The 72089-nt window shown below is 34.5% G+C and overlaps 3 protein-coding genes and 1 non-coding gene across 4 annotated transcripts; 1 reads left to right on the top strand and 3 right to left on the bottom strand.

The window, feature by feature from the left end:
* Positions 1-26845: 26845 nt before the first annotated feature.
* On the top strand, positions 26846-27544 carry LOC139841082 (uncharacterized). Its single transcript, XM_071831315.1, has 2 exons — positions 26846-27017; positions 27219-27544. Exons 1-2 carry the CDS (start codon positions 26846-26848, stop codon positions 27542-27544), a joined length of 498 nt encoding a protein of 165 aa, XP_071687416.1.
* Positions 27545-31101: 3557 nt separating this feature from the next.
* LOC139841081 (cytosolic sulfotransferase 13-like) lies at positions 31102-32193 on the bottom strand. Its single transcript, XM_071831314.1, has 2 exons — positions 31855-32193; positions 31102-31797 (listed from the first exon to the last, which is right to left on the bottom strand). Exons 1-2 carry the CDS (start codon positions 32191-32193, stop codon positions 31102-31104), a joined length of 1035 nt encoding a protein of 344 aa, XP_071687415.1.
* An 8358-nt stretch (positions 32194-40551) lies between these two features.
* LOC139845734 (small nucleolar RNA R71) lies at positions 40552-40658 on the bottom strand. Its single transcript, XR_011758495.1, has one exon. It is a non-coding gene; the product is annotated as a small nucleolar RNA R71 (small nucleolar RNA).
* A 24679-nt stretch (positions 40659-65337) lies between these two features.
* On the bottom strand, positions 65338-67220 carry LOC139841080 (uncharacterized). Its single transcript, XM_071831313.1, has 2 exons — positions 66365-67220; positions 65338-66083 (listed from the first exon to the last, which is right to left on the bottom strand). The coding sequence occupies exons 1-2, from the start codon at positions 67218-67220 to the stop codon at positions 65338-65340; spliced, it is 1602 nt and encodes a 533-aa protein (XP_071687414.1).
* Between the last annotated feature and the right edge of the window lie 4869 nt (positions 67221-72089).

Below are 72089 nucleotides of genomic sequence, written 5' to 3'. Positions count from 1 at the left end.
CTATTCAATCCATCCTTCATCGACATCCCCACATTTGGATTCCTGAATTGCCACAATTTTCGAATTCTCTTCTAACCTCATTTGCCTAAACCAACTAATCTTACCATCTTTTTTAAAGCCTCGAACATTTACAAACATAATCTTCATTAAAAAACATAATAGTGAACGACAAAACACGAAACCTGAGAATTAATGGGAAGCAGGAGGAGCTTCATCAATTTGAATACCGATCCTTTTCCTGAAATCCGAAATGTTCACACTTTCATCACTTGAGGTTTTTGAAGCAACATCAGATTGTACTTTCTTCGCTCTCTTGCTCCTTCTTCAGATTTGTACTTGGTGTTTTCTTCTTTTTGATGACTTTAGAGGCGTGGATCTTTCTTGCACAGGACTTGGCAAATAAGAGTTTTAAAGAGCCTTTCCAAATTGAAATACGCTTCCAGATCGAAGTGCAAGAAGAGCTCGATTGTGAAGAGATTGAAGTCGATTTTGCTTTTGATTTTTGATCTGGGAAATCTTTGTTCAACGAAGGGTTATCTGAATTAGGTAAATCTCGATTAATTTCAGAAGAGGGACCAGGCTCAGGCTGTGGAGAATGATTTGATACATTAAATCGATTTGGATCTGCAAGTCCATGAAGGTCGTTGGGCCTTATGAATCCATCATCGAATAGATTATCTCTGTATTCCTCTAGGGAAAGCCCATTGTAAATGAATCCATATCGAAGCATGGCCCTTTACAATTGGGCTTTGTAACCTCAACGGTGGGCCGAATATAATACTCATTACTGGATTCCTGAGTATCACGTTGGGCCTTATTGGGTTCAACATTATATGTGTCGATTGGATTTAAGTTATTGGCGTAGCAATTATCTGCAGCCTTTTTGTCTTCTTTTCCCATGTTATTTCCAATGCTGCCATTATTGCTATTTATTGGAATCTGAAGAGCTTCCTCTATTTTCGAGAAGGATTTGACTGTATCCACGCGCCTCGAGCCTTGTTCCATCAACGGTTCCACGCCACCCATTGCCGAAAAATTGTCACTCGCCTCCTCATTAAATTCCGGTCTGTTTTTCGATTTATGATTTGGTGAGTTTTCATGAGGATCATCTGGAATAATTTCTATCACCTCGTCTAAATCATCGTTAACAGAATTATCATAATCATAATCTGAAGAGTAGTTTTTCGAGACCCATGTGCTTGAATCTTCATTCTCGTCTTCAAGCTTTACTTTAAACATATCGTTTGGATCTTCGATTACCCTCACCCTGAAAATTATTCCTCTATGCTTGATCTTGACAGTATTATTAATTATCACCGAGCATCTTATCTTGATAAGGACCTTCCCATATAGAAGATTTTGGTTACCCTCTAGATTGCAGTTCCTGGTATCTAGAATCGGCCCCCACCATTCGACAATCTTTTTGAATGCATTTTCATACCAACATGTTACAGGAACACCAATTACCTTTACCCAAATAAGTCTACCTGGATTCAGCTCTGAATACTCCCACCTTTTTAGGGAAGAAAACCATCTTTTAATTCCATGATTTTCGTCTTCGAGAATGCCATACGCTGCCTCAAAGGTATTGCAAACCAACATCATCTCTAATCCGCCCAAATATTTGACCGAAAGATCATTAAGTCCTTCTGCTTCACATAAGAGTTTAATTTGATCTAACAGTTCAAATTTCTTAACCTCACCCACTAGAGTCCTATTAAGCAGTTCTGTGTTATCATTGGTATCCTCAATATGTACCGTTCTTTCTAACCCCATGTCCTCACCTTGGTTATTAACTCTGACTGCTTGTCACATGTCAGTCTGATTTACTCCTCTAACAACTTCCTCAAAATTTCTGCCATCCCTTGCATTCGAGAAAAAACCTTTTCTCTCATTAGGATTTGGATTGTGTTGTAGTTATTTCTGGAGGTTTTGGTTCCGGTTTTGGTTATTTGTGTTATGGTTATTTATGTTGTAATTATGGTTTTGGTTATCTTGGATATTTCTTGGTTTCCTTTCTAGTGCTTTGAATGCTCTTAGAAATCTCCCATCTTCAAAAGCAATCTTGTTTAGTTTCAACAGGAAGATTTCAGCGTCAAGAATACGCTCAAATCTAGCGAATCCGGACCGTTGTCCACTTGCTAATTTCTTCTTAGGAATGAAGACGTCACTGATGATACCATGTGTTTTGAACATCCACCATAGATTTGTCACCGTCCATGAATCGGGAAAGTTGAATATCATGAATGAAGTCACCTTTGGTTTGGTTGTCCCTCTCAAACGAATCTCATTATTTTCCATGTACCCAAATCGATCTCTCGTTGAATCCATGCGTGCACCCTTCTTCCTTTCAATTCGAATCCACTCACCCTCACTCTCTCTCACACACATTCTCTCTCTATTTATCATTTATATTTTTGACCTAATAGCATATAGTTTTTACTTTTTTCTGCTGTGTTAGTTCTTTGATAAGTTAAATTGTATAGTTTTATAATTCGCTGGTTGTTTTCAGTGGGGTACGGGCACATGGGGAAAAATTAGTCGTTAACAGGTATTCAGGCTTCGACGGCTAAAGAAATAATTATTGTTGGCGGGTTGTTAATATAAGGAATCAGTTAGATATCAAATGAAATGTTAATGTAACGACGATTGTGAAATGTCCCGTTCATATTGATTATAAACGTTCCATATTAATTGATTTCGTCGCGAGGTTTTGACCTCTATATGAGACGTTTTTCAAAGACTGCATTCATTTTTAAAATAACCATAACCTTTATTTTATCGATAAAGGTTTAAAAAGCATTACGTAGATTATCAAATAATGATAATCTAAAATATACCGTTTACACACGACCATTACATAATGGTTTACAATAAGAATATATTACATCAAAAATAAGTTTCTTGAATGCAATTTTTACACAATATCATACAAGCATGGACTCCAAATCTTGTCCTTATTTTAGTATGCAACAGCGGAAGCTCTTAATAATCACATGAGAATAAACATGCTTAAAAAGTTAACAAAAATGTTGGTGAGTTATAGGTTTAACCTATATATTATTAAATCATAATAATAGACCACAAGATTTCATATTTCAATATACATCCCATACATAGAGATAAAATTCATTCATATGGTGAACACCTGGCAACCGACATTAACAAGATGCATATAAGAATATCCCCTATCATTTCGGGACATCCATCGGACATGATAAAATAACATCAAAGTACTAAAGCATCCGCTACAACGGATGGGGTTTGTTGGGCAAAATAGATCTATCTTTAGGATTCGCGTCAATTAGTAGACTGGTTTACTAATTCTTAGGTTACCAAGTAAAAGGGGCATATTCGGCTTCAATCGTTCAACCATAGAAAGTAGTTTCATGTACTTGTGTCTATTTTGTAAAACATTTATAAAGCTGCATGTATTCTCATCCCAAAAATATTAGATTTTAAAAGTGGGACTATAACTCACTTTCACAGATTTTTACTTCGTCGGGAAGTAAGACTTGGCCACTGGTCGATTCACGAACCTATAATAAATATGTACATATATATCAAAGTATGTTCAAAATATATTTACAACATATTTTTATTACGTTATAATGATTTTAAGTTTATTAAGTCAGCTGTCCTCGTTAGTAACCTACAACTAGTTGTCCACAGTTAGATGTACAGAAATAAATCGATATATTATCTTGAATCAATCCACGACCCTGTGCATACACGTCTGAGGCTAGATCACAACTCAAAGCATATATATTTTTGGAATCAAACTCAACCCTATATAGCTAACTAAAACATTACTGCATATAGAGTGTCTATGGTTGTTCCAAATAATATATATACATGGGTCGATATGATATGTCAAAACATTTGCATACGTGTCTATGGTATCCCAAGATTACATAACATATTAGAATACATTTATAATACAATATAAGTTACCTAGGATATGATTTGTATAGAATTGTTACAATATTTCCCGTAGCTACAACAATCAAAAAATATCCAATCTTGTTTTACCCATAACTTCTTCGTTTTAAATCCGTTTTGAGTGAATCAAATTGCTATGGTTTCATATTGAACTATATTTTATGAATCTAAGCATAAAAAGTATAGGTTTATAGTCAAAAATATAAGTTACAAGTCATTTTTGTAAGAGGTAGTCATTTCAGTCGAAAGAACGAGGTCTTGATGACCATTTTGGAAAACATACTTCCACTTTGAGTTTAACCATGATTTTTGGATATAGTTTCATGTTCATAAGAAATATCAATTTTCCTAGAAGAACAACTTTTAAATCAAAGTTTATCATAGTTTTTAATTATCAAACCCAAAACAGCCCGCGGTGTTACTACGACGGCGTATGTCCAGTTTTACGGTGTTTTTCGTGTTTCCAGGTTTTAAATCATTAAGTTAGCATATCATATAGATATAGAACATGTGTTTAGTTGATTTTAAAAGTCATGTTAGAAGGATTAACTTTATTTGTGAACAAGTTTAGAATTAACTAAACTATGTTCTAGTGATTACAAGTTTAAATCTTCGAATAAGATAGTTTTATATGTATGAATCGAATGATGTTATGAACATCATTACCTTAATTTTAGTAGTTAAACCTACTGGAAATGATAAAAATAGATCTAGCTTCAAAGAATCCTTGGATGGCTTGAAAGTTCTTGAAGCAGAATCATGACACGAAAACAAGTTCAAGTAAGATTTCCACTCGAAATAAGATTGTTATAGTTATAGAAATTGAATCAAAGTTTGAATATGAGTATTACCTTGTATTAGAAAGATATCTTACTGTTAATAAGAAAGATTTCTTGAGGATGGATGATCACTTTACAAGATTGGAAGTAAGCTAGCAAACTTGGAAGTATTCTTGATTTTATGAAACTAGAACTTATAGAATTTATGAAGAACACTTAGAACTTGAAGATAGAACTTGAGAGAGATCAATTAGATGAAGAAAATTGAAGAATGAAAGTGTTTGTAGGTGTTTTTAGTCGTTGGCATATACATTAGATATAAAGTATGTGTAATTTTGTTTACATGTAAATAAGTCATGAATGATTACTCATTTTTTTGTAATTTTATGAGATATTTCATGCTAGTTGCCAAATGATGGTTCCCACATGTGTTAGGTGACCCATATGGGCTGCTAAGAGCTGATCATTGGAGTGTATATACCAATAATACATACATCTAAAAGCTGTGTATTGTACGAGTACGAATACGGGTGCATACGAGTAGAATTGTTGATGAAACTGAACGAGGATGTAATTGTAAGCATTTTTGTTAAGTAGAAGTATTTTGATAAGTGTCTTGAAGTCTTTAAAAAGTGTATGAATACATATTAAAACACTACATGTAAATACATTTTAACTGAGTCGTTAAGTCATCGTTAGTCGTTACATGTAAGTGTTGTTTTGAAACCTTTAGGTTAACGATCTTGTTAATTGTTGTTAACCCATTGTTTATTATATCTAAAGAGATGTTAAATTATTATATTATCATGATATTATGATATATAATATATCTTAGTATGATATATATACAGTTAAATGTCGTTACAACGATAATCGTTACATATATGTCTCGTTTCGAAATCATTAAGTTAGTAGTCTTGTTTTTACATATGAAGTTCATTGTTAATACACTTAATGACATGTTTACTTATCATTTATCATGATTAAACATAGTGTATAAATATCTTAATATGATTCATTTGTATTTAGTAAGACGTTGTTATAACGATAATCGTTATATATATCGTTTCGAGTTTCTTAATTCGATAAACTCAATTTTATGTGTATAACTCATTGTTAAAATACCTAATGAGATACTTGCTTATCATAATATCATGTTAACTATATATATAATCATATATATGTCATCATATAGTTTTTACAAGTTTTAACGTTCGTGAATCACCGGTCAACTTGGGTGGTCAATTGTCTATATGAAACCTATTTCAATTAATCAAGTCTTAACAAGTTTGATTGCTTAACATGTTGGAAACACTTAATCATGTAAATAACAATTTCATTTAATATATATAAACATGGAAAAGTTCGGGTCACTACAGATTTGACAATTTAATATAGATTATCACAAATGCAAATATCTAATGTTTATATTTTTGATTTGTTACGAATGTTTTGATTCTAATTTGTCGCCAATTATGAATTTAGTTGAGAGAAAAATTTTATAATATAAGTAAATATACTTTTTTACTAATCCAAATATGTAGCCTCGAATATTGTGAGTAACAATTTAATAATCGTGACTATCATAACCCTTATTTCCGTTGATAATTTAAGAATTTGTAGGTTATATCTATATGTATATCGATATGTAGATGTATGTGTATATATATTAGTACATATATTTGTCTATATAGATGTATTTCGGGTGGTAGTAGATACTTCCATGGATGATAAATTGTCATCCATATCCAATCCATGAAATATTTAGATCATCCATATCCATATCCATTATTCGTCCATTTATATCACCCATATCCACGATAAATGGATTCATTCAGGTGAATATTCATGAATGGAACATTCATTGCCATCCCTACGTGCAATATGTGCAAACCATATAGAATATCCACATAAAAAAATTCATTTTTGACTATGCTAGCAATTTAGTATAAATCACATGGACTATCCGTATAATTTTGTCATAATATTATTTGGAAACTTGAAACTAGACTTCGTGGTTAAGTCAATAGATTTTATGAAACAACCTAATTGTAACATCGATTGAGTCAGGCATTGATACATTGATAAAAATCTAATACCATTGGCACATATCTAATCGAACAATACAAAAACTAACTGAGATAATTGTCTACTCGTAACTTCTTGCAATAATGCGCTAGAGAAACATAAGAAATAGTCATCGCAGAGCAATTAAAGGCTATACTTGTGATATTCCAGTGTGATACCAGAGTCTGACCCTACGACTTAACACAGTGATGGGAGAACAAGAAAACATAATCCCACCAAGAACCACGACGAATAAGCAATGCAAACACATATCGATCATAGTAACCAATCAAGTGAGATCCCGAACCACCCATATCTCAAGCAACGTAGGCAACCAAACACCAACAAAACCCTAAGAATAGTAACAAACTAAGGCTACGAATAAAAATAGTAGAACTCGCTAACAATAATTGACTAAAAAACCCTTCAAATCAACTATCCTAAACCACAATATAAACTAAAATAAAACATTGCCGGTTAGTGGCAAGTTTAGCTTAAAGCTTGTGGAGTCACTGGACACCACTAATTAAAATTTTTATGAAAAAAATACACGTTAAATTGTATAAGACGTCACTAAATTTTACTACAAGACCCCATATTTTTTTAATTTATAGTTTTTCTTTTAAATTGTATATAGCACCATTAAATTTAACAACTCGGACAACATATATTTTTTTGAATTTGTAAGTTTCTGAAAAGTAAACAACTACTAAAATACATTTTCAAATATAATTAGCACATAAAAAAAGTTAGAACCCCATTAAATTATGATCTTAATCGATCACTACTTTCGTTTAATTAAAAAGTTAAATAAAGTGGATGGTGGACGTCATATGATCAAACCAAAATCTTAATTGTTAATCAGATTTCGGATTTGAGAGCTTAGTTGGTGTATAAGAATAGATCGAATGTTTTAACTACAATAATTGTGCGAACCCTGATTTGAAATTTGGATTTCAAGGGCGTAAAACAATTGACAGGATTAACCTTATTCGATCGGAATCGAATAAGTTAATATCTTAGAGTCAGGATTAACTCCGATAATGACTGGAATCTTTATCGGAATTGTATTATCAGCTGGAGAGATGTTACCGTAATTAATTTGGGCAGAGTAACATTAATGCATCCAGTGTTGTTGAATAAATGATCTTGTTCGTGTATTTATAGGTGTTGTGAGGGAATGGTGACGTGGCACATGTCCCTTTCATGGTTGTAACAAACTTTGCTGATCCCAAGGATTGACGTGGCACCTGTCCCTTTCATGGGAATAACGAGCAGATCCAAACAAACTTCCTAGATTCGTGGGCTGACGTGGCGTGCAGCTTATTTGTATATTTATTCCGGGATCAAGTACTCGTTCTGGGACAGTGAACTTATTTCGGGATGAAGTGCCTATTCCAGGACAATGTGCTTGTTCTAGAATGGTGTACTTATGCCGGGCCAGGGTATCTAAACCTGGAAGACGTGGTAGTTCCGAGAGTGTGGTAGATCCGTCCAGGTCGTGATGGATGAATGCCTTATCTAGTCAAGAAGGTTTTGTCTGATGTTTATTGCAAGTGTTTCTTCACGGTAGTGTTATGACCGGGCAAGATTGTAGCCGGTTTATGAATATTCTTATGGTTGTCGGGTGCCCGACGTCTATGGTTTAGCAGGCCTTTTAATGCGATGACATGGTTCCCGGCTTCTTAATACTTTTGTACCCGGCTAAATGGTGCAAGTGGCCTGCGCATTTATCCAGGTAGGATGAGCTATATGTAGCGTTCCGGCTAGCCTTTGCTCGGTATGCTTCTTTCGAGACACATACGCAAGCAATCTTCTGATCGGGCTACTAAAGTAGAGCCGTGAATATGTTACTTACCCGTGATGATTCATGCCGAGAACATTCTAGCCTGCGTGCTTGTTAATAGTGTGCCTTTCTAAGACGGATCACTATGTGTATCATCAAGTCCCCCCAGTTTGATGATGGTAGCCGGAACGGTTACCTTTATCAAACTTGAAAACGAGCACACCTTCCTGATTGGATGTGCATTAAATGCCTGACAGTTTTGAAAAGGCAGTTTCTGCAGACACGCCCCCTTTTTGGGTTTTTTTTCCATTTTTCAACTTTTTGGAACGGCGTTCGAGGGACATCTCTTTGCAATTTTAATCATTACCTTTTTGTTTCCATCTTTTGATCTGAACTGTTGGATCAACTTCTTTGAAACCTATAAATAGCCACCTTTTTCCAATCCTCTCACTTTTTACAACCTTCTTTCTTCCATCGTTTCTTCCTCAAAAAACCAACAATTTTTTCACGAAAAAAGGTACCCTTTCTTTTTCTTTCATCTCCTAACTTTCTCCTATCAGTTTTTAGTTTTTACCTTTTCTTATATATATATATGGTGGATCAGTCTTCCACGTCAAGTAGTGTAGACGTTGCTGAATCTTCTGCTAGGGCTGTTGTTAATATTGATAGGATAATGAGTCGAGTGTGTGATGCGTACCTCAATGAATTAGTAGATAAGTATCCATTTTTTGACCAATTACATCTTGAGAGTTCCTAATGTCACCCATCGAGCACATAAACCTCCACCCTACATGGTGACCATATATGGTGCAGCCATTACTGTGGGCAACTTCCGGTTTCCCTACTCCGGATTTATGTATCAATTTTTTACGCACTATGGGGTAGCTCCTACCCAAATACACCCTCATGCTTACCAGAAGTTGGTGATGTGGGAGATGTATGTGAACTACTACCACATTCTTCAGACTCTTCGCATGTTCTAATATTTTTTTACCGTTTTGAGATCCGAGGTTGGTTGCTTTTCCATTAAGCGGAGAGGATTCTTCAATTTTACCGATGATATGGATTCCTTTTTAAAGGAATGGTGGGAGTCATTCTTTTTTGTCAGTACTTAAGGATTACCGGATTAGTTCGTTCGCCTTTGTGAGTGGGTGGACCATGTGAAGAAGGGAGCCAACAGGGTTCCAAGATTTAATGCTGCCGAGAAGGCATGTATATTAGCCATTCAGGAGTTTAGGCTTCCCCAACGGCCATACCCGGAGGCCATGCTTGTGTTGGGAGGGGTTAGCCACCAATGGCCGAATCCAAACACTAAACCCTTCATTCGTTACAATGGAGCAGGTAGAGACTGATCCTAGCCAATTGTTATGTCATTTTAGTTAGGTTTCTTGCATGCTAACCTTGTTATAGTTTTATACAATAGCGATGGAGTTTGCTACTGCAATGGCGTTTGGTGATCTCGAGGAGATCAAATTTGAGAATGTGCCGGTGGATCCGGCTGGTGAGGCAGATATTGCTCCACAAGACTTGGAGCAAAATACTAGCGATGAGGCTGATTTGGTCCTCCCTGCTCCGACTGTGACGGAGGAGCAGGCAGTTGTTAAGAGGAGGATCCATACGCTTCTCAGCTACGGTCGAAGAAGGCCAAAGATAATCTTCTTGCTCCGATAAGCTAGTCTTATATTTATCCTGACTTTCTTGATTCTTGCAGTTACTGTCGAGTCTTCTGCTGGAGGTGGGGAAAGCGTTACAGAGCCCCTAGAGATGGGTGGTGGCGAGGGTGATCATTTTACCCTGGAAAGTTTTGATACATTCACTTCAATGTCCCTGCGAGTGATGAACTCATCCGTGCTTTCTCTCAGCTGGATATTGATTATCCTGGCTATATGAGTGCCAGAGAGAAGGGATCATCCTCAACTCTTCACCAGACGATTTCCGCCCTCCCTGTAGATGATGCCAAGGTTGTCCGTTCCCGAGCAATCGTGGCACTAAATACTTTTCTGCCGGATGGTTTTGACAGTGATGAGCAGGCGGCGTCGGCCCGGCAGATAATGACTGACTTGGAGAGTCAGCTAAAGGCTGCCAACAATGAGTTGGCTTGGGTGGCAAAGGCCCGGGAAGCTATGAGCGACGTGGAGAGCCAGCTGAAGGCTGCCAAGGACGAGCTTGCCCGGGTGGTGGCGGATAATGATAAAGAGATATCCTCTACCGTCCTTGTGAAGAAGGCAGCCATGGCTGAGTGTAAGCGGTTGCAGGGTGCCCTACCTTCTGTGTTGAAGAAGGCCATCAACTCCAGTACTGTGAAGGCACCTTTTGAGGCTTATTTGCAGAGTTTTAGGACGGCCAACTTTACTCACGCTGTTCGGTTGATGCAAAAGCATCATGCCTGAGGGGTTGGCCCTTTGCATCCGAAAATTGCTGGTAAGGTGAACCTGGGTGCCGTGCAGGAGCTCCAGGCTGCCCAGCAGGCGTTGGTGGAGATCCGGTTTGGCAGTTTTGAGGATCTTTGTGCTGATGAAGCTACAACCGTGCAGTAGTTGTTAGATTTTAAATTTTAGTATGTTGTACTGCACGTTGTTGCATATTTTTGATATATCTTGTAATGAAACTTTTGTGTCATTAATGAAATTTTAGTTTCATGTATTATGTGATGAATTTTCTTCAGTCGAACTAGTTCGTGTCTTCATATGTAGGTCTAGACTACATTTGTATTAGTTTTGACGTGTACACCGTGCAGTCACGTGTGTTTATTCCATCTACTCATTGGCCGTTTATCAGTATAAACTTGTACCGACGAGGGCTAGACAATCACCTCTTAAGGGGGTATAAAATAACTTGCATGGGACTTATGTAGATGCTGGAATCTGTCTGCCGCTAGCCGGTTTTTATTATGTGAACAACGTTGTAAATAACATAATGACTAAGTTATTGTAAATGGTAAAATTCTTTTATTCATTCCTAAAAAGGAAAGGCATACATAGATTCTTTATTGGAAAAAAAAAGACATAAATATCAAGATAACCATGATTTGAAGTGATCAGTTTCAACCATGATATCCATCGAAATTTCAGTGTGACATCTAGCCACTTTTGTTTTCCTTAGCCGGTGTTGCATCTCGGTTGGAGCTCACGCAACTTTCTGGCCTGGAACATTTTAGTTCTGGATTACGGTGTTCAGTTGTTTCATAGGTATTGATAAATTGTTCCCTCCGTTCTGGCTCATGGTGCCATCCGGAGATCCTCTACCCAATCTTGTAAGTATTGATCGGGCTCTTTCTAGTGGAGTGTGTCGGTGGAGAGAAGTAAGTTAGCCTTTTAAGGACTGACACACGTTTTTCTTCCAGAATGTGTGGTGCCTTCCTTATTCCAGTGTTTCGCATAACTTGAGTGTTCACTTCTCCCGGGAAGGGGTGTCGGATGGATTCGACTGTTGCTACGCCTTGCCGGGTTGGAAACATAAGCAAACATTGAGTGGTGGAGGCTATTGCACCAAACTTCCTGAAGAACTTTCCTCCCAATATCACATTCGTGGCGGTCACGGATTTGACGACATAGAAATCAATGATCTCATACGGAGGTAGGGCTGGGTGCCTACCGTTACCGTTGCCTTGAGCCTTCCTATGGGTTCTTCAGTAGTGTGACACCGCTAATTTTTTTTTTTTATATACGTAGTGGAAGCCTTTATTTATTAATTACAAAATAAACATTAACTAATGTTAATACAACCAGTGTCACGTGTCATTACAAAATACATGTTTATATGGAGAATACGTATTTACAATATGTTTACAAAAGATTATTGTTTAAACAAAGCAAGACAACATCAGAGTTGACTCCTGTCAAACATAACATCACCATGCCCGTCTTCTCCCCAAAAGCATCACTTACAAAAGCTATCAACCTGTAGGGAGAGGATAGAGGGGAATTTGCACGAAGCTAAGTGAGTACGACTAACTACATGCAATAGTATACAGAACTGTTATACTAATTATGTCACATAGGCTAACATACAAACATCACCCAAGTGCCGTCTACAGAGACTCTGGCAGATCGGCCAAACCATTAACCACCAGCTGATCGGACTGGGCTTACCGGAAGTTCCTCCACCACCGTGCATATATATATATATATATATATATATATATATATATATATATATATATATATATATATATATATATATATATATATATATATATATATATATATATATATATATATATATATATAACATGCGACAGACGCGTCATTCACATATATATACACCACGATTGTCTAGGCTACCACATGAGGAACCCAAACCACAGGTTGATCTCTCCTACCGAGGCTACTACACAATAGGGATGCACTGGGCTCCAGCAGACAAGCATCAACTAACATGCAGTCATCACAACGTACTAACTAACCATAACAGTAAGTATATCTAACAAGCATGACAATCATAATATAACATGCTACTCTATACTATGTTCTCCAGTTAGTCCCACTCACCAATTACCAGCAACCAGCTCAGATAATCTACTACTGAGCGGCTTCTTTATCCTTATCACCTGAACATAAGGCAAATCAAGTTAGTTACTGTCCATTAACATCAAATAACACAGTACAAAAATTTTTGTATCAAAAAGCATCCGCTAAAATTTTTTGTCAAATTTACATCATGATCATCAAAATACAAACGGGCAGTATAACGGCTAAAAATCAACACTTAGTAAAATATTTCACTGCCAAAGACACTCGATCGACTGTCATAGACAGTCGGTCGACTGTCTACACTCACTCGGCCGAGGGTCTAGTCACTCGGTCGATGGTCTTTCACAGACACACTCGGTCGTGGGTCATACACACTCGGTCGATGGTCGAGTCGGTCGGTCGAGTGTCTCGAGACACTAGGCCGACTATGTTTATCTGCAGAAGCTTAAGACAAAGTGACGGGTTTCACCCAATTTCATCCAATTCTTGCTCTAGAGCTCGATTACAACCTCAAAACTGATCAAATCGAAGACACCAAACACGTAGAAACATAAACCCACTAAATTTAGACTCAAACAACATCAAATCTAACCATTTTGACCCAAATTACACACTTTGTAAAACTTTACACAAAAACTCAAATTTCGCAAAGATTAAAGCATGAAATGCTACAAATCTTACCTTAAAAGAATCAGTAAATCGTAGAGAACACAAAGATATGAACGATTTGAGCTCTAGAACAAGGATTGAAGATCTAGGGTTTGGTTAGATGAAGAGATGAAGAACGGTGTGTGTGAGATGGTTTTGGAAAAATGCAAGAGAGAGACAGCACTAGTCATCTAAATGGGTTTAATTTACCACACTGTGCAACACACGGGTATTTATCTGTTATCTGTTATCTTTCGTTCATTATTTGGCAACCCATAAAGGTCCAAATTAAATAAACAAACCTGTTCTGTGACCATTGTCACAAACTGGTCCTAACCACATCATTAAATAGTAATAAAAACTTAATAAAAATAAAAGCATATAATAACACAATACAAACTTAAGGGTAATATAGTAATCTTACAGCTAGGCCCGGTTGAGGATGTTACAAATCTACCCCCTTATGAAGATTCCGTCCTCGGAATCTGGTCAAGGTCAAACAAATGGGGATAGCGCACCCTCATTAACTCCTCAGTTTCACACGTCAAGTTAGAACCTAAACTGTGTCGCCATTCCACTAACACCATAGGAATCTGTTTCTTTCTTAGCTTTGTGACTTTCTTGTCCACTATACGAATTGACTCTTCTACTAATTTCTTAGTTAAATCCACTTTCAAATCCTTCAGCGGAAGAATCAAACTTTCGTCGTCTACTTTACACTTCCTTAAATAACATACATTGAACGTGTTGTAAATTCCTGTTAACTCTGAAGGAAGATCTAAAACTACAGTTTGATCATTGAAGATTTCTTTAATCGAAAATGGTCCAATAAATCTCGGTGCTAACTTACCGCGTTTACCAAATCTGATCACCCCTTTCCACGGCAAAACTTTCAAATATACACGATCACCTACATTAAATATCACCGGACATCTGCGCGGATCAGCATACATCGTTTGTCGGTCTCTGGCTGCTTTTAACTTCTCACGTGCAATTTTAACCTTTTCTGCGGTTATCTGAACAATTTCGGGACCTGCAAATTGTTTCTCACCCGCCTCTAACCAACATGTCAGAGTTCTACACTTACGACCACACAACATTTCATATGGCGGCATTCTGATACTCGAATGATATGAATTTTTGTAAGCAAACTCTATCAGTGGAAGATGTGAATCCCAAGAACCACCGTATTCTAAGACACACACTCTCAACATATCTTCAAGTGTCTGAATTGTACGTTCACTTTGACCGTCCTGTGGATGATATGCTGTACTCAGATTCACACGTGTACCCAAATTCTATTGTAAACTGTTCCAGAAGTTCGATACAAACCTAGTATCTCTGTCGGAAACTATGGACAACAGTACACCATGTCGACTAACGATCTCATTCAAGTTTAAATCTGCCAAATCACTCAATGAAGCGGTTTCACGTGTAGCTAAAAATTGAATACTTTTTGTTAAACGATCCACTATCACCCAGATCATGCCATGTCCTTTCTGGGTTCGGGGTAACTTGGTTACAAAATCCATCGTTATATGATCCCATTTCCATTGAGGAAATTCTAACTGTCGTAGAGATCCATACGGTTTCTGATATTCTGTTTAACTTGCGCACATATATGACATTTTTTGACGAAATTTGCAACATCTGTCTTCATTGTCGGCCACCAATACAATGTTTTCAAATCTCCGTACATCTTAGTACTACCCGGATGTACTGTCAATCTTGATTTATGCGCTTCTGTAAGGATTAAATCCCTCAATTCTCCAAGCATAGGCACCCAAATTCGGTCTTTATAGGTCTTTAATTCTCTAGAATCATTACATAGGTCAAATTTTCTTTTAGTCATTTGCTCAGTCTTTAAGTTTTCATCATTCAATGTTGTTAACTGAACTATTTTCGACCGATCGATCAAGTCTGAAACTATCTCAATTCTCATAAATCTAACATTTTCGACAGTTTTCTTTCGACTCAGAGCATCTGCGACCACATTTTCTTTTCCAGGGTGGTATTTAATCTCACAGTCATAGTCTTTAATCAATTCTTGACATTGACGTTGACGCATATTTAATTCTTTTTGCGAAAAGATGTACTGAAGACACTTATGATCTGTATAGATTTCACAATGTGTACCATACAAATAGTGTCTCCAAAGCTTCAAAGAAAACACAACTGCAGTTAACTCTAAATCATGAGTAGGGTAGTTTCGTTGATGATTTTTCAACCGTCGTGAAGCATACGCTATAACTTTATTTCTCTGCATCAAAACACAACCAAGACCTGCGCGTGACGCATCGCAGTAAACCACAAAATCTTCTGTCCCCTCTGGTAATGCTAAAACCGGCACTTGACATAACAACTGTTTGAGAGTCTGAAAAGCCTTTTCTTGTTCATCAGTCTATCGAAAGACTACATCTTTTCTGGTTAACTTATTCAACGGACCTGCTATTTTAGAAAAATCTTTAATAAATCTGCTGTAATAACCTGCTAAACCCAGAAAACTCTTAATTTCTATCGGCATTTTTGGTGAGTTCTAATTCATTACGGCCTGTATCTTAGACTGATCTACTTTGATACCCTGTTCACAAATCACATGACCCAGAAACTGTACTTCCCGCAGTCAAAATTCACACTTGGAAAACTTAGCGTACAATTGTTCCTGTTTCAGAAGTTCTAACACCAACCTCAGATGCGTAGCATGATCTTTCTCAGTTTTCGAATATATCAACATATTATCTATGAAGACAATCACAAATTTGTCAAGATACTGACGACATACCCTGTTCATTAAATCCATAAACACTGCTAGCGCGTTTGTTAACCCGAATGGCATAACTAAAAATTCATAATGACCATATCTAGTTCTGAATGCGGTTTTCGGTATATCGTTCTCTGCAACACGTACCTGATGATATCCTGAACGTAAATCAATCTTTGAAAAGTAGGAAGCACCCTGTAACTGATCGAATAAATCATCTATTCTCGGTATCGGATATTTATTCTTTATTGTTCTTTTGTTTAAATCACGATAATCTATACACATAAGAAGCGACCCATCTTTCTTTTTCACAAACAACACAGGAGCACCCCACGGTGAAGAACTTGGTCGAATAAACCCCTTATATAACAATTCCTGTATCTGAGACATCGTTTCTCAGATTTCTGACGGAGCTAAACTGTAAGGAGCTTTTGCAACTGGCGTAGCACCCGGAACCAAATCGATTTTATACTCTACTTCACGTACTGAAGGTAACCCTGGTAAATCATCTGGAAACACTTCTGGAAATTCTGACACAACGGGAATATCAGTCAACTGCTTCTTTTCTTTCTTAACATCGATCACATAAGCTAAGAACGAATCACACCCTTTCGATATCGCCTTCTGAGCTTTCATTAGGGAAACCATAGGAAAGTTAAATTCGCTGCGCTCTCCCCTAGCTATCACTTGGGATCCATCGGCCAAATGGAAAGAAATCATATTCTTATCACACTTAATTTTAGCCCTATTAGCTCTTAACCAATTCATGCCTATGACTACATCAAAGCTAGGTATAGGCATCAACAAACAGGTTAAAGGGAAGGAATGGCCGTCGATTTCGATGGTAATTCCAGACACATATGATGTGCATGGAACCATCTTACCATCAGCTACTTCTATTCCCAAAGGCGCATCTAACATCCTAACAGGCAACTTCAACTTATCACAGAAGCCTAAGGACATAAAAGAATGATTCGTTCCTGAATCAAACAACACACAAACTGGCAAGGAATTAACCAAGAACATACCGATAATTACGTCATCGGTAGCGGTTGCAGCGTCTACCGTCATCTGAAATGTCCTTGCCTCTGTTGTTGGAGGATTCTTTCTCTTCTGCCCGACAGTAGAAGCAGAAGATCCCCCAAAAGTCACTGACCTCGCCCCTGACCTTGCCCCAGAATAAGCTCTTGACGCAGATGGACAATTTGCAGATCTATGCCCCTCTTGATGGCAACTCCAACAAACATTAGAATTAAAAGAACAAGCTGTTGATTCATGACCTAACACTCCACATTTCAAACACCTTCTAGTCATTGGAGAACACGGACCGACATGGGTCGATTTACAAACATTGCACCAACCGGACTGACTAGAACCCGATCCGCTCATACCAGATTTACTCTTTTGTTTAAACCCACCTGACTTCTTACCACAAAATCCTGATTGCTTACTTGACTGTTGAGTAGACTCACCACCTGTTTGACCTTCTGATTTTCCCCCAAAAGATCCACCTCTTGAACTTTCTATTTTTGCAGCCATTACATCACCTTCAGTAACCTTAGCCATCTCATGAGCCTGTGCCAAGGTTGTTGAAAATCTCACAACGGTTCTGTATTATGGCTTAATCACCCGCATGAAATGCTGGATCTTATCCTTCTAAGTCGGTACCCATTGTTGAACGAACCTCAACTTAGATGTGAAGTCTCTGAAAACCTCATCAATTGTCATACTTTCTGTCATTCTCATATTCAGAAACTCCGTTTTTAATCTTTCCATCTCATACTCAGAGCAATACTGTTCACGCACTTTAGCAGCAAATTGTTCCCATGTTATTTGAATGATCTGTTCTTTGGGTAAATACGCAGTGATAGAGTCCCACCATTTCATTTCTTCACCTTTGAGAAGTCTACTAGCAAACAGTACCATAGATTCAGGCTCACGGAAACATGCTTCCAACGCTCGCTCTATTTCTCCTAACCAATTGAGTGTCATTGTAGGGTTTGTGTGACCACTGTACTCCGGCGGTTTACAATCCAGAAACTGTTTATATGAACACTTCTTTCTCGTTTCGGGAACTTGAAATGGGTATATCATCTGGTTTGGAAATGACTGGTTAAACGGGAATGGCATTTGGATATTTTGATAGGTATTCTGTGGAAATTGTGACTAGGAACTGCCACCGGCTTGAGTATAAAGGTTTGAAGGAAAAGTTGTGTTCAACGCAGTGGTATTAGGGTGCCATTGCGCCCGTTCTTGTTCTAATTCTTTAATTTTCTCTTGGGCTTCTAGTAATCGACTTTGAAGGTTTATAACTTCTTGTGAGGTTTGCTCTTCTGATAACACATGTCCATCTTCCTCGGGAGCTCTAAAAATACCAGTTCCAGGGACAGTGGGGCCAGTAGCGTTTGCTTCATTATCTGCCATTACTGCACTACCACAACACTCACACCAAGGCTTAGTATAAAATCTGTTAGTACTAACAACTAACACATAACCTGTCCTAATACTCACTTAACCCATCCCCAGCATGCTATATTTGACATGACTCTACTAAGTTTGGGAACATGACATTTAGATCACAATGCACATGCTGCCAAACCAAGCTCTGATACCAACTTATGACACCGCTAATTTTTAATTTTTTTTTAATATACGTGGCGGAAGCCTTTATTTATTAATTACAAAAAACGTTAACTAATGTTAATACAACCAGTGTCACGTGTCATTACAAAATACATGTTTATACGGAGAATACGTATTTACAATATGTTTACAAAAGATTATTGTTTAAACAAAGCAAGACAACATCAGAGTTGACTCCTGTCAAACATAATATTGTTATGCCCGTCTTTTCCCCAAAAGCATCACTTACAAAAGCTATCAACCTGCAGGGAGAGGATAGAGGGGAATTAGTACGAAGCTAAGTGAGTACGACTAACTACAGGCAATAGTATACAGAACTGTTATACTAATCATGTCACATAGGCTAACACACAAACATCACCCAAGTGCCATCTACAGAAACTCTGGCGGCTCGGCCAAACCATTAACCACCAGCTGATCGGACTGGGGCTTACCAGAAGTTCCTCCATCACCGTGTGTGTGTATATATATATATATATATATATATATATATATATATATATAACACGTGACAGACGTGTCATTCACATATATATACACCTCAATTTTCTAGCCTACCACACGAGGAACCCAACCCGCAGGTTAATCTCTCCTACCAAGGCTACCACACAATAGGGACGCACTGGGCTCCAGCAAACAAGCATCAACTAACATGCAGTCATCACAACGTACTAACTAACCATAACAGTAAGTATATCTAACAAGCATGGCAATCATAATATAACATGCTACTCTATACTATGTTCTCCAGTTAGTCCCACTCACCAATTACCAGCAACCAGCTCAGATAATCTACTACTGAGTGGCTTCTTTATCCTTATCACATGAACATAAGGCAAATCAAGTTAGTTACTGTCCATTAACATCGAATAACACAGTACAGAAATTTTTGTATCAAAAAGCGTCTGCTAAAATTTTTTGCTCAAATTTACATCCTGATCATCAAAATACAAACGGGCAGCATAACGGCTAAAAATCAACACTTAGTAAATATTTCACTGCCAAAGACACTCGGTCTACTGTCATAGGCTGTCTACCGACTATCTACACTCACTCGGCCAAGTGTCTAGTCACTCGGTCGATGGTCTTTCACAGACACACTCGGCCGTAGGTCATACACACTCGGTCGATGACCGACTGTGTTTATCTGCAGAAGCTGAAGACAAAGTGATGGGTTTCACCCAATTTCATACAATTCTTGCTCTAGAGCTCGATTACGACCTCAAAACTGACCAAATCGAAGACACTAAACATGTAGAAACATAAACCCACTAAATTTAGACTCAAACAACATCAAATCTAACCATTTTGACCCAAATTACACACTTTATAAAACTTTACACAAAAACTCAAATTTCTCAAAGATTAAAGCATGAAATGCTACAAATCTTACCTTAAAAGAATCAGTAAATCGTAGAGAACACAAAGATATGAACGATTTGAGCTCTAGAATAAGGATTGAAAATCTAGGGTTTGGTTAGGTGAAGAGATGAAGAACGGTGTGTGTGAGATGGTTCTGGAAAAATGCAAGAGAGAGACAGCAATAGTCATCTAAATGGGTTTAATTTCCCACACTGTGCAACACACGGGTATTTATCAGTTATCTGATATCTTTCGTTCATTATTTAGCAACCCAAACAAGGTCCAAATTAAATAAAAAAACTTGTTCTGTGACCCTTGTCACAAACTGGTCCTAACCACATCATTAAATAGTAATAAAAATTGAATAAAAATAAAAGCATATAATAACACAATACTAACTTAAGGGCAATATAGTAATCTTACAGCTAGGCCCGGTTGAGGATGTTACAAGTAGAGCCTGTTAACCGGGAGATGACAGCGTTGGACTGTCTCATTTTCCTACCGACACATTTTGGGAGTTGGGAAAGGCAATGAGCATACAGAACGTCAACCTCACTCCCCATGTCAGTGTTCATTTCATTGACCCGGAAACCGTCTATCAAACCGTCAATCACTACAGGCTCCTCCCGAGAGTATCGTGTCGATAGCTTTGGGAATGTGATTGCGGTATCTCTCCAGGAGAATCGTGGAACGAGCTCATCTTGTTCAATGCTGATCATATTGATTACAACCTTGTCTTTTGTTTTCTCACGCTTCTTTCCGTCATCTTTTTGCTAGCTGAATGTTTTGTTTGGATCAGTTTTTTTGAACTTCCGACCTTCTAGCAAGTGATTGAGTTCGCCGGCCTTTATTTTTGCAATGATCTCACGCATTAACGCTTTACATTCATCAGTATTGTGGCTGATATCTTGGTGGAACTCACAGTATTTTTCAGATTTTTGACCTTCCCGTTTTTCCAATGGTGCCGGAGGGGTGAACTTGGCTTTCACCGGCTCTGTTAGCAGTATCTCTCTAGGGGTTTTAGTCAGGCTGTCGAGCAAAGATCCCTTATCGTATGGTCTCCGGTTGCTTTTGTCATGCCTGTGACCGTCATGGCTTTTGTCGTGGCTGTTATGGCTTTTGTGATGACTATCAGTGTGTCGGCTTCCATCATGACGGTGTCTGCTATCGCTTCTCCATTCATCGTCTCGCTTTTTCTCGTTTCGGTGGTACCAGGCTTGCCTTTTCCGCCCGAAATGCTGGTATTGTCTTGCTATTATCACAGCATCCGCGAATGTACTCGGGATATTCCATCGAAGTTCGGAGACAAGCGACGGGTGTGCTTCTTTGTCTAAGAAAGTTATGAACGCGGAAATCTGTTGTGTTTCCGGGAGCCCTGGGAATTTTTGGCACTCCGGCATGTATCTTGTGATGAAGCTTTTGATTTTCTCCCCCCGATACATTGGTATCTCGTGGGCATACTGGTGTGTAAAGGTGTGCCGGTGAAGATTTTGATATTGCATGAGAAATTTCTCCCGTAAGTCTGCGAAGCATGTGATGCCGTTTGATGGCAGTTTAGCGAACCACTCTCTGGCAGCAGACTGCAGGACAATCAGAAAGAGATGGCATGCCACCTAATCACTCCAATGTTGGGTTTTCATGGCGCCCTCAAAGATTTCCAGGAAATCATCCGAGTTGGTAGTGCCATTGTACACCCCCAAAGTGACCGGTATGACGATGTTAGCGGGAAGAATGCAGCCGGAGATTCGCTCGCAAAGCTTTTGGCTGGTAGCCGACATCTCAACCGGCCTCTTTGCTTTATTATCGGTGATCAGAGCGAACAGATTCTAAAGCGCGGTGCCCTGGACGGCAGGTTGTGACAGATAATGCTTGTACGCCTGTGGTCCAGCCTGCAAAAGGAGCTCAGTTAGCCATGCATTCGCGGCACCATTGGTGATGCCTTCACTTCCTGTGCCAATGTTTGGTAAGGGACTGGTCTTCAGGGTGTCGATGTTTTGCAACTGTTGCCTTTCTACTAGATTGGTGCCGTCGCTCAACATGGCTTTTAGTTTTTTGATTACTTGCTTTTAGACGTCAGCTGAGATCATCTTGGTGATCATTTCAATGTCATCACGAGATGATCTGATGCCACTCGAACCCCCAATTTTGAAACCAGAGATGTCGAGATTCAACCTTCTCCCGCCAGGTGGTGAGTCCTCCTGTGTCCTCGTCGCCATCAGAAACATTCATCTCGTCACCTGATGCGTCGCCAGAGTGAATGTGAGCAATTGATTGTTTTTGGGGTTGAGGTGGGTCCACCGTTGGCGAGCTTTCTTTGTTCAAAGGTGATTGAACGTCATCGGACATTCCTTTCTTGCTTGCCGTTTTGCTGCCTGGTTTCACTGTGCTGTTCGTGCCTTTAGGTGGCGCCATTTGGTCAAACCAAAATCGTACTACCTCCGTCCCTAAATTATTGTCCAGTATTCCATTTTGAGATGTCCCAAATTAATTGTCTACTTCCATAAATAGAAAGGAAAGGAGATATTTCATTGGTGGATCTGGAGAGAGAAGATATTTCATTGGTGGAGAAATAAAGTTAGTGGGATTTCCTAAAACTGTGTGTTTTTTGTCTGGGGACAATTAATCTGGGACGGAGGGAGTAATTGTTAATCAGATTTCGGATTTGAGTGCTTAGTTGGTGTAAAAGAATAGCGAATTTTTTAACTCCAATAATTGTGCGAACCCCGATTTGAAATTTGGATTTCAAGGTCGTAAAACAATCGACAGGAATAACCTTATTCGATCGGAATCGAATAATTTAATATCTTAGAGTGGGGATTAACTCCGATAATGACCGAAATCTTTATCGGAATTGTATTATCAGGTGGAGAGATGTCACCGTAATTAATTTGGGCAGAGTAACATTAATGCATCCAGTGTTGTTGAATAAATGATCTTGTTCGTGTATTTATAGATGTTGTGAGGGAATGGTGACGTGGTACATGTCCCTTTCATGGTTGTGACAAACTTTGTTGATCCCAAGGATTGACGTGGCACCTGTCCCTTTCATGGGAATAACCAGCAGATCCTAACAAACTTTTCTAGATTCGTGGGCTGACGTGGCATGCAGCTTATTTGTATATTTGTTTCGGGATTAAGTACTCGTTTTGGGACAGTGCACTTATTTCGGGATGAAGTGCCTGTTCCGGGACAACGTGCTTGTTCCGGGACGGTGTCCTTGTGCCGGGCCAGGGTATCTAAACCTGAAAGACGTGGTAGTTCCGAGAGTGTGGTAGATCCGTCCAGGTCGTGACGGATGAATGCCTTGTCTAGTCAAGAAGGTTTTGTCTGATGTGTATTCCAAGTGTTTCTTCACGGTAGTGTTATGACCGGGCAAGATTGTAGCCGGTTTATGAATATTCTTATAAAGGTTGTTGGGTGCCCGACGTCTATGGTTCAGCAGGCCTTTTTATGCGATGACATGGTTTCGGCTTCTTAATGCTTTTGTATCCGGCTAAATGGTGCCGGTAGCCTGCGCATTTGTCCAGGTAGGATGAGCTATATGTAGCGTTCCGGCTAGCCTTTGCCCGGTACGCTTCTTCCCGGACACATACGCAAGCAACCTTCGATCGGGCTACTAAAGTAGAGCCGTGAAGATGTTACTTGCCCGTGATGATTCATGTCGAGAATATTCTAGCCGGCGTGCTTGTTAATAGTGTGCCTTTCTGAGACAGATCACTATGCGTATGATCATCATACAATTAGGATGTTGTAATTTACTCGTATCTTTAAGCTACAAATTATTATATTACGAAACAAGTTACAAACGTGCAAAACTAACTCACAAATTTAATTGAAGACGCCTTTATATATTTTAAATAAATTGCAACACTATGTAGACCCATATATGGATTTTAGACCAAACTACAAGAAAGCGTGAGTATATCAAATTTAACATAAAATATCCAAAACAATGAGTTTTTGGAACGAAATGTGTCTTGGTAACATCAAACTTAAAGATAAATTCAATCGACTCTTTAGACTTGACCTCAACCAAAACGCAACCATACATGACCGTGTACGGTGGGATCATAACATTGTCAATACTTTTTGGTGTTGGTCTCAAGAAATCTCAGTAAACTTCAAGGGGACCTCACCAAGCTCACTATTGATCTATCTAGTTTTGTGCCTTGTAGCAAGATGGATGACGAGTGGTGCTGGGATCTAACCAATGGCGACTTTAAGTGATGAGGTAAGGGGTCATGTGAAACCAGTAGTTTTTTGAAATTTATCACAAAATTTTTATATATTTTTTTTTTGTATAGGACACCATTAAATATAATAATAAGACCCCATAAATTTTTTAGAGATTATAGTTTAATAGTTTGGACTACTAAAGTGTTTGAAATTAGCCCACTTATAATTTTATAGTATGGGACATTGAATATATTATATATTAAAATAAACAAACTCTTGTCAAATTCCTATTCTAATTCTTTTTGACTTTCTTCTACATCACAATTTCTAACGGTTCTATCTCCAATCCTTCATCCTAAGGATGACAATGGATCGGGTGAGGACGTAAGGTCATATCCATATCCATTTAATTTTTTTTATCCATATTCATATCCATTTAAATTTAATTCATCTATCATCCATATCTAGTGGATTAAGCTGATTAATGAATATCCATTAGATATTTAAGAAATCTTAAAATATTTTCAAATATATAACGAAAACATAAACGTAATATAATATCGCGCAATTTAAAATTCTTGCACCAGAATGTGCAATGTACTAATATATTTATAATAGTTGGTGTATATGAATCCCTAATCTCATCACTCATAACTACCAAACTATTGGACATGAGTTAAAATACTATTGTAAAATTACAACTGTATAGACAATACTCGACACATTCAATATTTTATGCAAGAAAGTTATCGAATAAATTTTGGGGACTCCATTGGGTTTTGATTCTAGAATCGTCACTGGATCTAACATCGCATGGTGGCTTCTTGGTAAAGGATTTGACATGTATAATTGATCAATGAGTATTACTTCCAGATAATGTGACAATTAGTACTCTTGACTAACTACTAGTGCCAATAAAAATAATAATCTTCATTTGGAGAGCTAGGCGTAAGAGACTCTCGGTCCCCGTTGAATTAAATAAAAGGGATATTGATCTAGACTCCATCCGTTGTCCAGTTTGTGATGACGATCTTGAAGATGTTGAACATGCTCTTTTCTCGTGCTCGTTTGCCAAAGATATATGGTCTCGAATCTTCAATTGGTGGAATCAAGTTACACCTCCAAATCTATCCCTGGAAACCTTACTTTCGGGGGTGGGATGGTCGTTATTTCCCTCATCGTTAATAAGCACATGGCAAACGGTTATTTGGATTGCTTGCTATCACATTTGGCAAAACAGAAACAATGTCGTATTCTCCAAAAACAAAAAAAGGTGTTGCTCTCTTGTCAAACGAAATTCAAATAAAAAGTTATGATTGGATTTCAAATCGATTGAAGAACTCATGTTTGGACTGGAACCGCTGGCTAAATGATTCGTTCTCGTCTGATGGTTCCTATGCGTACCGAAGTGGAATAGGCTAAATAAACTCATTCCTCGGTCTGTACTCGTGTTTAATATATAGCATAGGGCAGCCCCTACGTGGTATTATGTATCTCTCGAGTATTGTATATTTGCAGGTTGAAGTTCTTGTAATTGCGGATCTAAATGGGTGGGTCATATGACACTTTGTTGCTGAGTTTTGATCAGCACTGTATCTTTGGCCCTCCCAGCTTGGTTTTCAAGTGAGATCTTGCGCTGGGTAGCTACACAGGACTTCGATTGCAGGCTTTTAGAATTGTAAACTCGTGTACTGTAAATAATAATATATCAATAAAACATTTTCTGCTTTTATAAGAAAATGAAACGTTTCTTTAGTGATTTGATACAAAATCATGCACATTTCATTAGTTAGATGATTTGACACAATATTGGTTGACGATCTTACTTACATCACGAAAAACTAATTAACATTTAGATAGATTTTAGATATTGTTGACGATATATTAGAGCACCAGGAGTCGATGCTTTTTTTTCGGCGTTACGACCTTTCAACGGTGGGGACGGTGGGATCCCCGACACCACGCCGACGTTAAATCGCCGTTAAAGCCGGCGTTGGGGCTCAGCGTTAGGCTGGTAATGGTGTGATTTGGGTTGGTGTTTGATAATATATCCGTTATTCAACGGATATATTCATTAAATATTATTTAATTATTTATCAATTTTTTAATATTTTCTTCTTCTATATATATACAAATACATTTTATACATAAACACAACACAATATTTCTTCAAACAAATACTTCTCTAAATTAACTCCTCTCCTTCATAATGTCTTCAACATCATCGTCTAACGAAGAGTATTTAATGGAAGTGCTCGATATAATAGACAACGAGGCGTTAGAAAGTGAAAATGAGACGGAAAGTTCAAACAAACGTCGTTACATAGACCGTGAACATGAAGCCGCACATTTACGTCTTATTACCTACTATTTTGTTGCAGGTTCCAAATACTCCAACGATAATATTAAAAGGAGGTTTCGGATGCGGCGACGCGTTTTTCTCCGAATTATGGAAGATATTCTCAACTACTGTAAAGATCCGCTACCTGAATATTTTAGGTAATTTCATTTACGGGTTGATGCGCGCGGCATGTTGAGTATTAGTACATACTTAAAAATGACTGCCGCTCTGTGGCAATTAGCTTATGGTGATACACCCGATCTTTTTGACGAGTACTTGCAAATGTCGGAACGAACATGTCGTGAATCGCTAATGAACTTCTGTAAGTGTATTATTGATTTATATAAAGATGAATATATGCGAGAGCCTACCACTAATGATATCAAACGATTGTATGGGGCTCACGAAGATATTCACGGTTTACCTGGAATGATGGAAAGCATAGATTGTATGCATTGGGAGTGGGAAAAATGTCTCGTTGCATGGAAATGTCAATTTACTCGAGGCGATCACAAAGTTCCAACTATTATGCTAGAAGTCGTAGCCTCATATGATAACTGGATTTGACATGCTTTCTTTGGGGTTGCGGGTTCAAACAACGACTTAAACGTCTTGAACGATGATAATCTCTTCAACTCAATGCTTAATGAAGAAATACAAGACATTCCTTTTACTGTAAATGGGGTTGAGTACAAAATAGGATATTACCTAGCCGATGGTATATATCCCAGGTGGGCATCATTTGTTAAGGCGTTTTCAAGTGCAAATGATGAAAAACGTAAGTACTTTTCGAAGAAACGAGCAGCGGCACACAAGGATGTTGAGAGGACTTTTGGTATTTTACAAGGGAGTTGGCATATACTACAACAACCAGCAAGGGCATATAGCATCAATGTTATGAAACAAATGATGTATACTCGCATCATCTTACACAATATAATTGTTGAGGATAATGATTTTGCTCTAACCGAAAATGATTGAGTTTACGAACCCGTTCGTAATATGCAAACAACTTGGATCAAGAGGTGTGAAATTCACAGGAGGAGGACGAAAGATTTACGAGATAGGGAAGTGCATGAGGGCCTAGGATCGGATTTGGTTGAACATGTTTGGGCTAATCGTGAGATGTCGGGGACGAATTAAGTATTGTGTTTTTATTAAGTAATGCATTTTTTTAAGTATTTTTTAAGTATTTTTTTATTTAATTAATGTATTTTTTTTATTAATGAAATTTAATTTGGTATATGTTTTTATATTTTTAATATATAATTAAACTAAATAATTAATAAAAAAAAATAAGATTTAACACTAAAATTGAACATTGAACGGTTTCTCTTGTTTTGGCCTCATTGTTAAATCTCAGTGTTAAGTTTATAACACTGAGATTTAACACTGAGCTCGGTATCACGACTCCTAGTGCTCTTAAACTTAAATCTCAATATATATATTAACATATCTTAAAGGGATAGTGAACCATCGGTTAAACCCATAAAATAAACGAGCTGATTAGTCTTTTCCATAGTGTGTGAGTACATATACGAACGATTATTATATTATTTTTGCAAACTCCGTGCATATTTCATGTGACTTACACGGATATATAAAAGCTGTCTATCAACTGGCTCAGTCTACTAAGTAGACTTCTATTTTTTACCACTGAAGCTTGACTTGAGTTATATGGGGTGTGATTCAACTTGGGGTATTGTCAATCCAGGTTCAATTCCCACTCCAAACAGGGTGCCAATCCAGGGGTACCCAAATTTTATTATTACGTTTATTTAAAACATAAGGAAATGAAGATGTTAGAAATATTTTGGTCATTTCAAGTGAATAAGAGATTTATGATGAGAAAAATTTTAAACTTTTTGAACTCATAATCAAGAAATGTTAATTGATAATTTCGTAAATCCACATAAATTTGGTAGGCATAATTATGCAGACAGCCCTTTGATTTGTATAAATTACGCATTCTCTCTCTAAACTTTTTTTTCTTGCGTGAACAATTCTCGTGGTGTGTTTGTATATAGAGTCCCTAAGAATGACGAAGGTTAAAAAATTTCGTTAAGTCACATCACATGTACAATGCGTGTAAGGTGACTTAATTTTTTTAGCGTCCGTTAATCTTAGGGACTTTACGTGCAAGATTGTCAAACTACGATGACTCTTTGCGCAAGAAAAATTGTTTAGCGTGTGAGATTGTAGTATGAGCAAATAATAGTGATTGTCGCATAATTATGTCTCGATCATCTTGTAAAATGGTTGAAGAAAATTTATAATCTTCATTTTATCAATCAAGCTTCTTAAGCTATTGAATTGGAATCACAATTACCCGACGACTCGTGCTATCAAAAAATTGATATATATATTATATTATTAAATTATTAATTATTAAATATTGTGCAAAAAATAACATAGACATTGCACATATCATTACAAACTATAGCAAACACTTCCTATTGAAGACGGTACTTTTTAAAAAGAAACACAATATTTTAAAGGGAAAAGTATATGAAAATGCATTGAACTTTTAATAAATTCCTATTTTATGCATTCAACTTTCAGATCTTCTATTGTATGCATTTAACTTTCTAAATTGTCCTATTGTATGCATTTAACCTGCTATAATAGGTAACCTTTCAGGTTACCTCAATTTCACTTCTAGATATTTACATTATTAGTCCCTCACTTTTATAAATCCTAATTTTATTAGTCCCTCATGTAACTTATTATCCTAATTTTTTTAACATAATTCTTTACCTTCTTGGTCCATCTTCATCTTCATACATTCATTATCAAATTTTTTTAGAACTGCAACTTATTAGGGTAATTCCTAAATGAGTTCATCCTTAATCATCCCTATTTGAGAGTTCATCCTTACTTTTAAACCACAATCAAATTGTATGGCACCAGCAACAGATCCACTTAAACCATCAAATATAAAAAACTTCAAAATCTATCAAAAATTATATAAACCCACACCAAAAACCCACACCAAAAATTTATAGCAGCAACAAGTGATACGTTATGCACCAGCGCCGCCGCCGGAATGCGTTATTCCGGCACCAAATCGATTACGAATTCCGACACTAAATCAATTACAAATGCGTGCTTCGTTTACGAATTCAGATCTGGAAATAAGATATTAAATAATCTATAAATAACAGGTCATCGGAAAAGATATTAGCACCGGAGTGAGGGTTAATGTTACTGTTGATGGTGGTTCCGCCGGTGATTGTGGTTCCTGTTGATGGAACTATGGTTCAGACGACGTCATCAATAATCGGATCAAAGGTTTCAGATCGATTGTGGTATTGAATCGATGTGTACCTGAATTCACCTAATTAATCAAATACATAAATGATAAATTAGGGGATTTGTTGGAGTCTGCTACTTATAACAAAGATACATTTTGAATTCTATAGATTAAATTTTTAAATAGCAGTAAATTATAACAAAGATACATTTGTTGGTTATTTTTTTAGAAGGTAAAATTGAGGATGTACATAAAATTTGAGATTTTGAATTTTTTTGGGGGTTTCATTTTTAGTTACGTTTTTGATTTTGATTGTGTAAAATAAATATAGGAATATTAATTTGGTGAAGAAATATTAGGATTCATGATTTTGGATGATTGAAAATGAATGTGGATGATGAAGATGATTAAAACACTTTTTGTTTATGTTTATAATCACAATTTTGGTTTTGATTATGTTTAAAAGATGGGGATGAAGATGAATGGAAGATGATGAAGATAAATGGAAGATGATGAGGAACCAATGAAATTAGGATTTACAAACATGAGAGACTAATAATGTAAATATATCTAATAGAAGGTTATCTATTATAGCAGGTTAAATACATACAATAGGACAATTTAGAAAGTTGAATGCATACAATAGGAGATCTGAAAGTTAGATGCATACAATAAAAATTTAGTAAAAGTTCAATGCATTTTCATATACTTTTCCATACTTTAAACGATAGCAGATTAAATTTGGCCAAGTATGGCAACGAACGTATAGCCTCGCTTTATTGAACTGTTGGCATACGCCTCAACAACGTTTACTACTCGAATAATTCATCTGAATAAGAGTGAACTCGGGGGATCGAACATCATAACATCGCTAGAAAGAGATATCCAAACCTAGGAACTTTTCATTTGTAATTTGGTTTAAAATCTGGCTCATTTCATCCTTGAGATGATTACTCCAATCCCCAACTTTCCCTTCTCTAAAAAACGCGTTATTCGGTATGCCTTCATGTAAATTTCCAACCTTATTAACCTCACTTAAGTTGTCAAAACTACATAGATTAACAATTTCTTCCACCGCACCTTTAGCCTCTTCTTCCTCAGTAAAAGGGTATCCCAAGAACATTGCGAGTCGCTTAACATTATTCATGGTGTCCATTTTCATACCTTCATATGTTAAAAACATAACCTTGTGTTTGTGTTCTAAACTAGCCTTATGGTAACCTTTCACATGGTCCCAATATGGCCCTAATGGCATCACCCCTTTACTAAATAACTCGAAGGCCTCTTCAATTGTCATTAGAGTACGCGTTTTGTCTCTCAATATGTTCGCAAAGTGAAACATAGAGACCAAAACGTCTTTAGGGTTCCTACATAAATAAACTACGCGACAACCAGAATCAAGAATTGTTTGAGGTAACGAAGTGTAAGGTATATGTGTTGCAAAGAGACGTGACGAATATTGATCATCATAAGTTGGTGTGTTTCTAAGAATTACGGATTCAACGAAGGGTACACATTTATGAGGATTAGAACTAAGCAGAGGGTGAGTTGAAACACAACTTGTTTTCTTGTTGGCAAGATGCCCCCGCCCATTATCAACTGAGCTGCTCGCCATTAACGCAACACAGTTGGTTTGTAACTCATTTCTACGTACTATAGCAAAAACGAGCGCCTTGAGCCAAGTTGTCCCGGATTTTGGTAATGTGGCTAAGTAGATATCGGTTTGACGAGCTTTAAAACCATCTTGCACAGCCATCACGGTCTCAGCTGAGATTCGACGCTTAGACTGATGCCAAAAGCCTTGGTACAAGTATAGATTTTCGGATATCCAACCTTTCTCTTTTGGCAGCGTTATCAATTTATCTTTGTATTTATCGAAAATGAGAGACAGATTCGCCATTTCTTGATTATCTTCATTGTTAGATTTTCTTGGAGAGGGTTGAGAAGATATAGGAATCGACATTTGAAGGATTCTGACTGCTGAGAAAATAGAGTTGTTTATTTATAGATCCAATTCGTCTTTTTTGGTTTTACGATTTTTAATTTTAAATGTTGTACGAGTACAAAGTACAATTAGGGAATCGAAAAATCTTATGAAACCAAGAGGAAATATTTTATGGGTTCTAAAAATAATCGGTTATAGAGTCACTTGTTGCGTAAAGTAATTGATTATTCCGTATAAGTATGTGTAAAGTGAGAAGATTTTATTGCATGAATCCAATAAACCATATAAACGGAAAAGTAATTAACAAGTGAAAAAATTGAGATTTAAAAAGCCAAATGACAAAGTTAGACGATATAAACACTAAATAAGGGCAATTAGAAAATGATATATCGATCAATTACTATTTACTAAAACATTCTAAATATCGTACTCCATATTTAAGTTATTTTATTGATTGACATGGGCGGTGAATAATAAAAGTAGAAAGTAAAAATATTTAACTCACTAATTGAGATGGACGGTGACTAATCTATCTATCTATACATCTTAATAAATCAAGGGATTAAATCCAATGTGACACCTCCACATTAATCGCTGACGTGGCATCCAACATGTACATTTTTAATTAGTTCATAATAATAAGTGCTAATGACATTAAATTACAGGTGGCCAAAATTTCAAATCCATTAACCCTAAATCGGTTTCAAACGCCATGTCGAACCCGATTTTTAGCATTTTCTTCAGTAATCACGTTTCTTCGGTATTTTCTTCCTCAAACCTAGGGTTTCAAATAAAATCTTCAAATCAACAAAGAAATCCAAAGTATACATCTGTAAACCTGCGTTTCATATAATCATCGTTCCTCCCATACATGGAATCTCTAATTCATCCGCTACAAACCTAAAAACATCGATCGATTCAATGAGATTGATCTGCTACAAAACCTTAAACTCCTAAATCCGTTTTTAAACCGATTCAATCGAAAAAAACCCTAAAGTGAATCGATTCTTAAATCGGTAATTTTTCAGCACATAATCGTTTGATTCTGTAGTTAGGTCATTCTGATCGATTTATTTGTGTGTTTGATTGCCGGTTAGTTTCACCTTTGTAATCATTAAAAGCCTTCGATTATCACGTTTCACATACGACGATTTTGGTTGTAGGTGGAATTAGAGTTTGATTGATTTGTTAATGACCCTAATTTCTTCACTTTTGTTTTCTTCATATCGTTATAATCGATTCGCGTACCGTATTCAAAACGTAAGGTGTATGATTATATTACATGTTTACTTCAATGTTTTTTGTAATATGATACACTGGGTACGTTTTAACGTTTGGGAAGTTTTATTGATTCCGGAAGACAAACACAAACAATGTGGCAACCAAAGTAAGGTGGTTAATGTTTGTGTTTTTATCAGACTTGAGGAAGCTTTTGCCACTTATTGTAAAATAGCAATTTATTTCCATCACATGTTAAATAAATCTTAAAACTCTTTCATGTACATAATGTTTCAGGAAAATGTTGAATTTGAATCGGAACATGAAAATCCAGTGAGGTACGTCCATTGATACAGCGTAAACCCGAATTCATCGTCTGCGAATAGGGAGAAATAATGTCTGAATTCTCATTGCATTATAATTGACCAAAATCATTTGAGGTAACTGTTAATGCTACTTAAACTCTTTAATTGTATGCTTTATTACAGTTATAATTTTGCAACATATGGAATGTGGAAATGTAAATAAGAGTGTACATGCATTGAAATCATTCACAGCTCATTGTCTCTTTTGCTCATGTCACTCACTTTATTGCGTATAGGTAGCCAAATGGGCGGGTCAGGTGGGTGTAAAGATATATCATATATGTATAGTCAACTTTGTCCAGTTTTATTGTATCTTTTATATCAGTGGTAGTAGAGGAACATTGTAATTTGACTTTGTTGGTGACGTTTCATCCTTGAAAGATTCGTATCAAAATTTTTGAATGGCTAAGATAAAGATAGATTTTGCATCTAAGGATTGAGATTTTGACAAGTAAGATTTTTTAAAATTGAAATTGAATGAAGTGTTAAAAGTTTTGTTATAATATGTAATAAAGAATAAAGATAAAGATTAGTTTTAATTCGACTTGACTCGTCCCTTTGATTGAATAGTTTTGTCCATTTTGTCTAGTTGTACGCTTCTAACATCTCGAGTTGAAACTTGGATAAAAAAAATAGTGGGTTAGTCTCTGATTAAAAGGGCTGGATTCAAAACATCAACAGGGCTAACGTAAAACTTCTTGTTGGGCCTATCGAAAACTATGAGCACAATTGTTCTTTTCATGTTCATCATCATCTTCTTGACCAGCTTGCTTCATAAATAAATGAGAAAAAACCAGTTAATGCATTATTCAATAAATTTTTTAGTTATACGCACGTCAAGTAACGAAATTAATTAGGAGATCCCTGAAAGAATGCCTAACAATGTGCATTGATACAATATATTCAAGTAAATGAAAGCAGCTTAATCTGTAAGTATTTCAACATATTTTATTAATTAAATACTCAAGAAATATATTTTATATTTCTATTTAAAACATTACTAAACTAGGCCAATGATAGTTCTAATTACATATTGCATTATATGTGAAGACATAACAAAGATAATTTGATCGAAATATCATTGGTCATAAATAAATGTACTATACCCTTGGTTATAAAGGTCAATTTGAAGCTTTATTTTTCTCAACACTTTAAAAGCCTTTCCTTTTATTTTTCCTCCAAGATATTACACATTCTATTCAAGCATGTTCACTCCATATGTTTTGTAGTCTCAAGCCGATTCCCACGCCTTTGGCACCCGAATCTCACGGATGGTCTGAAGGGAACCCTCAATGGACGACGTTGTATAACACGTCAGTTTCGAGCTCCTTCGATCACTAAATTTTCAAGTTTGGAGTTTCCTCAGTTTACTATACCAAGCATACCTTTCGGTCACTCCTTCAACTTCTCCACCTACAACCGCATCTTTCTTGTTGGATTTACACCATCAAACGATTTCACCTTGTATCATTGCTCTTATGCCTCGACACTACTCCATATTGTTGGAAATTTAGTGTAATTGAGGGATTTAGTCTACACTTGTAAAAGGGTTAGGAGGTACGGAGTGTATATCCATTAAGTGATAGATTACCCGGACCAAAGTGGTTTTCCTTTAGTCACTATAATGACTTAGTCAGCTCAAAATTTGACTAAGTGTTTTCGTGCTTAGTCTTCTTAGTAAGCACGAGATGTCGTGCTTAGTCTTCTTAGTAAGCACGAGTTGTGGTGCTTAGTCTTCTTAGTAAGCACAAAATGTTTTCGTGCTAGGTATTCTTAGTCACCACGAAATTTGACTAAGTGTTTTCGTGCTTGGTGTTCTTAGTGAGCACGAAAATGACTAAGTGTTTTCGTGCTTGGTCTTCTTAGTAAGCACAAAATGTTGACTAAGTGTTTTCATACTAAGTTTTCTTAGTAATCACGAAATCTGACTAAAGGGTTGTGGTTAAAAAGCAATAATGATCTAATCATGAGGTAGTATCATTATGATGAGACTTTTAACCTTCTTGAAGATCAAAGGTCTTTGTGACTCTTGAGATGGATATACTTATGAAGGATGAAGGATTAATTGGCCATTAATTTACATAATGTCTTCCATGTTTTGGGTGCCTATATAAGGATGAGAAATTATTCATGAGAAGATGATGAACAAACAAATCACATAATACTCTCTAGCACACGGGTTCTTACTTTGTGCCAAAAGTTAGAACATTATCGATGTCTTATCCCAAAGCGATATCCGTGTAACCCGGGCAATAAGGGTCGAATAGTTACTTTCGGAAAGTGATACCACGATTCAGTGATTTATCCGGTCATCGATTATTTACCCTACCCGAAGACTCCAAAACCTCCAGCAATCGAAAGTAACTATTTTGATATAATCGTTGGCGACTATAATGAAGAATATGAGTGCTAATTTCTCCAAACTTGATAAGTTTGAAGGAATGGATTTTCAGAGATGGTGGAAGATGAAGATGCACTTCTTTCTTACTAGCATGAGTGTGGTAAGTGTACATAGTACACCAATTCCCGAAGATGGTGGTGCTGATGCCACTATTAAAGAGATGTAGAAAAGGAACAAATGGGGAAACGATGACTAAAGTTCTCGAGGTTTTATCCTCAATGGTATGGTTGATTCCTTTTTGTTTTAATATTTGGCCAAATCATAACCTATTAAATATTAAGACATGTGTGAATTTGTTAAGTGTGTTTTGTCAAAAATTGACATGTTTGTTTAATAACTATGGTAACAAACAAGAGAATTGATAATGCTAAAAACGAACATATATTTCATAGCATTATCCTTCAAGAAAGACAAGCTTTTGGTTGCAATTGTTCTATTTACAAGTGATATTCGTTTAAATAATAAAAGGTGAAGATAAAAGACAGATTCGACGATTTGAAGACGCAAATGACCAAAACGCTAAAAAGTACAAAGTACAATCCAAGTGGTTCAATTTATTGATGAGAAATGTCTAAAAGTTACAAGAGTACGAGCCGCAAAACGCAAAGTACAAGATATTAAATCGTACGAAAGGACGTTCGAAAATCCGGAACCGGGACATGAACCAACTGTCAACGCGCAAGTCAACGGACCTAAAATTATAAGTCAACGATGCACAAGAATATAATATAATATATATATATATATATAATTATATTAAATTATATATATTATATTATATATATTAAAAAATACGAGCATCCCACGTTTTTAATGCATGGTGACCAGTGGAAGGCGGCCATGCGATCGCATGGCCTGGAGGCTTTAAATCCATGCGATCGCATGGATCACTGTACATGGCCAAGTCCTATAAATAGCAGCTAATTCGACGAGTTTATGTACACCTATATCATATATCTTACTCTCTCTCAATATATTTATATTTATAATTTTAATTTTAATTATAAGTTAATAATAATAATATGGTTATAGTAGCGAATGTTTTAAGGTTTGTAAGTCGAAACTCTGTCCGTGTAACACTACGCGATTAATACTCATTGTAAGTTATGTTCAACCTTTTTAAATTAATGTCTCGTAGCTAAGTTATTATTATGCTTATTTAAGCCGAAGTAATTGTAATGTTGGGTTAAATATTAAGACGGGGTTATTGGGCTTTGCACCATAATTGGGGTTTGGACAAAAGACCGACACTTGTGGAAATTGGACTATGGGCTATTAATGGGCTTTATATTCATTAAATGATATCTCGTTGATTTAATATAGAGATTTATAATTTGACGTGTTTATATATAACCACATACGCTTGACTGGGTACGGTGGGCGGGATATCTATAAATACTAATAATTATTCATTTGACCGGACACGGGGATGAATTAATAGTCACTGGACTCATTAAACACAGGGGTGGATTACATTCAAGGGTAATTTGTGTAATTGTTAACAAAGTATTAAAACCTTGGATTACACGCAGTCGATAACCTGGTCTATTCATTAAACAAAGTTTTAAGACCTTGTTACAGTTCGAATCCCCAATTAGTTAAAATATTTGACTTCGGGTATAAGGTTAATTTGGCGATGACTCTCGCACTTTATAATTATGACCGATGGACTATTATGGACAAAACCAGATGGACATATCGAATAATTCAGGACAAAGGACAATTAACTCATGGTAATAAATTAAAATCAACACGTCAAACATCATGATTACGGAAGTTTAAATAAGCATAATTCCTTTATTTTATATCTCATCGCATTTTTATTTACTGTCATTTTATTTATCGTACTTTAAATTATTGCACTTTTAATTATCGTACTTTTATTTTATCACAATTTTATTTATTGTCATTTACTTTACGCTTTAAATTAAGTTAATATTTTGCATTAGAACTTAAAATCGACAAACCGGTCATTAAACGGTAAAAACCCCCTTTTATAATAATAATAATACTGCTTATATATATATATATATATATATATATATATATATATATATATATATATATATATATATATATATATATATATATATATATATATATATATATATATATATACATACATACATATATATATACAAATATAGTTTAAAAGAAATATAGCGTTAAACTTAGTCAGATCCCTGTGGAACGAACCGGACTTACTAAAAACTACACTACTCTACGATTAGGTATACTGCCTATAAGTTGTAGCAAGGTTTAGGTATATCTATTCTATAAATAAATAAATAACTTGTGTAAAATTGTATCGTATTTAATATTATTTCGTAACAAAAATAATAGTATTTCGTACTACACCTCGCACACATAAAGTATTTTTGGCGCCGCTGCCGGGGAACATCAGCCGAAAGCGAAACGCTCTATATATATAAAAAAAATTATTAGTTTTTAATCTATTTTTGTAAATATATATATATATATATATAAGTTTTAAAGAAAAAAAACTAATAAATAATTTTTTTTATATAAGTTGTATTTAAATTAGTTTCTTTCTATAAATATAAATCAGAAAAAATACATATTTTTATTTTTAGTTTTTATATTTTAAGTTTTAATTAATATAAGTTTTGTAATATTAAACCTAGAAAAAAAAATAAAGAAAAGAAGTATTCGGGCCCGAAACTGTAGCAGCCCAACAACAAAGGCCTGGTATTCGAAGCCATGCAACCGCATGGATATTAAGACTTCGGATCATGCGATCGCATGATCTGACTTGACAGGTCTGATCCTTAACTTAATCGAATTAGGGTTAGGTTTAATTTATAATTAATTAGTAATTAGGGTTTAATTTAATAATAATTAGTTTTAGTTTTATTATTTAATTTGTAATATTAAGTTTTAATTAGTTTTATTAAATATAAAATTAATACTTTTATAAAATAATAATATAAAAATAATATTTTTGTAAAATTGTATTTTTATCAAATTAGTTTATTTTTGTATTTTGTATTTTTATTTATAAACGTTTAATTTGTAATTTGTATTTTTATCGTTCGTAATTAGCTCGTAACTTAGTATTTTGCCATAGTTATTTATATTTCTAGATTTTTAGGCTTTGCCGTAAAATCCCTTAAGTGCTTTTTCTTTAGATTAAGATTTAGGTGCTTTAGAATTTTACGACGTCGCTTATCGCTTTAGTTTTAAATAGATTTTAGTGCCTAATTAAGTTATTGCCGTTTTAGATATAGAATTCCTTTTAAGCTTTAATTCCTTTAGACGCAACTTTTAATATTTAGTTTTTAGACTTTTAAGTTTCGACGCTTTACTTTCTTCTTATTATTTTTCGACGGTTTGTTTTTCGACTTTTTGTTCTTCGACCTCTTATTTTTCGACGCGCATTTTCTTTCTCATTTCGACGATCTAGTTTTTAGTACATAGAATTTTCTTTTTATCTTCTTTAAATTTCGATGAAAAAATTATTTTAAGCGGTTAAATTGATAGACATCCAAAATTTTCTGGTTCGTAGTAATAGTTGGATTTGTTAGTGGCGAGTTGTGGGCTTCCGATTTAAAGGGTCATGGCTACCTGCTGCATCTATTGGCTATTCGAAACGTGGGCAAAATCAGAAAAGTCTATTAATTTGATAACTTATATAATTTTTATCTTTATAAATAATAGGATATTCAGTGAATGCACCGAGCAAAACGTTCACCACCTTTCATACGTTCACCTCCTGTAACTCGATCAAGACATTTAGCCAATATCATCGCCGTTGATTTTTCTTTAGAATCATCATCTAGTCGACCAAGTACTCCAATTCAAATTTTCGATAATCCATTTTTTGAACCCGATCTCATAATTGAGAACCCGGAAGATATTCAGGGACAATTCTGAGATCCTGAACCACTAATCATTCCTCCGGAACAACAAATCATTCAACCAGAGATTGTCGAGGAAGAAACCATTAAATTAAAATCCTCTAGTGATTCAGATTCAACAAACTCAATCATGAAAAATCAGGAACCTCTAAGTATGGAAGATCGAATGAGGGCTACACGCACTGGCCAAGGTCATGCCATTACTCAACCATACATTAATGCGCCGGATTATGAAATCAAAGGACAAATCCTACACATGGTAACTAATCAATGCCAATTTAGTGGTATGCCAAAAGAAGATCCAAACGAACATCTTTGAACCTTTAATAGGATCTGTACTTTATTTAAAATCAGGGAAGTTGAGGATGAACAGATATATCTCATGTTATTTCCCTGGACTTTAAAGGGAGAAGCCAAAGATTGGTTAGAATCGTTACCTGAAGGGGCGATTGACACATGGGATGTCTTAGTTGAGAAATTTCTTAAAAGATTCTTTCCGGTATCTAAAGCCGTGAGACTTCAAGGAAAAATTGTTACGTTCACACAAAAGCCTAATGAAAATTTATATGAAGCGTGGACAAGATTTGGAAAGTTGTTGAGAGGATGTCCTCAACATAGTTTAGACACTTATCAAATAGTACAAATATTCTACCAAGGATGCGACATTACTACACGAAAAGACATCGACATAGCAGCTGGTGGTTCCATTATGAAGAAAACCGCAACTGAAGCTTGCAAAATTATTGATAACACAGCCTCCCACTCACATGAGTGGCATCAAGAAAAAGACATCGTTAGATCATCTAAAGCGGCTAGAGCCGATTCTAGCATGACTTTAACTCCATTTCCACAAAGATAGATGCTTTCGAGAGACGAATGGAAAAGATGACTAAAGATATTCACGCAATACGAATTAGTTGTGAGCAGTGTGAAGGACCACATTTGACAAAAGATTGTCTCAGTATTGAACAAACAATGGAACAAAGAGAGAATGTTTCATACATGAACCAAAGGCCTGGAAATAATTATCAAAATAATTATCAACCGCCAAGACCAAACTACAATCAAAATCAAAATTATAACCGAAATATTCCATACAACAATCAACAAGGTCCTAGCAATCAACAAGTATCTAATAATACTTACAACCAGCAAAGACCTATTTTTCCAATTAAACCACCACAACCCGATGATAAATAGCCAAATTTAGAAGATATGATATCGAAGCTAGTTGACTCTCAAACGCAGTTTTTCACATCTCAGAAACAAACTAATGAACAAAATGCTCAAGCATTTAGAAATCAACAAGCTTCTATTCAAAATCTGGAACAAGAAGTGAGCAACCTAGCAAGGTTGATAGGTGAAAGAAAACCGGGGAGTCTACCTAGCAATACAAATGCTAAACCCCGAAATAAAACAGCTAAAGCCATTACCACAAGAAGTGGTATTACACTCAAACCACCTGAAATACCTGTAATTTCTGATGACTCTATTCCTACTACACAGGCACCACAGCCTGAGCAAGAGAAGGAAACAGAACCGGTAGTTGAAAAGGTTAATGAAGATAACACAGTTAAGGCAAAACCTTATGTTAAACCATACCAACCACCACTTCCTTACCCGAGTAAAATGAGAAAAGAAAGACTTGAAGCCGAGCAATCCAAATTCTTGGATATGTTTAAACAGATAAATGTCAATCTTCCTTTCATTGATGTGATTTCAGGAATGCCAAGATGTGCTAAATTCTTGAAAGATCTAATCACAAATAGAAAGAAAATGGAAGAACTCTCGGCTGTTACAATGAATGCTTATTGTTCTGCAGTGCTGTTGAATAAACTACCAGAAAAATTATCAGATCCAGGAAGTTTCACAATTCCATATTTTCTGGGTAGTCTTAATTCAATAGAAGCATTGGCAGACTTAGGTGCTAGTATAAATTTAATGCCGTATTCACTATATGTTAAACTAGACCTTGTAGAATTGAAACCAACACGAATAAGCATACAACTATCCGATCGATCAGTAAAATATCCTAGAGGGATAATGGAGAACATGCTAGTTAAAGTTGGTACTTTAGTATTTCCAGTAGATTTTGTTATTCTGGACATGGAAGAAGATTCTCGAGTTCCTCTTATATTAGGAAGACCATTCTTAAACACGGCTAAAGCAATAATAGACGTGTTTGGTAAGAAACTGACCCTAAGTATAGAGGACGAGAGTGTTACCTTTTCTGTTGATAGAGCCATGCAACAACCACAATCTGCAGATGATAAATGTTATTATATTCAAACTATAGATTCACATGCAGAATTGTTACAAGAATTTCCAGAATTACAAGGAACTGGAGAATGTTCCTTAGGAGAAGGAACTGAACCAATTGATGAAGCTGAAATGTTAGCCGTACTTATGGCTAATGAATACGAACCAACAACAGAAGAGCTTCAAATGCTAAAAGAGGAAGACCGATATCGATACAAATCATTGATAGAAGAACCACCGATATTAGAGTTAAAGCCACTTCTAAACCATTTGGAATACGCTTATTTACATGGTGAATCTGAATTACCTGTAATAATATCGTCTTCTCTTACTGAAAATGAAAAATCTCAACTCATTTATGTGCTAAAGGCTCATAAACCAGCTATTGCATGGAAGATTCATGACATTAAAGGCATAAGTCCTTCGTATTGCACACATAAAATCCTTATGGAAGAAGGTCATAAAACCTATGTGCAACGCCAACGAAGACTAAATCCTAATATGCAAGATGTTGTTAAGAAAGAAATTATTAAACTGCTAGATGCAGATTTAATTTATTCAATCTCTGATAGTCCATGGATAAGTCCAGTTCAATGTGTACCTAAGAAGGGTGGCATGACTGTCATCACAAATGAAAAAGATGAGCTTATTCCTACTAGGACTGTAACAGGATGGTGTGTTTGTATTGATTATAGAAAACTAAATGACGCCACCAGAAAAGATCACTTTCCCTTACCTTTCATTGATCAAATGTTGGAAAGGTTAGCTGGGAATAGTTACTATTGTTTTCTTGACGGTTTCTCTGGATACTTTCAAATTCCAATAGCACCCGAGGACCAAGAGAAAACCACATTCACGTGCCCTTATGGTACTTTTGCTTATAAACGCATGCCATTTGGACTTTGCAACATCCCCTGCAACCTTTCAAAGGTGCATGATGGCAATTTTTCACGACATGATAGAAGAATGCATGGAAGTTTTTATGGATGACTTTTCAGTCTTCGGTGATACTTTTGAAACATGTCTAATTAATCTTGAACGGATGCTTATTAGATGCGAACAATCAAATCTAGTTCTTAATTGGGAGAAATGTCATTTCATGGTTAAAGAAGGCATCGTTCTTGGTCATAAAATTTCAAAGGAAGGAATTGAAGTGGATAGAGCTAAAGTAGATGTAATTGCTAAACTTCCACATCCCACCAATGTTAGAGGAGTTAGGAGTTTTCTAGGGCATGCCGGTTTTTACCGACGTTTCATAAAAGATTTTTCTAAAATAGCCACTTCTATGAATAAACTCCTTGAAAAGGATGCTCCATTCATCTTTTCGGATGAATGCATCAAATCTTTTAATATTCTTAAAGAAAAGCTCACTAATGCGCCGATCATGATAACTCCAAATTGGAATCTACCATTTGAACTCATGTGCGATGCAAGTGATTTTGCAATGGGAGCCGTTTTAGGACAAAGGATTGAAAAATGATTTCAACCTATCTATTACGCTAGTAAGATATTACAAGGAGCACAAACGAATTATACAAATACTGAAAAAGAACTCCTTGCTATTGTCTTTGCTTTTGACAAATTTCGTTCATTTCTCGTTCTAGCAAAAATGGTGGTCTATACCGACCATTCTGCTCTTAGATACCTATTTTCAAAACAAGATGCCAAACCACGATTAATCCGTTGGATCTTACTCTTACAAGAGTTCGATATTGAAATCCGAGACAAAAAGGGAGCAGAAAATCTCGCCGCTGATCATCTTTCTCGCCTTGAAAATCCTGAATTAGAAGTTCTAAACGAATCGGCCATACAAGATAACTTCCCTAATGAATATCTTTTGAAAATCGATTATAATGAAATTCCATGGTTTGCAGACTTTGCAAACTACTTAGTATGTGGATTCCTTGAAAAAGGGTTGTCGTACCAAAAACGAAAGAAATTCGTTAGTGATATAAAACACTATTTTTGGGAAGATCCACATTTATTCAAAAGTTGTCCCGATGGAATAATACGCCGATGCGTATTCGGGGATGAAGCTAGTCAAATCTTAAACCATTGTCACACAGGACCAACAAGAGGGCATTATGGGCCTCAACTCACAGCAAGAAAAGTTTGCGACGCTGGATTCTATTAGCCTACAATTTTCAAAGACGCACACCTTCTTTGTAAATCCTGTGATGCTTGACAAAGGGCCAAAAAAATAAGTCAACGTGATGAAATGCCACAAAATGTCATTCAAGTATGTGAAGTATTTGACATTTGGGGTATTGACTTTATGGGTCCATTTCCAAAATCTCATAATAATCTCCACATTCTCGTTGCCATTGATTATGTATCTAAATGGGCGGAAGCACAAGCTCTCCCAACTAACGATGCACGAGTTGTAGTCAACTTCTTAAAACGTCTTTTTACAAGGTTCGGAACACCGAAAGCTTTAATAAGTGATCGGGGTACTCATTTTTGTAATAATCAACTTGAGAAAGTTCTCAAAAGATATGGAGTAACTCATAAAATCTCAACCGCTTATCATCCACAAACAAGTGGACAAGTTGAAAATACCAACCGAGCATTAAAACATATTCTAGAGAAAACTGTAGGGTCAAATCCGAAGGAATGGTCCATGAAATTGGAGGATGCACTCTGGGCTTTTAGAATAGCCTACAAAACTCCAATTGGAACCACACCTTTTAAACTTGTTTACGAAAAAGCATGTCACCTTCCAGTAGAAATTGAGCACAAATCATTTTGGGCTTTGAAGACATATAATCTTGATTTACATGAAGCCAGATGTCTACGGTTAAGTCAACTAAACGAATTAGAAGAATTAAGACATGATGCATATGAAAATTCGTTAATCTATAAGGAAAGAACGAAGAAATGGCATGATAAAAGAATCAGAAGTTCAAAAGAATTTAAGGAAGGAGACAGAGTCCTTCTTTTCAATTCTCGATTCAAGCTATTTCCTGGAAAGTTGAAATCAAGATGGTCTGGACCATTCATAGTCAAAAGAGTTTTCCCATACGAAACAGTAGAGTTATTAAATTCAAATGGGATTGAATTTAAAGTTAATGGTCACAGAGTTAAACATTACATACATGGTCCGATGGAAGTTGATAATGAAGTTAATCATAATTTCACCACCCAAGAAAACCCTCAGAATGAAAACATAAATATGTTGTCAACAACATATGAAAAACCAAAATTGGAAGATGGAGAAGCTTCAAATTGGAGTGATGAAGAAGAATTTCTATATAAACCTCTCATTCCAAGAAACGAAGAAAAATGTGAACAAGAAGTTCAAGTAGAAGTGAAAGAACCAAGAAAAGATCACCCGGAAAAGGTTAACAAACCAACTCTACTTACTAAAGTAGGAGACCCAGGTGAATTTATCATTTCTTGCTTGCTTAATGATGGTGCTATGTATAATGGGCTCGCAGATTTAGGAGCAAGTGCAAGTGTTATGCCTCTTTCCTTATACAAAAGATTAGGTGTGGGTAAATTAAGACCAGCCAGAATAGGTGTTCAATTATTTGATCAAACCATTAAACACCCGGTTGGAATAGCCAACAATTTACTTGTTAAAGTGGAAAGTTTGATCTTTGCTACAGATTTCATAGTTATTAATATGGAGGAAGACCTTGATATTCCTCTAGTTTTAGGTCGCCCATTTTTAGAAACCTCCGAGGCGTTCTTTCATGTAAGAGAAGGTAGAATGACACTTGGGCATGGTGATAAATCGGTCACCTTTGTGAATCGAAAGTTTCAATCTTCACCAACCAAAACTGTTGAACCAATAAAAAAGCCTAAGTGTGGGGAAGATGAAGCAACACCCAATGATGACCTGATAACAAAGAACCCCATTGTTGATACAAAATTAGATGGACCCATTTTTAACAGTTCAACGAAGAAACTTTATAAACGGATTCAAGATGCTAGGATTAAGGGGAACTTTAAGTTATGTAACCGATTAGTATCCAATTTGTCGCCTAAAGAAAAGACGATGTTAATTGAATTTGTGAATGTTACAGAGGAAATCAACAAATGGCTTGAAGCAAAAGTCAGAGATATGCAAGTTGTTGATGTTCCAATTGAAATTAATAATGAAGTTAGTCACAATTTCGATACCACAGCTAACTAAGTGTGGGGAGATTCAAATATTTTAAAGGATAATATAATGCTGTCTAGAGTTAGATTTTCTGTTTTCATGTAGTTCTCGAAAATGGAATCCGAATGGTCTTTCCCTAGCAGACCCTAAAGAACTAGTCTTCTCCCTCCATTCTGAATTTTTATGTTTTTAGGTTTTACGAGATGAAGAATTCCTTTAATCTGAAGCATGGTCTACTACTACATGCTATGATTACTAAACGTAATAATAACATCTTCCTGAGTGAACTGGTATCATTCATAAAAGGCAAAATGGATGAAGTGAGGAAAGAACTCAGGAAGAACCATAATAAGACACATTTTGGTAAAGGAAAATCTAAATCCGCAACAAAAAGAAGAGCACGACACCTTGAAAGATGTCATAAATGCGGAAAATGGTCACACGAAGGTAAATGTTCGAACAATCAAACACATTCCAATTCTGAATTCGTTACTCTATGCAGAGAAGGACCATTCATATGTTTAGAAGAAAAGTTATTGAAAATTCGAGGTTACGCTTATGTAGCTATGGAAAACCAAATCAAACGACTCTCCTATGAGTCGACTAAAGCAGGTCTCTGAGAATTTTATCTCATAGGTAAGTATGTACAGTTTTTATTTTTATTTTATTTTATTGCTTTTAACCTTTTGATAATAAACGCTGAATCGTTCGCTATAAAGTATTAAATTGATATTCAATAAAATTAGGTATAATAAACCGAAATTATTGATATCATACAAAAATTTAATTCATCACTGCGAAATTTACCGTTTATTCATAAGGTATAAAAATCTTTAATCAATCAATCCAAAATATTTCAGAAATTCGTGAGGAGTAAAATTAGGTAATATAGCTGAAATTACTTTACCCAAAAGAGGGACGTATATTTTTGTTAATATTTGATTGATTAAAGTGGGATAAAAGACCAAAAAGATTTTTATTTTTATTTTTACCTTGTTTTTAAAATTAATATATAACTATATTATTTTTAAATATAAGATTGTAAAATTAATTTATATAAAAAAATAATAATATTTATATGAACTTTTATTAATATGCACATTTTAAATTTAAGTTTGGTGTGAATTTAAAAACAAAAATGTACTTTATTTAATTAAGTTACAAAAAATGATTTCTAAAATTCGTCGTGAGTTGAAGACTAGTCGTTGAACCGAAATTGCTTTACTCGAGGGCGGGACGAGAAATTTTATTATCATTATTTTTAATTTTATTGATCTAAAGTATGCCAAAAATATTAAAAAACCCAAAAAATCTTTGCTTTTAAAAACAACATTGTAAAATGACAAATCTTAAAATTTTGTCGAGGGACGAACTAGGTAAACATACCGAAACGCCCTTAATCTAAAAAGAAACAAAATTTTAAAAATAAATTAATTTATTGTTTTACAAGATAAAAGTTTTTTTTAAAAATAAAAATAAAAAAATACAATATTACACCCCATGCGATCGCATGGGGTTTGCCTTGGAAAACCATGCGATCGCATGGTGGCCCAAAACTGATCAGAAACAAAAGGACACGAGCAGCTGCTCTGTCCACTTTCACACACACAAATACACGAACACACCCACAAAACACTCTTAAATTTCATCATTCTTCAACCAAAATCAACCAAATTTCGTGCTATAATCCGTTCCAATCATGCCTTTCTTCAGATGGGAGAGCAAAAAGGTAGAAATTTCACCCCTAAACTCTTTAATTTCTCAGTTTTAGTGATAATTACAACTATTTTACCTAATTGAATTTTGATGAATTCTAGCTTAATTAGAGTTAAATTGTTAGTATATTATGCTTATATAACCAAGATTGATGCTATTTGTCATGATTTGAAGCCTTAAACTTCAATTTTTTTTAGAAATCTAGGGTTTGTGTTCTTGAGCAATTTGGGGCTTTTTGATATAAACAGGTTATGGCCGATTTTTGTTATGAATTATTGCTAAATTAAGTAGTGTAACATTTTTAGGTTGCTAAATGATCCAAACCTTGATCCTAAACATGATTTTTGAGCATCAAAGTGGACTTTTTAAGTCTAAAATTCATGAACTTGATTATTTTGATATAAATGCCATTTGAAACTTGTTTAATTGCTAGTAATGGTTATTTTAATATGTTATTTGAGTTGAATGCTTATGAACTTTGTATGCATTTTCATATATGCTTATTTGAAAAATTATAGAATTGATAAAAATATGAAAATGAGTATAAGTTTAATAAGGATTAAACATGTTATTGTAATTGTTTTAATTTGTTAGTTTGCTAACACTAATGCATATTTGGATGCACAAATTTTGTGTTTAATGTGTTTTGCAGAGAAATACAGATACGGACGGTGCATCATCGTCTAGACAACCTGAACAAGAACTTGATCAAGAACCACAACCAAAACCACAACCTGAACAACAACAACATTATGATCAACACATGCTATATCATGAGCCAGAACCACTGTTTTACACTCATTATCGTCAATTTCAGCCTCACCCGAGGATTATACACCCACTTATTGATGACCAACAGTTACATCTCAACCTAATATTCGATCGTTGTTGGACAGAATACCCAAAATTTCAAAAGAACATGCACATTCTTTACCACAAAAATATTGAAATGCCTCGGATAATCGATTGGGAGCCTTTGGAAGCGGTTAACCTAGCCGAACCGGTTAGGGATTTACTAGTTCAGAGATATGGTAACTCTACATTTAACGATTGGATCCTCTTATTTACTATCATACCCCGTCCAAAATCTTCTGAACGAATACAATAACATATGGTACCATCGCGATGAACGAACCTCTATATGCCTTGAACGACTCCATGTAATGTCTCTAAAATGAGTAAATGCACAGCGGAAGATTTCTTTCATACCTGAGAATAAACATGCTTTAAAGTGTCAACCAAAAGGTTGGTGAGTTCATTAGTTTATAGTAATCATTTCATTTTCATCGTTCTAATAGACCACAAGATTTTTAAATATTATAAAACGTGCAGAAGTCCCATTCCAACTGCACAAAAAAATATCATTCATATGAAGAACACCTGGTGAGGATTCAAAATATAATAGTAACCATCTGTGCCGGTCTTTCACCCCACGACTGAATACATGTGCCTTCAAAAAATAGAACCTCTGTGCCGGTCTTTACACCCCACGGCTGAACACATGTTTATAAAATATAGGACAACCGGTGCCAAAATGTCATAAATAATAAACCATCCACCCGGCTCGGGAGCTCATACACTCTAACGGAAACCGGGGGCTAATACGTGTCATAATAATCAACCCCAATCCCAGATAATTCTATCATAGAATGCAGTTAAGGTACTTGTGTCTATTTCGTAAAACAGTTATAAAAGTTGCGCATGTATTCTCAGCCCAAAAATGTAAAGGGTAAAAAGGCAAATGAAACTCACCATACTGTATTTCGTAGTAAAAATACATATAACATCATTGAACAAGTGTAAGGTTGGCCTCGGATTCACGAACCTATATCATTTGTTTTTTTATTAATACGCATAATCGTAATCGAGCAAATTTATTTATTATATCTTAATTTATATATTATTATTAATTGTTATTTTAGTAAATTATATGTTTCATTAATAATTTAATTAACTATATTTACCTTATATGTATTAAATAAACTTTTATATAACTCATATTTGTTTGGTAAAATAATAATAGAAAGTTGTATCTTTATATAATAATAGTAATAATAATGATAAATATAATAATGATGATATTAATAATAATAATAATAATAATAATGATAATAATGATATTACTAAAAATAATGATACTTATAATAATAAAAATAATGATATTAATAATAATAATAATAATAATAATAATAATAATAATAATAATTTTAGTCATAATGATACTACTAATAATATTCTTAATGATATTACTAATACTATTATTGATACTATTAATAATAATCTAAAAATCATGTTAATACTAATAATAATAATAACTATAATAATAATAATACTACTTATAATACTTATACCAATGATACCAATGTTAATTTTATTTAGGGATAATACTAAAAATCATGATTATAATAATAATAACAATTATGATCATAATAATTAGTAATAATAATAATAGAAATTTAAAAAGTGAAAACTACCTCAAATAAGCTTTATCTAAAAATAAATGCCCTGGACCGGGATCGAACCCGTAACCTCTCGCTCACCAGCATTAACACCTTTTACCATTGAACCATTTGTTATTTTCTGAAATATTTCATATTCGAATTTTATTTAACCCGTCACAGCTTGTTTCATTTTCTTCTTCTATTACTCATCATCATTATCGCGTTATGATTATTATCTCTATTATTTTCTTCTTATTTCATGTATCATCACATCTTCTATCCTACATCCTTGATCATCGTCCATCAAATTTATCATTTATCGAATTATTGCACAACGTTTTCCTGGCCAATTTCCTCGACCCAGCAAATAATAGAAGCAACGGCCCACATAAAGTTTATTAAGCAGCCCCTCACTTAATTTCTTAAATCCCCTTCTTGATATTTAATAAACCCCATAATAATCTAAGAATCTGTTTGATTGTTTGTGGTTGACAAAAAAAGAGGAAGAAACAAAATGTATCGGTTGAGTGATCCAGCTGGTTCCCACGATTTCCACTCCTTATACACAATTCATCATTTTTAATAACAAGTGGGGATTGTATATGTTTATTCTTGTCATCCACAAAAAAAAATACTGCATGATTTCTTGTTAGTTTATTGACCCACATGCAATATAACTATTAGCCGAAAGTTTGGCTTTTGGGTAGGTTGAGATTGAAACAAACGTATATTAGAGTACGGGCAAAAAGGAAATAAAGAAATATACTACATCAACTTTTAATTGATAAAGTTATTCGGTGTTTGTAGTTTCAAATATAAAATGACATGTTGGGTTTTAGTGATGTAGTGGAAGTGGTGATAGTTTACAAGAGAAAAATATAGAGGTGGTTGTTGATTAGGGTGAAGGTGATCGAGAAAAGAAAAAAAAATATACGGAGCAGTTGCAGGTGTTGTGGGTTGTGGTTTCATTTTGAATGGCAAAATATAAACAGGAATTTGTTAATGGGGTTCATCAAAGAGGGTGTTTAATCATAAAGGTGGTGGCGGTTTGTTCAAACCGCAACGGATGATAGATGGATGGAAGTCGAAAAAAAAGAAAACACAGCAGGTACCAAAATCGTTCTATTATTATTCATCTTCTTCTTTAATCCTTATCATCTATTAAATGGGTTTTATAGTTGATTGGTTGTTTTGAAAAGATTAAAGAAACAGGATAAGAGTGACAGTTTTGTAATAGATTGGTAACAGAAACTAGTGGCAATGTGTTGTAGCAGGAGGGTTTTTGATCACGAATAAGAGAGAGAGGATGAGAGAGAAAGAGGTGGTCAGTAGTATTACTTGCTGTAGTTGTGGCTTGTACCGATTAGAGAAACAAGGTAACTCAATGATGTGCGTGTGATGTTTTGTTTAATCAACAAGAAATAATTAGAAGTGGTTTGTTCAAGTTGGGTTATTTTTGGTGTTTGATAAAAGAAGAATTAAAATTGGGTTCTCGTTGGTGGACAATTGTGTTAGTGGAGTGGTGAAAGAAAGTATTAGACAGGAAACCGATGAGATAGTATTCCCCTCAGTGAAGCTAGCAAAGATGATATGATCGTTTATTATACACAATTGAGGGAATCGACAACAATGTTCTAGCCAAGGAGAAACAAACAAGGAAAATAAAGCATATGATGACGTTCATCAAATTTTGTTATGTGTCAGATAAATTGATCTTAATCTGTACTAATTTTGTTTGTTAATGACTAAATAGAATCGTTTTGTACCAGATGATAGACACCAAAACAAATTATGATACAGTTTGAAAGTTCAGTGTAACTGACTTTGATTCCCATTTTTGGTACGTATGAGTTTTTATAATTATTATTAATAACTTAATAATTATAATTATGTTAATAATAATTTAAACACAAATAATAATAATATTATTATTTATTATTAATATTGAAATACAATAACAAAATAATAACAATACTAATCAAAATAATACTAATGGAAAAAAAATGATATCAATTTTAATAGTATTTAATATTAATAATAATATAAATAACAAGAACAATGATATTTATTAATAATAAAATTAATAAAAATATTAATAATAACATTAGTAGTTATTAATGAGAATAACTACAATAATGATATTAATAATAATAACAATAGTATTATTAATGATAATAATATTATTATAATAATATTAATATTATTAATGATAATAATTATATAATTAATAATACTATAACACTTATATATATATCAAATGTCATATATATATAATATTAATATAACATTTATAATTTAACTTGTGATTACATATAATATTTTAACCTTATATTTTATTAATTATGTAATGCTTATTTTATATAATAACATATGTGAGTATGTAACATTTATATATTTATATATATTACAATATACATATTAATTATGTATAACAGTTACATCTATATATATATATATATATATATATATATATATATATATATATATATATATATATATATATATATATATATATATATATATATATATATATATATATATATATATATATATATATATATATATATATATATATATATATATATATATATATATATATATATATATATATATATATATATATATATATATATATATATATATATATATATAAATAGATCCATTCTAATAACATCTTAATTCTTTTGTATATTACTTTATATCATTAAATCAAATGATTAAATTGTATTATGTTAATTCAAATTAATATATACTGTTATATTTATATTTGTATATACACATTAATTTATTTACATACAATTGTTCGTGAATCGTCAGGAATAGTCAAGGATAATTAAACATATGAACATAGTTCCAAAGTTTTCGAGACTCAATATTACAGATTTTGCTTATCGTGTCAGAAACATATAAAGATTAAAGTTTAAATTTGATCGAAAATTTTCGGATCATCACAGTACCTACCCATTAAAGAAATTTCATCCCGAAATTTAAGTGAGGTGGTCATGGCTAACAATAAAAATGTTTTCATGATGAATATGAGTTGATACATAGGGTTTTATCATCATTGAGTAATATGGATAAAACAATTTGATTACGCGAAGAGTATAAGTGAAGCTATCGCAAAAGAGTGAAATGAGAAAATAGAGATTCGTCAAATCTTTTGACATAGATAGGGTTGATTTCCGGAGTTCAAGGGAATTAGTGAAAATCTTCGTAATAAGATTTGGTTCTTCGGCGATTTAGGAAATTTAGATCCGCTTTAAATGCGATCATCTGTTTTGATTGCTCTGTCGGATATTTTACTATAAATCCACCCCCTTCGTTTCCTTACAACTCACACCTTCTATTCTATTTCCCTTGCCTCATACTTTAAAGTATTTGTCAATATGCTCCATCCCGTCCTGATTCTTGATATACTCTTAATTTTTATATCTGTCATTCTTCTTTTTCATCTACCACCGGAAGAAGTTACTTTCTTCTACCATTACCTTGGGATTATAGTGTTTTTCATTCTCCCGTGCCTTTACGTGGCAATACGTATTGATATACACGGTTTGTAATTTATGTGTTGTTGTTGAGCTTTATATTTTCTTTTATAATTTGAAGCTCTTTGCCTTTTTATTCTCTTCTCGACTCTAAGTACTACAAGTAATGGTCCAGAATTCGTAGGTATGGAGTTTCGAATGAACATGACTAATGTTCTACGAGAGAGATTGTTATAGCACGATCTTGGTTGGTTAAATTACTAGAATTCAAGAGAAAAGATAGAACTATCAGGAAGATATGTTCTTGATATGTTTGGAGATTAGGTAGAATGTAAGAGTCGTGTAACATGGCACATGATGATGGTACTGTGAATCATCACGTTTCATTAGAAACTCAGCATGAATTACTATAATATAATCACGTTGATCAAGTGTCATTATATTATACTAACTCATACTTCAGCTCCCAACACTACTTCAAAAACATTCATATTTTAAATTCGAAGGTTCGCAGAATATAGAAACTAAAACAGTTTCCTTTTATGATATAATACGGATAACGCAGAGAGGTAATTAATATCGGACGATAATATTTATTAAGATATCTTCAGAAATATTGAGGATGTTTACAATGAGTGATACGATAATATCTTGGAATGTTAGAACCAAATTGTGATGAAGAAATTCAGTCACGATGATTTAGAATGGTTAAGGAGTAAGGTATTCGCTAAAGATTTCATCAGAAACAGAATCATCTGGATTCTTTGAGGGCAGGTTTAGTCTTTGTGATTTGTCCACGGCTTCCTTCCTAGTTTCGCATAATCTGCTTTTCGGTACTAAATTTTCTATTGAGTTTTTCCAACCTTCCATTCCTTTTTATCAAACTGAATCGTCGGTTGTCAATTCGAGGTGGTTTCAAATGAATTGTGTTTTTAGATGATTAAACGCTGATGGTAATATTGTGATGACCCGGGAATTTACCAAATTTAAACTTAATCTTTATATGGTTTCGACATGATAAGCAAAGTCTATTAAACAGAGTTCCAAATTGTTTTAACGATAAATTGTTTGAACGATTCTTTATGAATGCATTTGACCTTCGACCATTCCCAATGATTCACGAACAATTGTTTGTAAATAAATATGTATTTATAAATATAAATGTAAGTGTAGATAATAAACATAAAATATAATTTAAACAATTGAATTAGCTATGCAAGATAAGATACAAAATAATTAAGTATAATTTAAAATGAATATATATACATGTATATATGATTGCTATTAAAAATTATTACATTGTAATATATAAATATTAAATATCCAAATATATTATTAAATAGAATAAGTAATGCATAAGTAATAAAACGTAAAGTTAATATATTTTCTGTAAATACAAGTCAAGGTATAAATGTTATATTATGATCATTACTTTCATTATTATTATTAATAGTAACATTAATAATTGTATTATTATTAATAACACTATGTCTAATATATATATATATATATATATATATATATATATATATATATATATATATGAAAATTCGATATGTATAAGTTGTTATATTATTATAATTATTAATATTATTATTAACAATAATATTATTATAAGTAGTATTATTAATAATATTATTATTATCATTTTATTTGGATTATTATTAGTAAACTTATTAAAAATTATCAATTTTATGATTGTTAGGATCACTACTAATTATTATTATTATTAATAATACAATTATTATTTTTATGGATATTATTATCATTATTATTATTTCTATTATTATTATTATTATTATTAATATTGGTATTTTTTTAATGAATCTATTATTATAAATCAGTATTATTAATTAATTAGTATTAATATTATTAATATTAATATATTTATTCATTATTAATATATATTATAAAATATAATAAATGGTACGAAACAAGTTAATCATACAGAATATTAAGAGTAGTCAATAGTATCTCGTAGCATAATATGAACTCATTTATAAAAGCTTTTTCTTCATATTAGCATTTTATAAGTTTAAATTCGGGTAGTACCTACCCGTTAAGTTCATACTTAGTAGCTAATATACAATTCAACTACTACAATTCTATATGAAAAACTGATTATAATAATATTTCGCGTTCAAACTTTTTCACAATATTTTACAAACTTACAATATCGCTTATTTTACATATAACATGAAATATAGCACACAATAATTTTGATACAAGATAGTTGTGAAGATAATTCTAGCTAGTACACAAGTCGTTCAGCAAAGGCAATAAAAACACGTAATTCATACGTCTAGAAACAAGTCATGCATTCTGGTTTTACTAGGACTACTTCCCATCCTTGGTCTTGTGGAACATAACCGTTATGGCCGTTGATAAGATAGCGTGTTGTAACGTCGTCAAAAGGATGAAGGTTACGTAATGACCAAGAGTCTCGTAATAACCTAAAAACCTCATTTCTTACCCCAATTACCGACTCCGTCATTTGTGGGAACGTTTTGTTTAATAGTTGTAGCCCGATGTTATTGTTCTCACTTTGGTGAGAAGCGAACATTACTAACCCGTAAGCATAACATGCTTCTTTATGTTGCATGTTAGCCGCTTTTTCTAAATCACGAAGTCCTATATTCGGATATATTGAGTCAAAATAATTTCTTAACCCGTTGCGTAAAATAGCATTTGGGTTCCCCGCAATATATGCGTCAAAGTAAACACATCGTAACTTATGGATTTCCCAATGTGATATCCCCCATCTTTCGAACAAAAGCCTTTTATAAATCAAGGCATTCTTGGAACGTTCTTCGAATGTCTTACAAACTGATCTCGCCTTAAATAGTTGTGCCGAGGAATTTTGACCGACTCTAGACAAGATTTCATCAATCATGTCTCCGGGTAGGTCTCTTAAAATATTGGGTTGTCTATCCATTTTGTGTTTTATACTGTAAAATAGACAAGAGTTAAATTCATAAAAAAATACTTATTAATACAAGCAATTTTTACATATATCATAAAGCATAAGCACACTATATTACATATATTACACCACACGAATACAACTATCTTATTCCGACTCGCTCATTTCTTCTTCTTCAGTTTTGGTTCATTTTGCCAAGTTTCTAGGGATATATGATGTTCCCCTAATACGAGCCGTCGTTTTCTACATTGGTTTAGAAAAACCTGGTGGTTTAGAGGTTCCCGGGTTATTGTCACAACTTAAGAAATACGGGTGTTGATGATACATATAAAGTTCATCGGGTTTGGAATCAAATTTCTCTATTTTTATGACCTTTCCCTTATTGTTCTCTTTTGCCTTATTAAATTGTGTTGGGGTAATTTCTATAACATCATCGGAATCCTTGTCGGGATCCGATTCATCGGAGAATTGGTAATCCTCCCAATACTTTGCTTCCTTGGCGGAAACACCATTGACCATAATTAACTTTGGTCGGTTGGTTGAGGATTTTCTTCTACTTAACTGTTTTATTATTTTCCCCACTGGTTCTATTTCTTCTTCCGGTTCCGATTCTTCTTCCGGTTCCGATTCTTCTTCCGGTTCCGACTCTTCTTCCGGTTCCTCTTCGGGAACTTGTGAATCAGTCCACGAATCATTCCAATTTACATTTGACTCTTCATTATTATTAGATGAGTCAATGGGACTTGTTATAGAGGTAGACATCTATCACATAATATCAAACACGTTAAGATATTAATATATCACATAATATTCACATGTTAAAAATATATAGTTTCCAACAAAATTTGTTAAGCAATCATTTTTTAAGTAAACACGGTCGAAGTCCAGACTCACTAATGTATCCTAACAAACTCGATAAGACACACTAATGCAAAATTCTGGTTCTCTAAGACCAACGCTCGGATACCAACTGAAATGTCCCGTTCATATTGATTATAAACGTTCCATATAAATTGATTTCGTCGCGAGGTTTTGACCTCTATATGAGACATTTTTCAAAGACTGCATTCATTTTTAAAACAACCATAACCTTTATTTTATCTATAAAGGTTTAAAAAGCATTACGTAGATTATCAAATAATGATAATCTAAAATATACCATTTACACACGACCATTACATAATGGTTTACAATAAGAATATATTACATCAAAAATAAGTTTCTTGAATGCAGTTTTTACATAATATCATACAAGCATGGACTCCAAATCTTGTCCTTATTTTAGTATGCAACAGCGGAAGCTCTTAATAATCACCTGAGAATAAACATGCTTAAAACGTCAACAAAAATGTTGGAGAGTTATAGGTTTAACCTATATATTATCAAATCATAATAATAGACCACAAGATTTCATATTTCAATATACATCCCATACATAGAGATAAAATTTATTCATATGGTGAACACCTGGTAACCGACATTAACAATATGCATATATAAGAATATCCCCATCATTCCAGGACACCCTTCGGATATGATATAAATTTCGAAGTACTAAAGCATCCGATACTTTGGATGGGGTATGTTAGGCCCAATAGATCTATCTTTAGGATTCGCGTCAATTAGGGTGTCTGTTCCCTAATTCTTAGATTACCAGACTTAATAAAAAGGGGCATATTCGATTTCGATAATTCAACCATAGAATGTAGTTTCACGTACTTGTGTATATTTTGTAAATCATTTATAAAACCTGCATGTATTCTCATCCCAAAAATATTAGATTTTAAAAGTGGGACTATAACTCACTTTCACAGATTTTTTTTACTTAGTCGGGAAGTAAGACTTGGCCACTGGTCGATTCACGAACCTATAACAAATATGTACATATATATCAAAGTATGTTCAAAATATATTTACAACACTTTTAATACATTTTGATGTTTTAAGTTTATTAAGTCAGCTGTCCTCGTTAGTAACCTACAACTAGTTGTCCACATTTAGATGTACAGAAATAAATCGATATATATTATCTTGAATCAATCCATGACCCAGTGTATACATATCTCAGTATTGATCACAACTCAAACTATATATATTTTGGAATCAACCTCAACCCTGTATAGCTAACTCCAACATTCACATATAGAGTGTCTATGGCTGTTCCGAAATATATATAGATGTGTCGACATGATAGGTCGAAACATTGTATACGTGTCTATGGTATCTCAAGATTACATAATATACAATACAAGTTGATTAAGTTATGGTTGGAATAGATTTGTTACCAATTTTCACGTAGCTAAAATGAGTAGTTTTTACCAATTTTGTTTTGCTCGCCATTTCTTCGTTTCTAATCCGTTTTGAGTGATTTAAGCTGCCACGATTTCGTATTGAACTGGAATTTATGAAACTAAATAGAAAAGGTATAGGTTTATAGTGGGAAATATAAGTTACAAGTCATTTTTTAAAGAGGTAGTCATTTCCGTCGAAAGAACGACATCTTGATGACTGTTTTGAAAAACATAATTTTACTTTGAGTTTAACCATGATTTTTGGATATGGTTTCATGTTCATAAGAAAAATCATTTTACCAGAAGTATAGCTTTTAAATCAAAGTTTTTTATAGTTTTTAATTATCCAAACCAAAACAGCCCCCGGTTGTAACTACGACGGCGTAAATCCGGTTTTATGGTGTTTATCGTGTTTTCGGGTTTTAAATCATTAAGTTAGCATATCATATAGATATAGATCATGTGTATAGTTGATTTTAAGAGTGTAGTTAGAAGGATTAACTTTATTTGCGAACAAGTTTAGAATTAACTAAATTATGTTCTAGTGATTACTAGTTTACCACTTCGAATATGATAGCTTTTTATGTATGAATCGAATGATGTTATGAACATCATTACTACCTTAAGTTCCTTGGATAAACCTACTGGAAAAGAGAAAAATGGATCTAGCTTCAACGGATCCTTGGATGGCTCGAAGTTCTTGAAGCAGAATCATGACACGAAAACAAGTTCAAGTAAGATCATCACTTGAAATAAGATTGTTATAATTATAGAAATTGAACCAAAGTTTGAATATGATTATTACCTTATATTAGAATGATAACCTACTGTAATAAACAAAGATTTCTTGAGGTTGGATGATCACTTTACAAGATTGGAAGTGAGCTAGCAAACTTGAAAGTATTCTTGATTTTATGAAACTAGAACTTGTAGAATTTATGAAGAACACTTAGAACTTGAAGATAGAACTTGAGAGAGATCAATTAGATGAAGAAAATTGAAGAATGAAAGTGTTTGTAGGTGTTTTTAGTCGTTGGTGTATGGATTAGAAATAAAGGATATGTAATTTTGTTTTCATGTAAATAAGTCATGAATGATTACTCATATTTTTGTAATTTTATGAGATATTTCATGCTAGTTGCCAAATGATGGTTCCCACATGTGTTAGGTGACTCACATAGGCTACTAAGAGATGATCATTGGAGTGTATATACCAATAGTACATACATCTAAAAGCTGTGTATTGTACGAGTACGAATACGGGTGCATATGAGTAGAATTGTTGATGAAACTGAACGAGGATGTAATTGTAAGCATTTTTGTTAAGTAGAAGTATTTTGATAAGTGTCTTGAAGTCTTTAAAAAGTGTATGAATACATATTAAAACACTACATGTATATACATTTTAACTGAGTCGTTAAGTCATCGTTAGTCGTTACATGTAAGTGTTGTTTTGAAACCTTTAGGTTAACGATCTTGTTAAATGTTGTTAACCCAATGTTTATAATATCAAATGAGATTTTAAATTATTATATTATCATGATATTATGATATATTAATATATCTTAATATGATATATACATTTAAATATCGTTACAACGATAATCGTTATATATATGTCTCGTTTCGAAATCCTTAAGTTAGTAGTCTTGTTTTTACTTATGTAGTTCATTATTAATACACTTAATGATATATTTAATTATCATATTATCATGTTATATATAATATAACAATGTATTAATATGCTTCATATATATTTAGTAAGACGTGGTTATAACGATAATCGTTATATGTATCGTTTCGAGTTTCATACGTCAATAGTCTCCTTTTTAAGTATATAACTTATTGTTACTATTTTTAATGAGATACTTGATGATCATTATATCATGTTAAACATATATATTTATTCATTTATGTATCATCATGTCATATACAACTTATAGCGTTCGTGAATCATTGGTCAAACTGGGTAATCACACGTTTACAAAATTTCCGTTTCAATTAACCAAGTCTTAACAAGTTTGATTGCTTAACATGTTGGAAACATTTAATCATGTAAATATAGTTTTCATTAAACATATAATCATAGAAAGGTTCGAAAAAGTTCGGGTCACTACATCATCATAGAAGAACCAGCATGACTGGAAAGCAGCTTACTACACAAGACAGCTATGCTCCATTACAAGCATAGTGGTTTCCTGAGTGGTCTACATCAATTGTACTATTCAACAGAAGTCAAAGACAAAGTTGAACAGAAAAGGACACGCGTCGGCGGCTGACAAGTGACCTTACAAGACCACGTAGGAATGCAGAAGTTTAACGCATGTGCAGACATGTGTTATTCTTTGTCAACGCCTAGGGAACACAACATTCTATTTGTTTAATCAAATAATGGTGCCAAACCGAATTGGGGTGTTCCTGCAAATAGCTACCAAAGAGGAAAGAATAGAGCACTCTCTCTTATGCAGTTGTCCCCACAAGTACAGACATCCTACGTGCCAGTGGACAATAGAATATTTACACGGTTAATAGGACTACTATAAATTGATGAATTCACTATTGTAACAACTAGTGGTGTGTGTTTTATTTATTAAGAGTCCAAACGTGTAATAACTTTAGATAACCTCAATAGCTATAACTTAGGTGAATCTGTATCGACCAACTATCATTCTGCCAAGGATAGTTGTGATTCTTTGTGATTTATATCAATAAAGAATAATCATTGTAAATTACCTTTGACTCTTATTTAATTTACTTGCATGAATACTAATTAGCTTAAACTGTTATGATAAACTAAAGAATTGTATTCACCCCCTCTCTACAATACTCCTGTTGTTAATCAAGGGACCAACAATAATCCACTGATATACCCGTTCTAAATGGATGAAAATCACCACCATGAATAAATGGCCAATATGTAATAATATAATCCGTATAAGTTTCTACATTCCTTATATCATTTTGGTATCGAATTTTTTAGTAACTAGAGCATCCTACACCTACACATTACATGTATTATATAATCAAAACATGCTGTTGTTTGTTTCGTTTATTAGACTCTTATAATAAATCTAATTTTTATCTATCACTTTAGTAATTCGTCAACCTACTGTATGATTAGTTTTAACAACTAAATTTTGATTATTAATTTTAAACATTGTAGCTTCACATATATTAGCAAAAAAAGTATAATAAATATATGTTTTTTAATTTTATTATATCATAAATATGGGTATATGATTGGATGGCGTTTTTAATGTCACTTTGAATTAGGTAATGATATTTATTTTTGATTTTTGAATACTTTAATTTACATATATACTTCATGAATAAGATCTGTGGGTAAACCCGCGACCCACGAATATCCGTGAATACGGGCATGGATCTAAATATAAATCTGTTAACCAAGATCCGCGGGCTAATGAATCATCAAAAAATCTGCGGATGCGGGTGATGGATGAGTGGATCCGCGCCCACGACCCGCGATGACACTTGTAGTGTTGTAGTGGATCAGAGGGAGTATAATATTTGTAGAATATTATATAAACACATGGGCTCATGTTATCAATTGAAGTTGAAATAGTTATTCGATAATCCTCATAGATATTTAGATGTATGCCCGCTATGATTCATTTGAAATTTTGACATAATGGAATTAGTTTGTACTAGAAACATATACAATTAGAGATGTACATATAAATATATAATATTATTCTCAACGATCAATTTTAAAACAACTTTATAGGGGCATATGTTTGATGTTTTATCAATTATTTATTAATTGAAGTTATAATGATTCTAATGCACGGCCTCATAATATATGCATTAATATTCAGTGCAAATGTTTTTGATATAAATTTCATCAGTAATAAATGACTTTTTTATTGTAATTGCATTATACATTTAATAAGTATCAATATTAATGTTATCGATAACTAATTTATATATATGCCGTGCAACGCACAGACTCATAAAACAAGTATAATATATAATATATCTTAATAAAGAATATACAATAAGTTAACTGATTATGTTCGCAACTATTCATTTGTTCATTATTATTATTATTATGATTATTGTTATTATTATTATTATTATTATTATTATTATTATTATTATTGTTATTATTATTATTATTATTATTATTATTATTATTATCATCATCATCATCATCATCATCATCATCATCATTATTACTTATATTAATTATTATTTACTAATTATTAAATATATACTTATTAATAATGTATGGATTTAGAATAATACTTGATTTTTAAGATATGAAAAAAACTTATACATGAGTACGGGTAAAATAAAATTTTTATTCAGTTGATGGGTCAAAGGCGGGTCTTGAAAACCCGTTCGAACATCCGCTGGTATACATGTTAAAGCAATACATATAGTTTATTTTCAAATTATCATTTATTTTTTATTTTTTTTGAAAAGCAAAAATGTGTATTAATCGCACTCGAAAGTACACGTACACATACAAAAATGATATGGCTATATATACATTTGCTTTTGCCATGCACATTTTAAAGTGATCAGAGACACGAAATTAGGCATATTAACAAACAAACGAAGAGAAAAGGTCTAACACTAATCAACCAACACCCGTTCTTCTTATGTTGCAATCACCGTAGGAGCTAGGATTAATAAGCCATTGATGCCATTCTACCGCTAATTTTTTTTGCCCTTCTCGAAATCCACTCGTTGCTTTTTAATTGAATTTCATTGAAGATGTCCGCACTTGTTTTGCATTTGTTGCTGAAACTTTTTGATGACGATTCTTCCAAAGTAGATATCCGCAAACCCACTTAACCGCCTGCCATACTTTATGACCCTCGCTCGATCTATGATTATCATTATCCAAATTCATCAGTGTGCCAACGTTGAGGTCATTTTGACCCGGAGAATTGCCCCACCATTGTCTGACTCGACGCCAAGTGTCACTCGCCAAGCTACATTCAATGATGATGTGATCCACCGATTCCAAAACATTGTCACAAACGGGGCATCGTACCGAGTTAAGATCTATACCTCTTTTGTCTAGTTCTAACCTCACATGAATCCTCCCCCGAGCAGCCCGCCACGCCAAGATACCTAAGGATTTGGGAACGAAGTTGTTTAACAAAGTTGAGTTGTGTGAAGGATTAACCCCGAGGATAGCATTGTCGATTAAGGCCGCAAAGCTTTTGGTTTTAAAAACGCCTGCATTATCAAGTCTCCATTTCCAAGTGTCGTGATTGTTGTTGGTGAACCCTTGAGAAGGTAGCCGGCTAATTAAATTTTTCAGCTCGTCTATACTTCTACCTGCCAGCTCTCGTTTCCATGCCCAATTGAAAACCCAGTCTGATCCGTTCCAAACTATCCTGTCATTAATGAAGCAACCCTGATCCGACTCGAGATTAAAGATTCTCGGATATTTTTCTTTGAAACAAAGGTCTCCGACCCGTAGTATTCCCTGTTCCAATGACTTTCTTACAAGACAACCGCAAATCAATATTAAATTTAACAGCTCATTTCCAGTTTTGACAATTGAACTGCAAAGTGAGCCACTAAAATTGCAATTACAATGAGAAATAATACCCAAACCACCACCCCTCCCGTAGATACTTAGAATTATTTTGACCCAAAGGGAGTCCTTTTCAGTTTGGAATCTCCACCACCATTTACAAATTAACGCTCTATTTTTTACCTTTAAAGACCCGATATCAAGCCCGCCCAATTCATAAGATTTAAGAATATCATCCCACTTTACCCAATGTAATTTTGACTGATCCCCAACCCCACCCCAAAAGAACTTACAGTGGAGTTGTTCAAGCAGATTGATGACACGCGAAGGCGCCCAAAAGATCGAAAAGAAGTACAAAGGTAAACTTGAGAGAATCTGATAATAGTTAACCTCCCCCCAAATGACAATGTTTTAGATTTCCAACTCGAAAGTTCCTTTTCAGTTTTTCCTATAATTGGAGACCAATCTGATTCCTTAGTCATTTTCGAACCAACAGTGAGACCCAAGTATTCGAATGGAAAGCAACCGTCTTTACATCTAATACTACTAGCTACATTTTTCAACTCTAAGGATGAGACGCCCAACCCGAATAGACAGCATTTAGCGGCATTAATTCTAACCCAGACAATTCTTCAAAACTTTTAAGAATAAGCATAACATTATGAATATTTCTCCTTCTCCACTCACCAATAAAAATCGTATCGTCCGCGTATTGAAGATGAGTGAGACGGACTTTGTCTTTGCCGATATCTACTCCTTCGAACAGCCCATCATTGGATGCATTCTTTATAATCATGTTTAACCCCTCACTTGCAAGTATAAAGAGAAAAGGCGAGAGCGGGTCGCCCTGCCTAACTCCCTTTTCCAATTTGAACTCTTTTGTAGGAGATCCATTCACTAGAACGGATATAGAGGCATATCGTAAACAAGAAAAGATCCATTTGATCCACCGGGACCCGAAACCCATAAGACGCATAATATCGAATAGGAACTTCCACTTAAGAGAGTCAAAAGCTTTAGAGAAATCTACTTTGAAAAGAAAAGTCTTCGCCTTGCATCTTTTTGATTCATCAACGGCCTCGTTAAGAATTAAAACTCCATCTAAAATTGATTTACCTCTTAGAAACGCTGTTTGCTCGTCTCCCACCAGATTTGGTACAACCTTTCTTAGGCGATTGGATAGAAGTTTGGCAATAATCTTGTAATATCCGCCTATTAAACTTATCGGGCGATAATCTCCGAGCTCCACCGAATCCTGTTTTTTAGGAATTAACGAAACAAATGAGGTGTTGCATCCATGAGATGTTTCACCTTGATCCCAAAAAAAAATAATCACATTAATCAAATCCCCTTTGATTACATTCCAATATTTCTTGAAGAATTTGAAAGGGAAACCGTCAGGTCCCGGGGCCTTCGAGTTGTCACATCCGTGAATAGCACACCAAATCTATTTATCACTAAACTGGACCTCTAAATTGGACGCCTCCAAGTCTGAGAGTCGATGGTTAAGTGAGTCCATTATGTAGTCAGGATGAGTGTCTCTATCCTCGAAAACAGCTTTATAGTAACGAAAGATCTCGTCTTTGATTGACCAGGATCTTCTTCCCATTTGCCATTGATATTCAAACCATGAATATTATTTTTGCAGGTGCGTCTTCTAATATAAGCATGAAAAAACTTGGAATTTTCTTCCCCGTCGGTTGCCCATTTGACCCGTGCCTTTTGTTTCATCATATTCCGTTTTTCAGCTTCCTTTTTCAACCTTTTTCCCATCACGTCCATCCACTTTGACCGATCAGACTCTTCTAAATCCGAAGATTCAGCTCTCGATTCCCATATAGCTGCTTCTTTTCTGTATTCCTCACTTTCTGAATCAATTTTACCAAAAGTAGATTTACTCGGTAAAGCAAATCTAGTAGCTTTCAATTTCCTGCAGAAAATCAAGTCCGCCCTATTGCCTTCTACAGATTTATCCCAAGTTTTGGATATGATTTTATCAGCCTCTTTATGGTCAAGCCAGACATCGAATACCCTGGTGCGCTTAGGACCAAAATCAATCCATTTATTTCGCAATACAAGTGGGCAGTGATCGGTGTCCTTGCGATTAAGAGCTGAAACGTATAAGTCACCCCACCGAAGCAAAAAATGTTCTGATACTAGAAACCGATCCAATTTGCTGAACCTACGTCCGTTATCCCAAATTCTAGTAAATCTCTTACCCTCTAATGGCACCTCAATGAGTTTCGAATTGTTCATAAATGTATTAAATATTGTAGCTCTTCTAGCATTGAAAATACAATTACACCGTTCATCTTCATTCCTAACCTCGTTGAAATCTCCACACAGTACCCAATTATCGTTGTCAAACTCGAGTAATTTTTCTAACGAATTCCACATCTCTTTCTTCTTTATATAGTTGTGTGGACCATATACGTTAACTATAATCATTTCGCTGACCTCACCTTTCCAACGCCCTTTGATTGCAAGGAAAAACTCCCCTTATACCGCTTGAGTTACCCCAAAATAATTCGGCTCCCAAATTAGTAGCATACCTCCCTACCTACCTCTGGCCTATTATTGGATAAAGTTGAAATTAGACGACCCCCAAATCTATTCAATCCATCCTTCATCGACATCCCCACATTTGGATTCCTGAATTGCCACAATTTTCGGATTCTCTTCTAACCTCATTTGCCTAAACCAACTAATCTTACCATCTTTTTTAAAGCCTCGAACATTGACAAACATAATCTTCATTAAAAAACATAATAGTGAACGACAAAACACGAAACCTGAGAATTAATGGGAAGCAGGAGGAGCTTCATCAATTTGAATACCGATCCTTTTCCTGAAATCCGAAATGTTCACACTTTCATCACTTGAGGTTTTTGAAGCAACATCAGATTGTACTTTCTTCGCTCTCTTGCTCCTTCTTCAGATTTGTACTTGGTGTTTTCTTCTTTTTGATGACTTTAGAGGCGTGGATCTTTCTTGCACAGGACTTGGCAAATAAGAGTTTTAAAGAGCCTTTCCAAATTGAAATACGCTTCCAGATCGAAGTGCAAGAAGAGCTCGATTGTGAAGAGATTGAAGTCGATTTCGCTTTTGATTTTTGATCTGGGAAATCTTTGTTCAACGAAGGGTTATCTGAATTAGGTAAATCTCGATTAATTTCAGAAGAGGGACCAGGCTCAGGCTGTGGAGAATGATTCGATACATTAAATCGATTTGGATCTGCAAGTCCATGAAGGTCGTTGGGCCTTATGAATCCATCATCGAATAGATTATCTCTGTATTCCTCTAGGGAAAGCCCATTATAAATGAATCCATATCGAAGCATGGCCCTTTACAATTGGGCTTTGTAACCTCAACGGTGGGCCGAATATAATACTCATTACTGGATTCTTGAGTATCACGTTGGGCCTTATTGGGTTCAACATTATATGTGTCGATTGGATTTAAGTTATTGGCGTAGCAATTATCTGCAGCCTTTTTGCCTTCTTTTCCCATGTTATTTCCAATGCTGCCATTATTGCTATTTATTGGAATCTGAAGAGTTTCCTCTATTGTCGAGAAGGATTTGACTGTATCCACGCGCCTCGAGCCTTGTTCCATCAACGGTTCCACGCCACCCATTGCCGAAAAATTGTCACTCGCCTCCTCATTAAATTCCGGTCTGTTTTTCGATTTATGATTTGGTGAGTTTTCATGAGGATCATCTGGAATAATTTCTATCACCTCGTCTAAATCATCGTTAACAGAATTATCATAATCATAATCTGAAGAGTAGTTTTTCGAGACCCATGTGCTTGAATCTTCATTCTCGTCTTCAAGCTTTACTTTAAACATATCGTTTGGATCTTCGATTACCTTCACCCTAAAAATTATTCCTCTATGCTTGATCTTGACAGTATTATTAATTATCACCGAGCATCTTATCTTGATAAGGACCTTCCCATATAGAAGATTTTGGTTACCCTCTAGATTGCAGTTCCTGGTATCTAGAATCGGCCCCCACCATTCGACAATCTTTTTGAATGCATTTTCATACCAACATGTTACAGGAACACCAATTACCTTTACCCAAATAAGTCTACCTGGATTCAGCTCTGAATACTCCCACCTTTTTAGGGAAGAAAACCATCTTTTAATTCCATGATTTTCGTCTTCGAGAATGCCATTCGCTGCCTCGAAGGTATTGCAAACCAACATCATCTCTAATCCGCCCAAATATTTGACCGAAAGATCATAAAGTCCTTCTGCTTCACATAAGAGTTTAATTTGATCTAACAGTTCAAATTTCTTAACCTCACCCACTAGAGTCCTATTAAGCAGTTCTGTGTTATCATTGGTATCCTCAATATGTACCGTTCTTTCTAACCCCATGTCCTCACCATGGTTATTAACTCTGACTGCCTGTCACATGTCAGTCTGATTTACTCCTCTAACAACTTCCTCAAAATTTCTGCCATCCCTTGCATTCGAGAAGAAACCTTTTCTCTCATTAGGATTTGGATTGTGTTGTAGTTCTTTCTGGAGGTTTTGGTTCCGGTTTTGGTTATTTGTGTTATGGTTATTTATGTTGTAATTATGGTTTTGGTTATCTTGTGTAATGACCCGCACTTTTTCGATCGTTCTATACTTATAAGATTAATATTTATATAAATTAAACCTTACCAACATGGTAAGCAATCCAAATTGTTAAGATTTATGTTTTTGAAAAGAGTTTTACACAACGTTTGACCGTCTAGTTTGACCGATGATATCACGAACTATACAATATATGATAATTATACATACATATTTAACATGATCTAAGGATGTTTTAATATCTCATTTTGTATTAATAACAAAAAGTCATAAGTATATTTTGAAACTACTAACTTAAGTTTTCAAAACAATAACCATACGTAACGTTATTTGACATAAATACTGATGATTTATAATGTTTATACATATATCGTATAAGTAATGTATTTAATCATTTTTAAAGGGCTTTTATACATAAAACAATATAAGTATATTTACAAAAGATAGTTATATTTGAATTCTCATTCCGTTTCCTCAATAATCCTATACGTATATCTAGGGTACTATACACAGCTTCTAGAAGTATTTACTATTGGTATATACCAATAGAAATCTTCAATTATTGGAATAATATGTCATTCATGACATAATAAATTTTAACTTATCTTAGATATTTTCACTAAAAACCAAATTTTCAAGCCTATAAATAAGCACCATTTCTAACTCATTTTTACACATTCATTTTCCAAATTTTACTTCCAATTTTCACACACACTTGCAAGAACTCTCTCAACTTTTATTTTACTACTTCTTTCCAGCAACTTTACATTTTAAACTTGAGGTAAAAACTCTACTTCAACTCTTTTTCAATTCATATATTTAAAGCTATATATATAAGAGTTTATAAACTAGAACATAGTTTGAATGATTTCAAACTTGTTCGCAAACTAAATAGATCCTTCTAACTTAACTTTTAAAATACTTCAAGACCTGTAACATATCTTAATTATATGCTAACTTAACAAGGTATAACTTGGTTTTTCAAAGAACACCTTAAAAACTGAATTTACGACGTCGGAGTGCAACCGGGGGCTGTTTTGGGTTGGATAATTAAAAACCATCTTAAACTTTGAATTGGAGGTTTATTTTCTGGAAAAATGATTTTTACTATGAATATGATAACACATAAAAATTTCATGATTTAACTCAAAGTATAAGTATTTTTAGAAAAATAATCATTTGAGGTTGTTTACATGATGGAAAATGATTAACTTCATAAGTTTCACTAAAGTTTGACCTATGCCGTGTGATTTTGAATACAAACTAAGGTATTTACAGTTCATAGTCTTAAAGAGGGACTCGATCCAAGGAGATGGCAAGTTGAATCAACGAAAACGGAGTTGTAACGAAGAAACTATGACCGAAACAAAATCGGATATCCAAGACTAGTTTAGCCACGAAAATAATTGGGAAAAAATTAAATAAATCACATCTTTTTAAAATAACATGATATTTTATATATATGTACTCATAATTTAATTTTATATGGTTCAGGATCACCCGTAAACAATACGAGAAGATTAATCATAAGATCCCATGATTGTACGCAACACGTCATTTGACAACACCGGTACTTTATGTACGCAACACGTCATTTGACAACACCGGTACCATGGGTCAAGATTAATCTCGACCAATACATATACGATGGGGGTTTTTATTTATTTCATTGGGGGTTTATTAAACACCTAAAAATGAACCATTAAAATTGAATTACTAACATCGGACTGCTAACTACGGACTAAGAAATTATTAAAACTATTAAAAGTATAAAAAGTATATATATGTGACGATTGTTTAAAATAGAAATATATTGATAAACTATATATGGATAGGTTCGTGATATCAATCGGAGACCAAGTCGAAATTACATATCTTCAAGACGAAAGTGAGTATATAGTCCCACTTTTAAACTCTAAGTATTTCGGGATGAGAATACATGTATTTTATGTTTTACGTTATGGACACAAGTAACTGAAAAATATATTCTACGTTGAGTTGTACCACTGGCATACTTCCCTGTAGCTTGGTAACTGTTATTTACAGCGGTATTGTAAACGCGAATCCTGTTGATAGATCTATCGGGCCTGACAACCCCAACCGGACTGGACGACCAGTATTCAACGGTTGCACAGTACTTCGTTTTGTGACTACACTTGGTACGGTGTAGTAAGATTTCATAATAAAGGGAATATGCGACGTGATTAAATGTTAAGTATGGTTACCAAGTGCTCAACCACTTAGAATATTTTTATTAAAATGTTTATATATGAAATCTTGTGGTCTATATTTATATCGCTGCCGGCATTAAACCTATATCTCACCAACTTTATGTTGACGTTTTAAACATGTCTATTCTCAGGTGATAAATAGAAGCTTCCGCTACATCATGTTGAATCTAAGCAGGATCTTGCGTACGCATATTTGTGTCAAAAATAAGACTGCATATCCAAGAACTTGTGTTGTAAAATATGCTAGAAATCGGGTTGTTATTATCATTTGTAAAGTTTGTAAGTCGAAGATTATCGCTAAACGATAATCATCTTTATTTTGTCCAAAGCTTGTATCAAAAATAAGGATCATGGTTTGTAATGTATAATATATGCAGTTTTTCTTTAAAAAAAAATGTCGCATATAGAGGTCAATACCTCGCAATGAAATCATACGTTATCTAACACGTTCTTATGGTTAAGGACGGGTTATGACATGTGGTATCAGAGCGGTGGT

This window comes from Rutidosis leptorrhynchoides, chromosome 4, assembly GCF_046630445.1.
Source record: "Rutidosis leptorrhynchoides isolate AG116_Rl617_1_P2 chromosome 4, CSIRO_AGI_Rlap_v1, whole genome shotgun sequence".
Classification (NCBI taxonomy): domain Eukaryota; kingdom Viridiplantae; phylum Streptophyta; class Magnoliopsida; order Asterales; family Asteraceae; genus Rutidosis; species Rutidosis leptorrhynchoides.
This window is presented reverse-complemented; position numbering and strand designations above follow the sequence as displayed.

Coding starts and splice junctions, on each gene's coding strand:
- LOC139841082 (XM_071831315.1), top strand. CDS start 26,846: ATGTCTTCAACATCATCGTCTAACGAAGAGTATTTAATGGAAGTGCTC. Junction 27,018..27,218: donor TACCTACTATTTTGTTGCAG/GTTCCAAATACT, acceptor TGTGGCAATTAG/CTTATGGTGATACACCCGAT.
- LOC139841080 (XM_071831313.1), bottom strand. CDS start 67,220: ATGATTATAGTTAACGTATATGGTCCACACAACTATATAAAGAAGAAA. Junction 66,084..66,364: donor CAAATGGGAAGAAGATCCTG/GTCAATCAAAGA, acceptor TTTGGGATCAAG/GTGAAACATCTCATGGATGC.
- LOC139841081 (XM_071831314.1), bottom strand. CDS start 32,193: ATGTCGATTCCTATATCTTCTCAACCCTCTCCAAGAAAATCTAACAAT. Junction 31,798..31,854: donor ATGAGTTACAAACCAACTGT/GTTGCGTTAATG, acceptor CTTGCCAACAAG/AAAACAAGTTGTGTTTCAAC.